At 45.1% G+C, this 72,089-nt stretch overlaps 1 non-coding gene and 1 pseudogene across 1 annotated transcript; one reads left to right on the top strand and one right to left on the bottom strand.

The window, feature by feature from the left end:
* Positions 1-21,009: 21,009 nt before the first annotated feature.
* Positions 21,010-21,398, bottom strand: LOC137363432 (histone H2AX-like; annotated as a pseudogene).
* A 16,771-nt stretch (positions 21,399-38,169) lies between these two features.
* trnat-agu (transfer RNA threonine (anticodon AGU)) lies at positions 38,170-38,243 on the top strand. Its single transcript has one exon. It is a non-coding gene; the product is annotated as a tRNA-Thr (tRNA).
* Positions 38,244-72,089: the final 33,846 nt, after the last annotated feature.

Raw genomic sequence — 72,089 nt, 5'->3', positions numbered from 1 at the left:
TTTATAATTCAAATACTGGTGAGGTAGAAGATACAGGATTTTAATGAGTTTAATCTCTCATAATAATTATAAAGGCCCACAAAGGAAGCCCAGCCATACAAATATTATCATTGTTTGACTGCACTGCAGTAACAGGTTCTTCCCATTCTGTCTCCATCCCCTTGTCCACACACAACCCGAGAATGGCCTCTCCCTTCCCCCACTCACTCCATGTTCCGGGACCAGTTCCCGCTCCACTCCGCCTCTCACAAACAGCCCCCGCCTGCCCCTGAACTTGCCCCGGACTCGATGCTGATCTCTGAGTCCATCTGCGGACACGCTCCCAAAGCGATGTGCTGCTGGAAGGAGGCTGCTGTTTGCTCCCTTCCACTGGGACTGGGATCTCTCCATTCGCGGCTGTTTTAAACCATCTCCTTGCGCTCACAGGCAGTGCTGGGGGAGGGGAGCGCAGGCGCAGATTTCTGCAACAATTCCGCAAACAGAAACATGGAAAATTTCCGACACAGAATGAGGCCATTCGGACCATCATGTCCGTGCCAGCGCAAAGAGAGCGATTCAGCCTCATCCCACAGTTTCTTGTTATTGGACAGTGAAGTGTGGAAACAGAAGCGGACAGTCAGGATGTGGGGATTTACACAAAGAGAATCTATTATAGGCACCAGGTGAGAAATGTGAAGGACACATTTTAAACAGTGGCTGTTTGGTTTCGCTTGAACGGTTAGACCATGGGAGCGGGAACTGGAAATCTGACCTGTGTAAAAGTCCCTGTTCCGTCGGTCAGTCCCATTCATGGCCCAGTGGATTGTTTCTGGATGTCATTTAATTGTTGTAAAATGGCCAAAGCCCCTGGTATGCAGTAGCTGGGGGCTGCAGGACTGCAGTGGAATCAGACACTGACTCTGTTTGCATTGCTGGGTTTCCTTTGTGATTGTTCATAATGATTATTAATTGAAAAATTGTTTTGGTCACTTTTGTATCTTCTACCACATCTCTTCCTGAATGATAATAAATACATTTCCTTTCTACATGCAAATACTTGATGGAAGCAGAATAAATGTCGTGATTCCTCGACACAAGAGGAAGTGCAGCCAGCTCCTCACACACAGTAAGTACAGTATCACTCACAGAGAGCAGAGACATCAATTCCACAATCACCGCCAGCAGAAGTAGTCAGACTGGCACTGATCCCATGTTCCAGAGACCAACAGTCAATGCAACAGTCAGACAGAGCAGGAAAGATTGAACTTGTTTCCATTTCACCACAACTCAGTCCCACTGACAGGTAGATGCATCAATCCCAGTCCAAAATCACACCCACTATCAGATTGCAAGGCACTGTGTCACTCTCACAAGACAGCAGCCTGAACTACAAATTCAATGTCAGATGGAACAGACAAACAGTACCTGATTGTAAAGTACAGAATTAATCTCAATAATGTACCCAGACTGCAGACTGAGCTCCATGTTACACACCACTCCACAAATCTCACCAATAGTCAGAGTGGAAGACACAGTATTAATTCCATTTCTGCAAACTGAATGAACCTGACCATTACATACCAGGACATAAAACATATTGTAAGATGAAAGGACACAGACCTGAAATGTTAATTCTGTTTCTCTCTCCACATACGCTGCCTGAACTGTTGAGTATTTTGAGCATTTTTGTTTTTTTTAAATTTCATATTTCCAGAATCTGCAGAATTTTGCTTTTATTTTAGAGTTAAAGAAACATTGCATTGTGAGGTGAGAGTGACTGCCCTTGACATCAAGGCAACCTTTGACCATTAATGGCACCAAGGAGCCCTAGCAAAACTAGTGTAAATGGGAATCATGGCAAAACTCTCTGCTGGTTGGAGTCATACCTCGCACTCAGGAAGATGGCTGTGGTTGTTCAGGTCAATCATCTCAGTCTCAGGACATTACAGCTGGAATTCCTTAGGCTCGTGTTCTGGGCCCAACCATCTTCAGCTGCTTCATCAATGACCTTCCCTCCATCACAAGGCCGAAAGTGGGGATGTTCACTGATGATTGCGCAATGTTCAGCACCATTCATGACTCTTCAGCTACTGAAGCAGCCCGTGCCCAGATGCAGCAAGACCTGGACAACATCCAGGCTTGGGCTGATAAGTGGCAAGTAACATTCGCGTCAGATAAGTGCCAGGCAATGACCATCTCAAACAAGAGAGAATCTAATCATCTCCTCTTGATGTTCAATGGCATTACCATCACTGAATCCCCCACCATCAACATTGGGGTGGGGGGGTGGGGTTACCATTGACCATAAACTGAATTGGACCAGCCACATAAATGCCGTGGCTACAAGAGCAGGTCAGAGGCTAGGAACTCTGTGGTGAGTAACTTACCTCCTGTCTCCCCAAACCTATCCACCATTCACAAGACACAAGTCAGGAGTATGATGGAATACTCTCCACTTGCCTGGATGAGTGCAGCTCCAGCAACACTCAAGTAGCTTGCTTGATTGCCCCCAAGCACCACCTTCAACAATCACCCCATTCACCACTGATGCACAGTGGCAGCAGTGCGTACCATCTACAAGGTGCACAGCAGCAACACACAATAGCTCCTTTGACAGTACCTTCCAAACCTGGAACTTCTACTACTGAGGAGGACAAGGGCAGCAGTTGCAAGGGAACACTACCACTTGCAAATTCCCCTCCAAGCCACACAACATCCTGACTTGGAACTATATCGCCATTCCTTCATTGTCGCTGGGTAAAAATCCTGGAACTCCCTTCCAAACAGCACTGTTGGTGTTCCTACATCTCAGGAACTGCAGCGGCTCAAGAAGGCAGCTCACCACCACTTTGTCAAGGGCAATTTGGATTGGGCAATAAATGCTAGCATAGCCACTAATGCCTACATTCCACAAACAAATGAAAAAAGTGAGGAAATAGTGAAGGGCTTTTTTAGAATACATGGAGACATGCTTCCACTTGTGGTGGCGTCTGAAACAAGAGCCAAAATATAAAATCGTCATTCATAAAACCAATGAGGAATTCATGAAAAATGTATTTACGCAGTGAATGTTTCGAATCTGGAATTTGTTATCACAGGGAGATGTTGGGGTGAATAGTATCAATGCACTGAAGGGGAGGTGGAACAAATGAACAATTGTATGTGGAGAAAGGAATCGAGGGATATACATATCGAGCTTCATTTAAAAAAAATTTTTGCATATGAAGCAGGATGGCTGGAAATATATGTCGAGCAGAGAGCAGTTGGGACGATCGCAGTGCAGTGTTTTGTCTGGATGGATCTGCCCAGAACACTTGCGATGCAGGAGCTGGGAGCTTCAGTACTTCAGTGGAGGCAGATAATGACACCGGTTTTCATTTGTGGATGTTCTTAATGATTATTGATTGAGAAATTAAATTGACCTCTTTGATATTATGCACCGCATCTGTTCTTGAGTTATCAGATATATTTTTTTCTTCATACAGGCAAATACTTGAAGATATTGTGATGAATGTGATGGTTGCTGCACTCGAGGCACAAGGAACAGTGCAGCCAGCTCCACTCACACACAGTAGGTACATTATCACTCAGAGTGCAGATAGTGCATCAGTTCCCTGGTCTCAGACTGCAGAAATAGTCAGGCTCACATTGATCCCAAGTTCCAGAGACACATTTTCAATCCAACAACCAAACAAAGCAGGAGAGAAAGAAGTTTTTTCGATTTCACCCCGATTGAGTCCCACTGACAGTCAGATACTTCAATCCCACGTCAAAATCACACCCACTAGCAGATTGAAATGCAATGTGTCAATCTAACAAAGAACAAAGAACAGTACAGCACGGGAACAGGCCATTCGGCCCTCCAAGCCTGCGCCGATCTTGATGCCTGCCTAAACTAAAACTTTCTGCACGTCCGGGGTCCGTATCCCTCTATTCCCATCCTATTCATGTATTTGTCAAGATGCCTCTTAAACGTCGCTATCGTACCTGCTTCCACCACTTCCCCCGGCTGCAAGTTCCAGGCACTCACCACCCTCTGTGTAAAGAACTTGCCTCGCACATCCCTCTAAACTTTGCCCCTCGCACTTTAAACCTATGTCCCCTAGTAACTGACTCTTCCACCCAGGGAGAAAGATTCTGACTATCCACTCTGTCCATGCCGCTCATAACTTTGTCAATCTCTATCATGTCGGCCCTCCACCTCCGTCGTTCCAGTGAAAACAATCCGAGTTTATCCAACCTCTCCTCATAGCTAATGCCCTCCAGACCAGGCAACATCCTGGTAAACCTCTTCTGTACCCTCTCCAAAGCCTCCACGTCCTTCTGGTTGTGTCGCGACCAGAATTGCATGCAATATTCTAAGTGTGGCCGAACTAAAATTCTGTACAGCTGCAGCATGACTTGCCTATTTTTATACTCTATGCCCCGACCGATGAAGGAAAGCATGCCATATGCGTTCTTGACTACCTTATCCACCTGCGTTGCCACTTTTAGTGACCTGTGGACCTGTACGCCCAAGTCTCTCTGCCTGTCTAATATAATGCAGACTGAGCTAGCAATTAAATATCAGATAGAATTGGCACACGCTACTGATTGAATGGCACAGAATCTAACCTAGTGATGTACCCTGAGATTTAAATTAAATATCATACCCAAAGCTCACACCCATTCATTATAAAGGATGTTTAAACATCCCCATGGTGTACCCTGAGGTACAAGTTACATACAAGTCCAACATTCATTGCAGTGAATGTTTCAAAGGTGCTGAAAGATATTGTAAGCTGAGACACAAATTAAATACCAGTTCAGACCTCGCCCACACTGTGAAATTGAAAGAGACAGAATCAATTCCATCAGTGTAGATAGATATAAACATTACATACCATTCTAAAAAGTGATGCAATATCAAACTAAAATACAGTATCAATTCCACCAGACCCCCACCACCCTCTGGCTAAAAAGTCTTTTCCTCATCTCCCCTGTGATCTTTCTGCCAATCACTTTGAATCTATTCCCCTAGTCACTGATCTCTTTGCTAAGGTAAACAGGCCCTTCACTTCAATTCTATCCAGACTCCACAAATTTTGTACATGCCAGTCAGATCTCCCCTCAGCCTTCTCTGTGCCAAGGAGAATAGCCCCAGCCTATCCAATCTTTCCTCAAAGCTGCATTTTTCCAGTCCCGGCAACATCCTCGTAAATCTCCTCTGTACCCTCTCTAGTGCAATTACATCCTTTCTGTAATGAGGTGATCAGAACTGCACACAGTACTCAAGTTGTGGCCTGACTAATGATTTATACAGTTCCAGCATAACCTCCCTGCTCTTATATTCTATACCTCAGCTAATAAAGGAATGGATTCCATATTGTCTTCTTACCACCTTATCGACCTGTCCTGCTACCTTCAGGGATCTGTGGACATTTACTCCAAGGTACCTCACTTTCTCTACACCTCTCAACATTTTCCTCTTAATCGTGTATTCCTTTGCCTTGTTTGACCTCCCCAAATGCATCACCTCACACTTCTCTGGATTGAGTTCCATTTGTCATTTTTCTGTGCATCTGACCAGACCATGAAGATTTTCCTGCAGCCAACAGCTATCCTCCTTGCTATTTACCACACAGCCAATCAAAATTTCAATCAAGTTGGTCAGACAAGATCTTCCCTTAACAAATCCATGCTGACTCTCCTTGATTAATCTGTGCATTTCTAAGTGACATTTTATCCTGTCACTCAGAATAGATTCCAATAATTTGCCCACTACTGAGGTTAGACTGACTGTCCTGTAATTATTCGGTCTATCCCTCACTCCCTTTTTAAACAGAGGTACAATGTTTGCAGTCTTCCAATCCTCCAGCATCACACCTGTATCCAGTGAGGTCTGGAAAACGATGGTCAAACCTTCCGCTGTTTCCTCTCTTGCTTCTTTTATCAGCGTGGGGTACATTTCATCCATCCCTAGTGATTTATCAACTTACAAATATGCTATTTGTATGTCCTGTCACTAATATGTCCTCTCTCCCTCTATTGATCACATCCAATACTTCATACCCTTCTTCCTTAACTCCAATATCTGCATCATCACCCTCTTTTGTGAAGACAGATGCAAAGTATTTATTAAGAACAGTGCCAACATCTTCTGCCCCTACACATAGGTTACCTTCATGATCTTTTATGGGCCCTACTCTTTCCATAGTTATCCTTTTTCTGTTAATGTATTGATAAAACATCTTTGTGCGAACCTTGATTTTGATTGCCAATATTCTTTCATGCCCTCTCTTTGCTTTCCTAATTTCAATGTTGATATCCCCCCTCCACATTCTATACACCTCTCGGCTTTCAGCAGTATTGAGTTCTCTGAGTCGGGCATAAGCTTTCCGTTACTGTCTTATAATACTACCTTATAAAATCCATGGGGCTCTAGATTTGGCCATCCCACCCTTTTTTTTTGTGGGAACATATTGACTCTGAACCCCTGGAATCTCCCCTTTGAGTGCTTCCCACTGTTCTGACATTGATTTACCTTCAAGTAGTTGTTTCCAGTCCACTTTTGCTAATTCACTCCTCAGCTTAGTAAAATTGTCATTGCCCCATCTGAGAACTTTAACTCCTGTTCTATCCTTGTCCTTTCCATAATTATGTTAAAACTGACTGAATTATGATCACTACCACCAAAATGCTCTCCCACTGCCACTCCTTCCACCTGCCTATCTTCATTTCCTAAAACTACATCTAAAACTGCACCCTCTCTTGTTGGACTTGCTGCATATTGGCTAAATAAGTTCTCCTGAATGCACCTCAAGACTTCTGCTCCCTCAATTTCTTTCACACTAAAAGTATCCCAGTTCATGTTGGGGTGGTTAAAATCCCCTACTATTACTGCCCTATTGTTCTTGCACTTCTCAGAGATTTGCCTACATATCTGCTCTTCTATCTCCTGTTTGGGGGTCTATAGCACACTCTCAGCAGTGTGATTGCCCCTTTTTTGTTCCTCAGCTCAATCTATACGGCCTCATTTGATAAACCTTCCAGCATATCATCCGTCTTCACAGCTGTAATAGTTACTTTGAGCAAAACTGCCACCCCCCCCCTCCTTTCTTATCCCCCTCCCTATCACATCTGAAAACCCTGTAACCAGGAATGTTGAGCTGCTATTCCTGTCCCTCCTTAAGCCATGTTTCTGTAATAGCTGTGATATCATACTGCCACATGTCTATTTGTGCCCTCAGCTCATCTGCTTTATTTTCTATACTCCTTGCATTGAAGTAGATATGCTTGAGCACTGCCAAACTCTTTTTAAATTTTCTAACCTTTGTTTCCTCTTTCTTCCAGACTCATCCATTAATTTTGTGACTTCCATTTTCATTTCTGATTTTGTCCCATCTGACTCTACCTTCCGTTTCCCATCCCCCTGCGAAATGAGCTTAAACCCACGCCAACAGCACCAGCAAAATGTCCCGCAAGGAACTCTGTCCAGGCTCTGTTCAACTGCAATCTGTGGGACCTGTCCCAAGAATCTAAAGCCCTCCCTCCTGCACCATCTTTCCAGACACACGTTCATCTGTCTTATCCTTTTATTCCTGTACTCACTTGCGCGTGGCACTGGGAATAATCCGGAGATTACTACTTTTGATGCCCTGCTTGCTAATTTCTTACCTAGCTTCATAAATTCTGACTGCAGGACAACATCCTTATTTCTACCTATGTTGTTGGTTCCGATGTGGACCACAAAGGATGGCTGTTCACCCTCACCCTTCAGGATGCTCTGTAACTGCTCAATGACATCCTTGACCCTGGCACCAGGGAGGCAACACACCATTCCTGGATTAACGTCTGTGGCCACAGAAACAGCTGATTGTTCCCTTCACTATTGAATCATCTATCACTATGGCTTTTCCAATCTTCCCTGTATCCACCTTTGCAGCTGAGTCACCCATGGTGCCATGGACTTGGATCTGGCTGCACTCCCCTGGTGAAGCATCACTGTCCTCCGTATTCAGAAGTGAATACCTGTTGGAGAGTGAGATGCACTCGGGATGTCCTGCACTTCCTGCCTGATTCTTTTTGACTGCCTTGTGGTCACCCATTCCCTCTCTCCCTGCGTACTCTTAAGCTGTGGGGTGACCACATCTAAGAACATGCTTTCCATGTAACTCTCCTCATGAATGCACAGCAGTGTCTCCAGCTGCTGCTCAAGTTCCAAACCCAGAGGTCAAGCAGCCGCAATTGACAACACTTACTTGCACAAATGTTTTTTTTTATTTCCAAAATATACTTTATTCATAAAGATCTGTAAAAAATACATTACAAAACAGTTTCAAACAGCACCAAGTCAAAAAATACAAACAGTGCAAAGGAGGTCAGTTTCATTCAATACAGGAGTGAAGTTGCCTCACAACCCTTCCATTTCATTTTTCATGCCATATACATTTTATGGCAAACGAAAATTTTCCCGCTGCAGTTTGAGGGGTTTTCCATGGATCCAGCCCCTCAGTTCAGCTTGGTGGGGGGAGCTTACATGGTGGTCTTTCCCCATTGAGCCTTTGCTGTGGCTACCCCAAGCTTTAGTGCGTCCCTCAACACGTAGTCCTGGACCTTGGAGTGTGCCAGTCTGCAACATTGGACAACGCTTTGTGCTGGAAGACCAGCAAGTTTTGGGCAGACCAAAGAGTGTCTTTCACCGAATTGATAGTCCTCCAGCAGCAGTTGTGGTTATCTCGGTGTGTGTCCCTGGGAACAGCCCGCAGAGCACAGACTCCTGTGTTACAGAGCTGCTTGGGATGAACCTCGAGAAAAACCAATGCATCTCTTTCCACACCTGCTTTGCAAAGACACATTCCAGAAGAAGCTGGGCAACCATGTCATCCCCACCACAGCCACTTCGAGGGCATTGTGCGGAGGGGGTGAGACTTCGGGCGTGCAGGAAGGATCTGACGGGGAGGGCTCTTCTCACCACCAGCCAAGCTACACCTTGGTGCTTGTTTGAAAGTTCTGGTGATGAGGCATTCCGCCAAATGATTTGGCGGTCTGCTCTGGTAACCATCCGACAGGATCCACCATCTCCTTTTCCCGTAGGGCCTTGAGGACATTCCGTGCAGACCACTGCCTGATGGATTGGTGGTCAAAGGTGTTTTCCGCAGAAACTGTTCCACGAAGGATTGGTGGTACGGCACAGTCCAACTAGATGGAGCGTTCCACGGCAATGCGACCAGGCCCTTCCTTCACCACACTGGGGACAGAGAGAATCTCAGCACGTAGTTACACTTGGTGTTGGCGTATTGGGGATCTGCACACAGCTTGATGCAGCTGCACACGAAGGTAGTCATCAGGATGAGGGTGATATTGGGTACATTATGCCCGCCCTTATCCAGAGGTTTGAACATCGTGTCCCTTTGGACCCGCTCCATTTTGGATCCAGAGATGCAGCTGAAAATGACTCGGGTGATCGCCACAGCGCAGGAATGGGGTATGGGCCACACCTGTGCCACTTACAACAACAACGTGAGCGCCTCGCACCTGATGACCAGGTTCTTACACATAATGGAGAGAGTTGCTGCTCCCACATGCTCAGCTTGTGTTGGACCCTGGCTACTCGCTCCTTCCAGGTTTTGGTGCATGCCACGGCCCTTCAGAACCATATCCCCAGCACCTTCAGGTAGTCTGACCTGACGGTGAAGGGGACAAAGGATCGGTCAGCCCAGTTCCCAAAGAACATGGCCTCTCTCTTGCCGTGGTTAACGTTGGCTCCCAAGGCCAGTGCGAACTGGTCGCAGATGCTCATCAGTCTGCGCACAGACAGCGGGTTCGAGCAGAAGGCCGCGACGTCATCCATGTCCAGGGAGGTTTTAACCTGAGTGCCTCCACTGTCTGGGATTGTCACCCCTCTTATGCTCGCATCCTTCCTGATAGACTCAGCAAAGGGTTCAATACAGCAAATAAACAAGACAGGGGAGAGAGGACAACCCTGTCTGACTCCGGATTGGATCGGGAAACTTTCCGATTCCCACCCATTGATTGAGACTGTGCTACTGATGTTTGTGTAGAGCAGTTTGATCCAATTGCAGATTCCCTCCCCAATCCCCATTTTGGAAAGTACGTCCATCATGCAGGTGTGCGATATCCTGTCAAAAGCCTTCTCCTGGTCCAGGCTGATGAGGCAGGTGTCCACCCTCCTGTCCCGTATGTGGGTGATCGTGTCCCTGAGTGGGTAAAGTACAGGTCTGATCAGGGTGGATCACCAACTCCAGAGCAGACTTGACTCGACTGGCTATGACTTTTGACAGTATCTTGTAGTCGACATTAAGCAGTGAGATGGGCCGCCAATTTCTGATTTCTGCCCTCTCCCCCTTCCCCTTGTTGATGAGGGTGATGATGCCTTTCCTCATGGATTCTGACATGCTGCTGGCTAGGAGCATACTGTCGTATACTTCCAGCAGGTCCGGGCCGACCCAGTCCCACAGGACCAAATACAACTCAACCGGTAAGCCGTCGCTTCCAGGAGTTTTATTTATCTCGAAGGATTTGATGGCCTTAGTCAGCTCATCCAGAATTAGCGGTTTGTCCAGTCTCTCCTTCCTGCTGTCATCTAGGACCTCTGTGATAGATGACAGGAAGGACTGGGAGGCTCTGCTGTCTGTGGGCTTCGCGTCATACAGCCCAACATAAAAGGATTTGCTGGTCCTTAGTATGTCGGACTGCGAAGACGTTACCGAGCCATCTTCTTCCTTCAGGCTGCTGATAACAGAGCTCTCTCTGTGTACCTTTTGGAAGAAGTAACACGAGCACATCTCATCCTGCTCAATGGAGCGGACTCTGGACTGGAAGATGATCTTGTAGGCCTCCGTGGGAAAGAGCGAGGCCTGCTGGCTCTTCACCTCATGAAGGTCCTCCTTGACCTTGACCCCCATCGACTGAAGCCAGAGCAGATTTTGCATACTTTTCTGGAGTCGTGACATTTCCACCTGTCTCTCTCTCTCACCCTCTGAACCCCTTTGAAGATAAAGAACCTCTTGATGTTCTCCTTGATCGCTTCCCACCACTGAACTGGAGACTCAAAGGTGGGGTTTCACGGTCCTCCAACCTTTGTAATCTTTTTTGAGTTCCTCAACATTCTCTGGGGTTAGCAGTGTAGCATTGAGCTTCCATGTCCCCCTGCCAACCCGCTGGTCATCCTGTAAGTGAAAGTCAGCCAGTAAAAGGCAATGCTTGGAGAAGAACACCGGCTTGACGTCGGTGAATCTGACCGTGAAAACACGGGACACAAATAGGAAGTCAATCCTGGAATGGGCAGACCCGTCCTTTCTTGACCATGTGTATCTATGCTGCGCTCTGTCTGCAGGTTTGCTGAAGACGTCGTGCAGTTTGCCATCTTTTTCTGTTTCTATTAAGAATGTGGACATAGCATCCAGTTTGCTGTCGTCTCTGCCGGATCATCCAGGTGCATCGATGATGCCGTTGAAGTCACTGCCTAGGATGACCGGCCTGGACGTCACCAGCAGCAGTGGGAGATGCTGGAAGACGGTCAGCTGCTCGCTGCATTGATCCGGGGCGTAGACGTCAATCAACGAGAGCGGAGTATTGTTGTACATTACATCTGCTACGAGGTGATGACCGCCAAATGGTTCTCCAGGACACGGGAAGCATCCAGGAGCTTCCACATAGCACAGGAGGTGCACTCTCGAGGTTGAAGCCCCCCTGCCATTCCTTTACGTTCACTGTTTTTCGGCTGCCGCATACGATGATGGGCCAAGTGGTCTCTTTCTCTGCCTTAAACCTTCTATGATTCTATGATGCTCACTAACATTATCCCCTTTTCATATACAGCACCACAGAGAGAGAGAGAATCAGTCCGGCCATTCGTAACAGTGTGTCCATATCACACTGCATTACACATTCTTATGTATCATCAGAGACAGTATTACTAACACAATAAAGTGCATACATATCATCCTAAATAATGGTATCCCAAACATATGTACAGCATTAGAGAGGGAGTGTCAATAGTGCATTTTCTATTCGTGTGTCCATATCACACCCAATAACTGGGTCCCACGTTTTTATAGAGCACTAGAGACAGAGCTGAAAGTGAATAAGTGAGAGAGAGAGAGAGATCCCCATCAGCAGTTACAGGCTGACCTGGAAGCCTCATTTTATCTTGAAAGATCCGTGGGAGACAGACGGTGCAGTCTCATCTCTAACTGATATTGTCTCAGAAACAGACACATTATTATTCCTAGACTCTGGGTAACAGTTAGAGAGTGAGGTGAACAATGTTCCAAATTTAACGCTCTTGGCCCTGTTGATCTCTGTAATCTCTCAGCTCACACCGTTCGATATGACTGTCAGTGAGGGACAGTTTCAATGTGATGACTTTAATCTGGGACTGTTACTGTCAGATATTAACTCCTGCGCGATCGCAGCAAACACAGCGACTCCCTCGGAGGATTGCTTTGAGAAGACGGGTGAATGAAGAGCAAACACACTGCAGGGAATGATGTCAAACTGAGCTTCAGAAAGGGGGAATCCCCCAGCTTGAAACGTTCTCTGACCTTTCCCCACAGCCCCAGTTCCTTTGCTCAAACTCGGAGAAAACTGAACTGGGGGAAGTTCCAGTTTATTTTTGTCAGTTCCGATGAAGGGTCACTGACCCGAAATGTTAACTCTGCTTCACTTTTCACAGATACTGCCAGACCTGCTGAGTGGTTCCAGCATTTCTTGTTTTTATTTCAGATTTCCAGCATCCGCAGTATTTTGCTTTTCTTTCAATTTATTTATTTTTGTCAATGAGTGGGGAAAGAAGCGCATGCGCGATGCGCCTCCTCCAGCCGTGTCCTTCTGCGTCATTTAATTAGTGAGCAGAAGAAGTTTGTTTGAAACAGACGGGAATGGAGACTGAGAGCCCCGGGATAAGTGAGTAAACAGCAGTCTCCTTCCACCAGCACATTGCTTTGAGAGCCTGTCCGCAGAGGGGCTCAGAGATCAGCATTGAGTACGGAGCAAGTTCAGGGGGAGTTGGGGGCTGTTTGTAAGAGGCGGAGTGGAGCAGGAACATGGAGTGAGCGCGGAAGGAGAAGCCTTTCTCAGGCTGTTTGTGGACAAGGTAACGGAGACAGAGCAGGAAGAAGCTGCTGTTGAAAATCATTGTTGTTTTCTCTCCTCAAACCTGTAATGCATGTTCATGGTTTAGCTCCAGTTTCACACTGTGTTGTTATTGAGCAGTGAATACAGGGAACAGAGCCAGACAGTAGGGATGGGGACAGTTATGCAAACAACACCTAATGCTGGCGCCAGGTGAGTAGTGTCAAGGAAACATTTTAAACAGCAGCTGTCGGTTTCCGTTGAACGATTGATCCAAGAGAAGCAAGGAAATGGCAGATACTCTGAACAAGAATTTTTCATCTGTCTTCACAGAAGTAGACACAAATAACATCCCAAGAATAGTAGAAAATCAAGGGGAGTAAGGAGGGGGGACCTTAAAACATCACCATCGCGAGAAAAGCATGTTTTTGGAAAACTAATGGGACTAAAGGTTGACAAGTCCACTGGATCTGATGGCCTACATTCTAAGGTTTAAAAGAAGTGTCTGCATAGATAGTGGATGCATTGGTTGTAATCTTCTTAAATTCCCTAGATCCTGCAACAGTTCCAGTGGATATTAAACTGCAAATGTAATGTCCCTGTTCAAGAAAGCAGTAAAGAGAAAGCAGGCAACGATAGGCCTGTTAGCCTCATGTCTGCCATTGAGAAGATGCTGGAACCAATGATTAAGTCAGTCATCGCAGAAAACATAGAAAAATTGGAGCAGGAGTAGGCCATTCGGCCCTGCTCTGCCATTCAAAAATGATCAAGTCTGATCATATAATTCAGTACCCTCTTCCTGCTTTCTCCCCATATCCCTTGATCCCTTTTGTATTAAGAAATATATCTATCTCCTTCTTGAATATATTTAATGACTTGGCCTCCACTGCCTTCTGCAGTACAAAATCATGAGAGGTATAGACAGGGTGGATAGCAAGAAGCTTTTTCCCAGAGTGGGGAATTCAATTATTAGGGGTCATGAGTTCAAAGTGAGAGGGGAAAAGTTTAGGGGGGATATGCGTGGAAAGTTCTTTACGCAGAGGGTGGTGGGTGCCTGGAACACGTTGCCAGTGGAGGTGGTAGACGTGGACACGATAGCGTCTTTTAAGATGTATCTAGACAGATACATGAATGGGCAGGAAGCAAAGAAATACAGACCCTTAGAAAATAGGCGACATGTTTAGATAGAGGATCTGGATCGGGGCAGGCTTGGAGGGCCGAAGGGCCTGTTCCTGTGCTGTAATTTTCTTTGCAGAGAATTCCACAGGTTCATCACCCTCTGAGTGAAGAAATTTCTCCTCATCTCGGTTCTAAATGGCATACCCGTATCCTGAGACCGTGACCCCTGATTCTGGACTCCCCAGCCATCAGGAACATCCTCCCTGCATCTAGCCTGCCTAGTCCTGTTAGAATTTTATAGGTTTCTCTGAGATTCCCTCTCATTATTCTAAACTCTAGTGAATATAGGCCTAGTCAACCCAATCTCTCCTCAATGTCAATCCTGCCATACCAGGAATCAGCCTGGTAAATCTTCTTTGCACTCCCTCCATGGCAAGAACATCCTTCCTCAGATAAGGAGACCAAAACTGCACACAATACTCCAGATGTGCTCTCACCAAAGCCCTGTATAACTGTAGTAAGACTTCCTTGCTCCTGTACTCAAATCCGCTTGCAATGAAGGCCAACATACCATTTGCCTTCCTAACTGCTTGCTGCACCTGAATATTTGCTTTCAGCGACTGGTGTGCAAGGACACCCAGGTCTCTTTGTACCTCCCCCTTTCCCAATCTGTCACCATTCAGATAATAATCTGCCTTTCTGTTTTTACAACCGAAGTGAATAACCTCACATTTATCCACGTTATACTGCATCTGCCATGCATTTGCCCACTCACCCAACTTGTCCAAATCACATTGGAGCCTCTTTGCATACTCCTCACAACTCAGTTTCCTCCCCAGCTTTGTGTCGTCTGCAAACCTGGAAATGTGCCCTCGCCCAAGTCATTAATATATATTGTGAATAGCTGGGCCCAGGCATTGATCCCTGTAGTACGCCACTTGTCTCTGCCTGCCACCTGGCAAAAGGCCCGTTTATTCCTCCTCTCTGTTTCCTGTTTGTCAACCAATTATCAATCAATGCCAGTATATTACCCCCAATTCCATCTGATTTAATTTTGCACACGAGCCTCTTATGTGGGACCTTATCAAAAGCCTTCTTAAAATCCAGCAACAACACATCCCCTGGTTCTCCTTTATCTATTCTACTAGTTCCATCCTCAAAAACGCCAGTAGATTTGTTAAGCCAGATTTCCCTTTCGTTAACCCATGCTGTCTTTGTCCAAACCCGTTTATGCTTTCCAGGTGTTCTGCTACCACATCCTTTCTAATAGACTCTCGCACTTTCCCCACTACTGATGTAAGGCTAACTGGTCCGTAATTCCCTGTTTTTTCTCTCTCTCCTTTTTTAAATAGTGAGGTTACATTTGCCACCCTCCAATCTGTGGAACATTTAGAAAATTATAATACAATCATGCAGAGTCAACATGGATTTATGAAAAGGAAATCAAGTTTGCCAACATTATTAGCGTTCTTTGAGGATGTAAGAAGCACGGTAACTGAAGGGGAAACAGTAGATGTAATGTATTTGTATTTTGAAAAGGCATTCGCTAAAGTGCCATGCAAAATGTTCTTACACAAGCAAAGCGCTTGTGGTGTTAACGGGTACTATATTATTTATTTTATTTATTTAGAGATACAGTACTGAAACAGGCCCTTCAGCCACCGAGTCTGTGCTGACCATCAACCACCCATTTATACTAATCCTACATTAATCCCATTACCCTCTCACATCCCCAACTTCCCTCAATTCCTCTACCACCTACCTATACTAGGGGCAATTTATAATGGCCAATTTACCTATCAACCTGCAAGTCTTTGGCTGTGGGAGGAAACCGGAGCACCCGGCGAAAACCCACGCGGTCACAGGGAGAACTTGCAAACTCTGCACAGGTAGTACCCAGAATCGAACCCAGGTCGCTGGTACATGCTAACTAACAAGAACCAGAGAATTAGGATGAATGTGTCATTTTCAGGTTTGCAAACTGGAACTCGTGGAGTGCCACAGGGATCAGTGCTGGGGCCTCAACTACTTTCAGCCTAGATTAATGATTTGGATGAAGGGATCGAGTGTATTGTAACTACATTTGCTGTTGATACAAAGAAAGGTGTGAAAGCAAGTTGTGCGGAGGACACAATGAGTCTGCAAAGAGATAAAGACAGGTTAAGTGTGTGGGAAAAATTTGGCATATTAAGTATAATGTGGGAAAATGTGAGGTTATCCACTTTGGTATGATGTAGAGAAAAGAAGAATATTAAATAGGGAGAGACTGCAGAATGCTGTGGCATAGAGGGATCTGAGTGTCCTCTTATATGAATCACAAAAAGTTAGCATGGAAGTACAGCAAGTAATTAGGAAGGCTATTGGAATTTTGGCCTTTATTGCAATGGGGTTGGAGTAGAAAAGTAGGGAAGTCTTGCTACCACTGTACAGCGTGTTGGTGAGACCACACCTTGAGTGTGTATACAGTTTTGGTCTCCTTATTTAAGGAGGAAAACACTTGCATTGGAGGTAGTTCAGGCAAACATCACTAGGTTGATTCCAGGGATGAAGATGTTGTCTCATGAGGAACGTTTGACCTGGTTGTGCTACACTCATTGGAGTTTAGAAGAATGAGAGGTGATCTTATGAAACATATAAGATACTGAAGGGGCTTGACAGGGTATTTACTGAGATGATGTTTCCCCTCATGAGGGAATCAAGAACTAGGGGGAACAGTTTCAACAGAAGGGGGCTCCCATTTTCGATGGAATTGAAATGGAGTTTCTTCTCTCAATGGGTTGTTGTTCTTTAGAATTCTCTACCCAAGAGGATGGTGGAGGCTGGTCATTGAATATATTCAAGGCTGAGTTGGACTGACTTTTGATTTACAAGGGAGTGAAGTGTTATTGGGACACGCAGGACAGTGGAGTTGAGACTTTGATCAGATCTGCCATGATCTTATTGAATGGTGGAACAGACTGAGTGGCGGAATGTCCTAATCCTGCTCCTAGTTATTATGTTCTTGCATTATAATGCCAGGTGGAATTAAAAACTTGACTTGTGCAAATATCCCTGCTCCAGCAGGTATTCTCATTTATGGAGCAGTGCAGATGTTGGGTTGTTCCTGGATGTCACTAAATTGTTCTAAAACTACCAAAGAAAACCTGATCAGCAGAAGCTGAGTGCGGCAGTGGAATCAGACACTGACACTCTTTGTATTACTGATCATCCTGTGTGGTTGGTCATAATGATTATTAATTGAAATATTACATTCATGTCTTTTCTAGTTTCTACCTCAATTGATCTTGAGTTACAAGAGATATTTTTCTTTCTTTCTGTCAGGAAATACTTGAAGGAACCAGAAGGATTGTGATGATTCCCCAGCACAAGGATATGTACAGTCCACTCCTTCTAACACAGAGTAGGTACATTATCACTCCCAGAGCTCAGAGACACAGACAGGCCATGAGTTCCACAGTCACAGAGAGCAGAAGCAGTCAGACTCACACTGATCCCAAGTTCCAGAGACACATTTTCAATCCAGCAGACAATCAAACAAAGCAGGAGAGGCAGAAGTTGTTTCCAATTCACCCCAACTCAGTACTGCTGAAAGGTAGATCCATCAATCTCAGTTCAAAATCACACCCACTATCAGATTGAAAGGCACCGGATCAATCCCACAAGAGTGCACCCTAAGCTACAAATTAAATATGAGGTAGAGCAGCTGATGGAAACGTACAGAATGAATCCTAATAATGTAGCCCAGACTGCAGACTGAGTGACAGATTACAATGTAGTACAAACATCTGATACAGTATCAAAAGGAAAGTTACAGTATTATGTCAATTAGTGCACACTGCACTACACATTACATACCAATCCAATAATCTCTGCAAGAGCTGTACTGAATGATATCGTATCAATTGAATGATTCTGATTATACTGAGCATGCCATGTGTGAGTTTGAAATATATGTTGTCATTCACAAATGTGTTCATACAGTTGCAGACTAAATACTAGTCCAAAAAGCTCAGACCACAACTGAGTAAAACACACAGTTAAAATGTGCAGTGGTTTATATTTTAAAATACCAGTGAGACAAGAAAATAGTGATACATTATGGTGTCCAACAAATAGTTCTCAATAGCATCCCGTAGATACATATTAAGTACAGGTACAGAAGAATTCCACACTCATACAGCACCAGCGTCACATAGATACAGAATGTATCACGTTTGCAGACAATACCAGTAGCTGGGAGATACAAAATTCATCCCACTGTAATGGACTGTCCTAGAGACAGACACATAAAAAATAAATTGTAACACACATTCAGTACCAGGGACTGCCAAATGCAAAATGAGCCCTGGATATGCACACGCAGACTGTACCAGAAACTGACTGATACAGAATGAGACCCACACTCATACGTAGTACCAGAGGCTAACAGGAAAAGAATAAATGCAATATTCACTTCCAGTACCAGAAAATAATATATGCATAACAGATATCACTCACATATACGAGCAGAGATTGACAGACAACAGAATGAATCCCACAATCTCATTCAGTACCAGATACTGACAGGTACAGAATGAATCCCATACACACTGTACTAGGCACTGAAAGACATAGGAAGAATTGCACAGTCACATACAATAGAAAACACTGACAGATACTGTAGGAGTCACATGCTCACAATCATTACCAGATACTGTTGAAAAGAGAGTTAATCCCACACTTGCATTCATTGCGAGAGACTGAGATACATAAAAGATATCCACACTCACATAGAGTAACAGAGACTGACATGCAGAACATGAACCACACATATGCATAGTAGCAAAGTCTGAAAGGTATTGAGTCAATCCCACAATCAGATACAGTGTCAAAGACTGATAGGCATATTTGAGTTCACTTCCATAGAATAACAGAGATTTTCATGTGCAGAATGAACCTTATTTCACATTCAGTCTGGATACTGATAGATACACAATGAATCCTACAATCATGTTCAATACCAAGTTCAGACAGACACCATATATACCCCCCACTTATTCACAGTATCATAGACTGACAGACACAGAGTGAATCACGAAATCAATTAATTTCAGAGACCAGCAGATAGAGAATTAATCTCACTCTCACAGAAAGAACCAGAGATTGACATATATACATTGATACCCAAGCTCACATAAAATGACAGACACATAATTAAAACCATGGCATATATAGTACTTTAGACTGACACATAGAGAATGAATCACACAGTCACATTCTGACTGTAATGAGTGGTGCATACAGAATGAATCTCACACTCACATTTAGTTCCAGACACTGACAGATACAGAATGATATCCACATTCAGCCACAGTAGCAGATAGATACAGAAGCTGCCACGCATACAATACTCATGATTGACATACAGAATGAATCACACAATCACATTTAGTTTCATAGACTGATACTCAAATAATCTCACACTCAGACACAGTACCACAGACAGATAGATGTAGAATTAAACTCGCTGTCACATAATGTACCAGAAAGTGTCAAAATTAATCTCATAAAGTACAAAAGATGGATGGAATTTGTCTCACACTCAATGTAATCACCTACACTGAGCACGCCAAGCGCAAGACGGTCACTGCCATGGATGTGGTGTACGCTCTGAAACGGCACGGCCGCACTCTCTGCGGATTCGGCGGCTGAACAATTCGACCCTTTTCAGCAAACACACAACAAAGGCTCTTCGAAGAGCCACCCACCGCCTCACAGAGCGAGCAGTGACCGAGAAACGGGAGCTGGGATAGGCTGTTTAGAACAGTTCAATCAATCTGAAATATTTCAGATTTCCAGCATTCGCAGCATTTTACTTTTAATTCTTTGTTCAATCAATCTGCTGTGTTCGGGATGAAAAAAAAATGGAATCCCCGAATTTGACATTTCAGTTGCAGCAAGGATGTGCAGTGGATTTGATTTTCTAAACGGGCTGTGTAAACAGTGCCCGAGGCTCGACAGTTAGTTATTTCCAAAGTCGACACATGCCCTCAGTGAAAAGCCTCATCACTCCTCCAGAATCACTCATTGTTTTCATAGAATTTCAAAATGATTTCGCTGCAATGAGGGAATCCGGGAGTTTTGCAGCAGCCATTGAATCGGTCACTGGAACCAGACCCACTTGTGATGTTATTTCCCCCGAGACGGTGTTTCCTGCACTGAAACTGACAGGGTTTGTGAAACTGATCAGTTTCAGCTCAGTCATTCAGGGACCTGGATTTCCCACAGTTTGAGCCCGCGCTCTCCCGAGCTCACTTCTGATTGGTCACCCTCTTCTCATTCACATGTCTTAACCAATCGCAGAGCTTCGAATTAGGAAATACAACAAATCACTGGCTTAAATTGGCAGACAGTTTGAATTCGAAAAAGCCGCCAATTTCAGTGTTGGAAAGAAGCGAATTGATGGAAAATCTGGCGTTAGTTTAAAGCTGTTCGTAAAATCGCGCCACGACTTTGTGCTGATAAAAGCGGAATTAAAAATGTTTGTGATGGGTTAGATATATTACGTAGTTTTAATCTGTGATTTTTTGTCTACTTATCTGTAACAGGCGGTAAAAGACTCTATTCAGCAATCTGTAACGGGACAAATAACTCAAAATTGGTGTTGAAGTAATAAATTAGACAGGTTTGAGGGGACAGTGAGAAATCACTGAAACAGATGCTTAAACATTTGAAATAGTTCTCATTCGGTCCTGTTACTGACATTTTGGAATCAGACAGGAACCAGCCCTTTCACAGAGACTGTGGGTGACTCTGAAAAGAGCCTCTGGTTTATTCGATGACATTTCGGCCGCTTTACTTTTTCTGGGAGCTCTGAGCGCTGGTTTTCTTGGGCAGCAGCACGGCCTGGATATTAGGCAGCACCCCACCCTGACGATAGTCACCCCTCCCAGCAGCTTGTTGAGCTCCTCGTCGTTGCGCACGGCCAGCTGCAGGTGTCTGGGAATGATGCGGGTCTTCTTGTTGTCCCGGGCCGCGTTGCCAGCCAGCTCGAGGATTTCAGCGGTCAGATACTCGAGCACAGCAGCCAGATAGACCGGGGCTCCGGCACCCACACGCTCAGCATAGTTGCCCTTTCTTAGGTGCCTGTGAACACGGCCCACCGGGAACTGCAGTCCAGCCCGGGAGGAGCGAGACTTGGCCTTGGCCCGAGCTTTGCCGCCGGTCTTTCCTCTTCCAGACATTTCCACAATCTCACAAATACTTTCACAAAGAATGAATAATTTCCGCAGCATTTACTTTACTTATAGACTGAAAACTCTCCCCATTGGTCGCTACTAAATTCACTTCATTTGCCTATATTCTTCACCAATCAGGTCACTGACAAACAGAAGTGGGCGGGATTTACCGCCACAACATCAGAAGCAGAAAATTTGTCAATTTCAAAAAGCCCGCCAATTTCATTGTCGGAAAGGAGTGGATTAAAATAAATGTCATCCTTAGTCAAATACTTAAAATCCCTTCTCTTTATTTTGTTCTATTCAACTCCTTCCGTCACCAATTACAGACGCGGGTTTAAAATGTTGTTTAAATTGTGGATCTTTCTTCAATTGCTTTCAAACTGTCCCGGGCGGTACTAAATCCCTGTTCACAGCATTTCCCTGAAGGGAAACATTCAGTTTATCTTCAATCAGAGCCCAGTGTCCTTCTCTGAAAAGAGGGAGCCGGATGGAGTCCTCAAACAGCCCTTAGTCTGCTGTGTAATAATCCCATTCCGGGCTGTAACACTGCGGAGAGTTGCTGTTCATAAAATGATGAATCGGTTCACATTTCAGGAATAGGGTGAAGGGACTGAGGTCTGACCCTTACCGCTGAAAGCAGCTGTTAATGCGGTCATTCAGGGGCTGTGCAAAACCACAATAACAGCTTTAAGCAAAAAAGTAAAGGCGGATGAGCGGATTATGGGTTTGAGTTCGGTTTATGGGACAGCAGACAAAAACACAGCAGTGGGACATTTATTATGTTACACATTGTCTTAAAATGATTTCATAGAGATGTTCGGATGCAGCTTTTTCAGAGAGATTGTGGGTGGATCTGAAAAGAGCCGTTGTGTTTGGGATGTTTTTTCAGTCCATTGTGCAGTTTTACTTGGAGCTGGTGTACTTGGTCACCGCCTTTGTCCCTTCCGACACGGCGTGCTTGGCCAGCTCCCCGGGCAGCAGCAGGCGCACGGCGGTCTGGATCTCCCGGGAGCCGATGGTGCTGCGCTTGTTGTAATGGGCCAGGCGGGAAGCCTCACCCGCGATGCGCTCGAAAATATCGTTCACAAACGAGTTCATGATGCTCATGGCCTTGGAGGAGATGCCGGTGTCGGGGTGAACCTGCTTCATCACTTTGTAGATGTAGATGTAGTAACTCTCCTTCCTCGACTTTCTCCGCCTTTTGCCGCCCTTTGCTGACGGTTTACTCACAGTTTTCTTGGCGCCCTTCTGAGCAGCTGCTTTCTTCTTCTCCTCAACCATCTTCAGTTTCAATTTCAGACTCAGAAATAAACCAAACCCCTTCCGAGTGCGGATTAAATAGACAATCCCACAGCTCTATGCTAATGAGGGATGGGGGAAAGTAAAGATTGTGATTGCGTGATTGGGAGTGATGTCACAATGGTTTTTTATTGTAATTCTACAATTGGTCTCTTTCGCCATCCAATCAGATTAAATATTTGCAACCAATCACAAACACCCATACTGCAATCAGGAAGTATATTTCACAAAGACTCTCTCCAGCCCCAGTTTCTGTTGAAAGAGCCGCTCCCTGTGTGGAGCTTCCTGGAAATGTCCTGGCTGTTGTTGGGAGGACACTTATTGACTGATTCTGTGTCGTTGTGTCTCTGCTATTGCATGTGAGTGTGCAATTAATTTCATTTTTAGTCCAGACTGCTGTGTTTGAGTGTTTTATGTAATTTGGTAACTCAGTCTCTGGTGCTGTATGGATTCATTCTGTCTCTGTCAGGTATTGTGTTTGAGTGTGAGGAGATGAGGTGGAGTGTTGCAGCAAGGAAGATGGAAAAGAGCATTGGTGCCGATGACACAGCCTTACTTGACCCCAGTTTGCACTCGGATTGGGTCAGTGATAGATCCGTTGGCAAGGATTACAGCTTGCATGTCGCAGTGCAGTATGTTTGAGGAGGACATTCCATAATCCCTCTCGGTTGGTGGAGTCGAAGGCCTTTGTCAGGTCAGAGAAGGCTATGTATAAATGTTGCTGCTTCTCCTTACATTTTCTTGAAGTTGTCTTGCTGTGAAGATTATGTTCACTGTGCCTGTTGATGGACAGAATCCACATTGTGATTCCAGTAGGAGTTCTTCAGCCACGGGGAGGAGGCAGTTGAGAAGGACTCTTGTGATGACCTTCCCTGTGGTGGACAGCAGGGATACCCCTCTATAGTTAACACAGTCGGTCGTGTCAACGTTTTTTAAAGATGATCACAATTACCGCATCACGGCGATCCCCTGACATGCTCTCCTCCTTCTAGATGAGGGAAATGAGACATGTATTTGTGTCGAGTGTTTCTCTGCCATATTTTAGAATTTTGATGTGAATTCTATCTATTCTGGCAGTCTTATTGTTTTTTAGCTGTCCATCTCTAGTATCATGTGTGAATGTGGGATTCATTCTGTACCTGTCACTCACTGGTACTTTGTGAAAGTGTGAGATACATTCTGTATCTGTCAGTCTTCGGTATTGTATGTGAGTGTGGAATACATTCTGTCAGTGGCACTGTGTATGAGTATTTGATTCATTCTGTCAGTCTCTGGAATGTTATGTGATTTTGGACTTAGTCTTAATCTGTCAGTGGTTCTGTATGTGTGGAATTCAAGGTATATCTGTCAGTATCTCAGTGTGTGTGTGAGTTCATTCTTTATCTGTCAGTCTATGGTGCTTTATGTGAGTTTGGCAGTCACTGAATCTGCCAGGTACTGTAGGAGTATTTGAGAATGATTTTGTATGTGTCAGTCTTTGCTACTACATAGGAGTGTGGGATTAATTCTGTATCTGTCAGCCTTTGGTAGTGTGTGTGATTGTGGGATGAATTAATTCGCAGTCATTGGTGCCCAGTATGAATGTGGAAATCATTCTGTAACTCAGCCTGATATTGTTATGTGAGGGTAGAAATCACGTGTATCTTTCGATCCTGGGTGCTGACTGTGAGCATGGGATTCATTCTGTACCTGTCGGTGGTACTGTATCTATCTGTGGGATTAATTCTGTACCTTTCAGTCACTGGTATTGTGTATGAAAGTGGGATTAATTCTAGATCCACCACACATTGGTTGTGTGTGTGTGTGTGTGTGTGTGTGTAAGAACATAAGAAGATACGAAATAGGACAGGAGTAGACCATTTGGCCCATCAAGCCTGTTCTGCCACTCAATGAGATCATGGCAGTTCTGATTGTGGCCTTAACTTCACTTTCCTGCCTGCCCCCATAACCATTGACTGTGTTGTAGATCAAAAATCTGTCTATTGCTGCGTTGAATATATTCAATGACACAGCCTCCACAGTCCTCTGGAGAGCAGAATTCCAAAGATTAACAACCCTCTCAGAGAAGAAATTCCTCCTCATCTCCTTCTTGAAAGAGCGACTGCTCATCTTTATCTCTGGCCCCTAATTCTACAATCCCCCACAAGGAGAAACATCCTCTCAGCATCTACCTGTCCAGCCCACTGAGAATCTTACAGGTTTCAATAAGATCACCTCTCAATCTTCTAAACTCCAGTGAGTATAGGCCCAGCCTGCTCAACTTTTTCTCATAAGACAATCAAACATCCCAGCAATCAGCCGAGTGAACCTTCTTTGAAGTGATTCCAATGCAAGTATATTCCTCCTTATTTAAGGAGACCAAAACTGTATGGGGATGGGATGTCACTATTGCCCTGTAAAGTTATGGCAAAACTTCCTTACTTTTATACTCCATTCCCCTTGCTAAAAATGCCAATTACTTGCGATACCTTCATGCTAACATTTTTGTAATTCATGTACCTGGACACCCAGATTCCTTGGTACAGCAGCATTCTGCAGTCTCTCTCTATATAAATAATATTCTGTTTTTCTATTCTACCTGCCAAAGTAGATAATCTCACATTTCCCCATATTATGCTCCATCTGCCAAATGTTTTCCCACTGACTTAACCTATCTATATCTCTTTGCAGACACATTTTGTCCTCCTCACAACTTTCTTTCCTACCTATATTTGTACCATCTACAAATTTGGCAACAATATACTTGGTCCCTTCACTCAAGTTATTAATATAGACCATAAATAGTTGAGGCCCCAGCACTGTACCTGTGGCACTCCATTAGTTACAGTTTGCCAATCTGAATATGCTCCATTTATCCCCACTCTCTGTTTTCTGTGAGTTAGCCAATCCCATATCCATGTGTGGATAGTTTTCAGTTTGTATCTGTCAGTGCCTGGTACTCTATGTAGGTTTTGGACTCTTTCTCAATCTCTCAGTGCTACTATTTGTGTGTTAGGTTGCTTCAGATGACTCGGGCTGAGGTACTGTGAGTGAGTGCAATAATCAACCTATACTTTTCAGCATCTGGCACTGAGCCTGTGTTTCAGCATCACTTTATCTGTCAATATCTGGTCAATATCTATATATCATTATATAACCTTCCATCCCTGGGATTGTTTGCAAGTCTGGATTCATTCCACATAAAATGTCAGCACAGCAACAGGCCACTGATGTGGTTGGTTTTAAGCAGACAATATGTTTGAAGTTTTGCCAAGTATTAAATATCTGTCACTGTGAACATAATAGTGAAAGATAATGTGTCTTTCAATCTGATACAGGATTGATGTGCAAATGTAACTCAGGCTGTACTAATCAATTTGATCAGTGCCATTCAGTATGAGGGAGAATCTTGGACTTGTGTGTAAAATGAGCTCAGTCTGGAATTGCACAGTATCTTCCATCTGACACGATGAGGTTTTAGGACTGGTATGTAATTTATAGCTCAGACTATACTGATCAAATTTATAATGTATCTTTTAGTTTCACAATCCGGATGAGTTTTAAACTGGAATCTGAGTTTGTATCTCAGGTTATACTATATTTCAGAATCTCTCAATCTGATTATGCACTTGAGATTTTGACTTGTATCTAATGTATATGTCTGGACACATTATGGGAATTAATACTGATAATAAACTCATAATGACCTGTGTAAATATTGGATCTCAGAAGATGTTTTTTTTTAGAATTAGAATTAGAATTAGAACATTACAGCGCAGTACAGGCCCTTCGGCCCTCGATGTTGCGCCGACCTGTGAAACCATCTGACCTACACTATTCCATTTTCATCCATATGTCTATCCAATGACCACTTAAATGCCCTTAAAGTTGGTGAATCTACTACTGCTGCAGGCAGGGCGTTCCATGCCCTTACTACTCTCTGAGTAAAGAAACTACCTCTCACATCTGTCCTATATCTATCACCCCTCAACTTGAAGCTATGTCCCCTCGTGTTTGCCATCACCATCCGAGGAAAAAGACGCTCACTTTCCACCCTATCTAACCCTCTGATTATCTTATATGTCTCTATTAAGTCACCTCTCCTCCTCCTTCTCTCTAACGAAAACAACCTCAAGTCCCTCAGCCTTTCCTCGTAAGACCTTCCCTCCATACCAGGCAACATCCTAGTAAATCTCCTCTGCACCCTTTCCATAGCTTCCACATCCTTCCGATAATGCGGTGACCAGAACTGCACGCAATACTCCAGGTGCGGTCTCACCAGAGTTTTGTACAGCTGCAGCATGACCTCGTGGCTCCGAAACTCGATCCCCCTACTAATAAAAGCTAACACACCATATGCCTTCTTAACAGCCCTATTAACCTGGGTAGCAACCTTCAGGGATTTATGCACCTGGACACCAAGATCTCTCTGTTCATCTACACTGCCAAGAATCTTCCCATTAGCCCAGTACTCTGCATTCCTGTTACTCCTTCCAAAGTGAATCACCTCGCACTTTTCCGCATTAAACTCCATTTGCCATCTCTCAGCCCAGCTCTGCAGCCTATCTATGTCCCTCTGTACCCTACAACATCCTTTGGCACTATCCACAACTCCACCGACCTTAGTGTCATCTGCAAATTTACTAAACCACCCTTCTACACCCTCTTCCAGGTCATTTATAAAAATGACAAACAGCAGTGGCCCCAAAACAGATCCTTGCAGTACACCACTAGTAACTAAACTCCAGGATGAACATTTGCCATCAACCACCACCCTCTGTCTTCTTTCAGCTAGCCAATTTCTGATCCAAAGCTCTAAATCACCTTCAACCCCATACTTCCGTATTTTCTGCAATAGCCTACCGTGGGGAACCTTATCAAACGCCTTACTGAAATCCATATACACAACATCCACTGCTTTACCCTCATCCACCTGTTTGGTCAGCTTCTCAAAAAACTCAATAAGGTTTGTGTCACAAAACCGTGCTGACTATCTCTAATGATCTTATTCTTTTCAAGATGATTATAAATCCTGTCTCTTATAACCTTTTCCAACATTTTACCCACAACCGAAGTAAGGCTCACAGGTCTATAATTACCAGGGCTGTCTCTACTCCCCTTCTTGAACAAGGGGACAACATTTGCTATCCTCCAGTCTTCCGGCACTATTCCTGTCGACAATGACGACATAAAGATCAAGGACAAAGGCTCTGCAATCTCCTCCCTAGCTTCCCAGAGAATCCTAGGGTAAATCCCATCTGGCCCAGGGGACTTATCTATTTTCACACTTTCCAAAATTGCTAACACCTCCTCCTTGTGAACCTCAATCCCATCTAGCCTAGTAGCCTGAATCTCAGTATTCTCCTCAACATTTTCTTTCTCTACTGTAAAGACTGACACAAAATATTCATTTAGCACTTCCCTATCTCCTCTGATTCCACACACAACTTCCCACTACTATCCTTGATTGGCCCTAATCTAACTCTCATCATTCTTTTATTCCTAATATACCTATAGAAAGCCTTAGGGTTTTCCCTGATCCGATGCGCCAATGACTTCTCGTGTCCACTCCTTGCTGATCTTAGCTCTCCCTTTAGATCCTTCCTGGCTAGCTTGTAGCTCTCAAGCGCCCTAACTGAGCCTTCACGTCTCATCCTAACATAAGCCTTCTTCTTCCTCTTGACAAGCGCTTCAACTTCTTTAGTAAACCACGGCTCCCTCACTCGACAACTTCCTCCCTGCCTCACAGGTACATACTTATCAAGGACACGCAGTAGCTGCTCCTTGAATGTTATTGAGGTTAATTCTGTAACTTTGAAACAGGAACAATATGTCAGTTCTATGTGTGTTTAATTTGTAGCTGAGGTTGCACTATTGTGGGATTGACACACTGATAATTTGATAGTGGGTGAGAATTTGGACTGGGATTTGTGTGTCTACCTGTCAGTGGTACTGAGTTGGGGTGACATGGAAACAACGTCTGTCTCTCCTGCTCTATTTGATTGATGGATTGAAAATGTGTCTCTGGAACTATTTCTGCCGTCTGAGACTGTGGAACTGATGACCTGTCTGTGTCTCTGCGCTCTGTGAGTGATAATGTACGGACTGTGTGTGAGAAGGAGCTGGTGACTCTCTTCCTTGTAACTTGGTGGAGGAAACATCACATTTATTCTGGTTCATTCAATTATTTGTCTGTTTGAACAAAAGTATGTTTGTAACTAAAATACAGGTGAGATCAAAGATACAGAGTTTTAATGAATTTAATCTCTCAAATAATAATGAGCCCCCACAAAGGAAGCCCAGTCATACAAATATTATCATTGTTTGACTGCATTGCAGTAACAGGTTCATCCCATTCTGTCTCCATCCCCCATCGACACACAACCCGAGAATGTCCTCTCCCTTCCCCCACTCACTCCATGTTCCGGGACCAGTTCCAGCTCCAATCCGCCTCTTACAAACAGCCCCCGCCTCCTCCTGAACTTGCCCCGGACTCGATGCTGATCTCTGAGTCAATCTGTGGACACGCTCCCAAAGCGATGTGCTGCTGGAAGGAGGCTGCTGTTTGCTCCCTTTCCCAGGGACCGGGATCTCTCCATTCACGGCTGTTTTAAACCATCTTCTTCCGCTCACAGGCAGTGCTGGGGGAGGGGAGCGCTGGCGCCGATTTCTGCAACAATTCCGCAAACAGAAACATGGAAAATTTCCGGCGCAGAATGAGGCCACTCGGCCCATCGTGTCCGCGCCAGTTCAAAGAGAGCGATCCAGCCTCATCCCACAGTTTATTGTTATTGGACAGTGAAGTGTGGAAACAGAAGCGGACAGTCAGGATGTGGGGAGTTACACAAAGAGAATCTATTATAGGCACCAGGTGAGAAGTGTGAAGGACACATTTTAAACAGCGGCTGTTTGGTTTCGCTTGAACGGTTAGACCATGGGAGCGAGAACTGGAAATCTGACCTGTGTAAAAGTCCCTGCTCCGTCGGTCAGTCCCATTCATGGCCCAGTGGATTGTTTCTGGATGTCATTTAATTGTTGTAAAACGGCCAAAGCCCCTGGTATGCAGCAGCTGGGGGCTGAAGGACTGCAGTGGAATCAGACACTGACTGTTTAGTTTAGTTTAGAGATACAGCACGTTAACGGGCCCTTCGGCCCACCGAGTCTGTGCCGACCATCAACCACACATTTATACTAATCCTACACTAATGCCGTATTCCTATCACATCCCCACCTGTCCCTATATATTTCCCTACCACCTACCTATGCTAGGGGCAATTTATGATGGCCAATTAACCTAATAAACTGCAAGTCTTTGACATGTGGGAGGAAACCGGAGCACCCGGATGAAACCCACGCAGACACAGGGATAACATGCAAACTCCGCATAGCCAGTACCCAGAATCGAACCCGGGGCCGTGGAGCTGTGAGGCTGCAATGCTAACCACTGCGCCACTGTGCCGCCTTTGTTTGTATTGCTGGGTTTCCTTTGTGATTGTTCACAATGATTATTCATTGAATAATTATTTTGGTCTCTCTTGTAACTTCCACCACACCTCTTCCTGAATTATAATAAATACTTTTTCTTTCTACAGGCAAATACTTGAAGGAAGCAGAATAAATGTCATGATGCCTCAGCACAAGGGGAAGTGCAGCCGGCTTCTCACACACAGTAAGTACAGTATCATTCAGAGAAAAAAGAGACATCAGTTCCACAATCACTGCCAGCAGTACTAGTCAGACTGGCACTGATCCCAAGTTCCAGAGACTAACAGTCAATCCAACAGTCACACAGAGCATGACAGACTGAAGTTGTTTCCATTTCACCCCAACTCTGTCCCACTGACAGGTAGATACATCAATCCCAGTCCAAAATCACATCCACTGTCAGATTGCAAGGCACTGTGTCACTCTCACAAGACAGCAGCCTGAACTACAAATTCAATGTCAGATAGAACAGACAAACAGTACCCGATTGTAAAGTACAGAATTAATCTCAATAATGTAACCAGACTGCAGTCTGAGCTACATGTTACACACCACTCCACAAATCTCACAAATAGTCAGGCTGGAAGACACAGTATTAATTCCATTACTGCAAACTGAATGCACTGTTATCTACCAGGACATGAAACATATTGTAGAATGAAAGGACACAGACCTGAAATGTTAATTGTGTTTCTCCCTCCACAAATGCTGCCTAAACTGCTGAGTATTTCCAGCATTTTTGTTTATTTCAGATTTCCAGCATCGACAGACTTTTGCTTTTATTTTAGAGTTAAAGAAACATTGCATTTTTTTATTTATTTAGAGATACAGCACTGAAACAGGCTCTTCGGCCCACCGTGTCTGTGCCGACCAACAACCACCCATTTATACTAACCCGACAGTAATCCCTTATTCCCTATCATTTACCTGCACTTGGGTCAATTTACAATGGCCAATTTACTTATCACCTGCAAGTCTTTGGCTGTGGGAGGAAACCGGAGCACCCGGTGAAAACCCACACAGACACAGGGTGAACTTGCAAACTCCACACAGGCAGTACCCAGAATCGAATCGGGGTCTCTGGAGCTGTGAGGCTGCGGTGCTAACCACTGCGCCACTGTGTCTTCTCGAGACACCCCTTGAGAAGTGAGACTTTTTGCCCAGAGATGGGGCTCTGTGAGGTGAGAGTGACTGCCCTTGACATCAAGGCAGCCTTTCACGTGTATGGCAACAAGGCAGCCCTAGCAAAACCAGTGTAAATAGAAATCAGGGCAAAATGCTCTGCTGTTTGCAGTCATACCTAGCACTAAGGAAGATGGCTGTGGTTGTTCAGGTTAATCATCTCAGTCTCCGGCCATTACAGCTGGAATTCCTCAGAGAGGTGTTCTAGGCCCAACCATCTTCAGCAGCTTCGTCAATGACCTTCCCTCCATCACAAGGCCAGAAGTGTGGATGTTTTCTGATGATTGCACAATGTTCAGCACCATTCATGACTCCTCAGATACTGAAGCAGCCCGTGTCCAGATGCAGCAAGACCTGGACAACGTCCAGGCTTGGGTTGATAAGTGGCAAGTAACATTGGCATCAGATAAGTGCCAGGCAATGACCATCTCAAACAAGAGAGAATCTAATCATCTCCCCTTGATGTTCAATGGCATTACCATCACTGAATCCCCCACCATTAACATTGACCATTGGTTACCATTGACCAGAAACTGAACTGGACCAGCCATATAAATGCTGTGACTGCAAGAGCAGGTCAGAGGCTACGAATTCTGCGGCGAGTAACTGACCTCCTGTTTCCCCACATCCGTCCACCATTCACAAGACACAAGTCAGGATTGTGATGGAATACTGTCCACTTGCCTGGATGAAGGCAGCTCCAACAACACTCAAGTAGCCTGTTTGATTGCCCACATCCACCACCTTCAATATTCACTCCATTCACCACTGATGCACAGTGGCAGCAGTGCGTACCAGCTAAAAGATGCACTGCAGCATCACACCAAGGCTTCTTCGACAGTACCTTCCAAACCCAGAACCTCCACCACCAACAAGGACAAGGGCAGCAGATGCATGGGAACACTACCACCTGCAAGTTCCCCTCCAAGCCACACACCATCCTGACTTGGAACTACATCACCATTCCTTCACTGCCGCTGGGTAAAAATCCGGGAACTCCCTTCCAAACAGCACTGCTGGAATTCCTGCAGCTCAAGGACTGCAGCGGCTTAAGAAGGCAGCTCACCACCACTTTGTCAAGGGAAATTTGGAATGGGCAATAAATGCTGGCATAGCCAGTGATGCCTACATCACACTAACAAATGAAAAAAGTGAGGAAATAGTGAAGGGCTTTTATAGAATACACAGAGACACGTTTCCACTTGTGGTGTCTGAAACGAGCCAAAAATATAAAATCGACATTCATAAAACCAATGAGGAATTCATGAAAACTGTATTTACGTAGTGAGTGGTTAGAATCTTGAATTTGCAACCACAGGGAGAGGTCGAGGCAAATAGTATTGATGCATTTAAGGGGAGGTGGAACAACTGTATGGGAAGAAAGGAATTGAGGGATATACAGAATGGGCTTTATTTTTGTTTATTTGTGCAGATGAAGCAGGGTGGCTGGAAATATGTGTAGAGCATAGAGAAGTTGGGACGACCCCAGTGCAGTGTTTTGTCTAGATGGATCTGCCCAGAATACTTGTGATGCAGGAGCTGGGAGCTTCTGTACTTCAGTGGAGACAGATACTGACACTGGTTTTCATTTGTGGGTGTTTTTAATGATTATTAATTGCGAAATTAAATTCACCTCTTTGATATTTTGCACCTCCCCTGTTCTTGAGTTAAGACATATTTTTTCTTCATGCAGGCAAATACTTGAAGGAATCGTGATGAATGTGATGGTTGCTGCACTCGAGGCACAAGGAACAGTGCAGCCAGCTCCTCTCACACACAGTAGGTACATTATCACTCAGAGTACACAGGGATAGACAGTTCATCAGTTCCCTAGTCTCAGACTGCAGAAGTAGTCAGGCCCACATTGATCCCGAGTTCCAGAGACACATTTTCAATCCAACAATCAAACAAAGCAGGAGAAAAATAAGTTGTTTCCATTTCACCCCAATTCAGTCCCATTGACAGTCAGATACATCAATCCCAGGTCAAAGTCACCCTCATTAACAGATTGAAATACAATGTGTCAATCTAAATATAATGCAGACTTCGCTATCAATTAAATATCAGATAGAATTGGCACACGTTATTGATTGAATGGCACAGAATCTCTTGTAATGCTGTACCCTGAGATTTAAATTAAATACCATACTCAAAGCTCACATCCATTCATGATAAAGGATGTTTAAACATCCCCATAGTGTCCCCTGAGATACAAGTTACATACAAGTCCAACATTCATTCCAGTGAAAGTTTCTAAGGTGCTGAAAGATATTGTAACCTGAGACACAAATTAGATACCAGTTCAGAACTCACCCACACTGTGAAATGGAAAGATACAGAATCAATTCCATTAGTGTAGATTGATCTAAATATTATATTCCATTCTAAAAACTCATACAATATCAAACTGAAATACAGTATCAATTCCATGAGTGTAGATTGATCTAAACATTGCCAGTCCAAAAATAAAACAGTATTAGATTAAGTAATGCTGATAGAAAGTGCAAACTGTGATGTAAATTAGATGCCTGAACTCACCCAGACTGCGGAATTTAAAAATACAGTCGACTGAGATACACATTATTTACCAGCCAAAAACATCTCAAACATTATCAGAGTGAAATAGATTATCAATTCCATTTGTGTAGACTGAAATCCACAGAACAAAGCAGTAAAAAAATCTCATACAGCGGTATGGTGGTTTTGTGGTGACATTACAGGACGAGTAATCCTGAAGCCTCCACTAATGGTCCAGAGAAACAAGTTCAATTTCCATTACAACAGCTGGGTAATTATAGTATCATAGAATCAAAGAAAGTTTAAGGCACAGAAAGAGGCCACTTGGCCCATCGTGTCTGTGCCAGATGAAAAAATTTCCACCCATTCTAATTCCACCTTCTAGCATTTGGTCTGTAGCCCTGCAGATTACAGCACTTGAATGTATATCCAAACTTCTTTTGAATGAATTGAGACAGTGAGTTCCAGACCCCCACCACCCTCTGGCTGAAAAAAACGTTTCCTCATCTCCCCCGTAATCTTTCTACCAATCACTTTGAAGCTATTTCCCCTAGTCACTGACCTCTCTGCTCAGGTAAATAGGCCCTTCACTTCAACTCTATCCAGGCACCTCAACATTTTGTATGTTTCAATGAGATTTCTCCTCAGCCTTCTCTGTGCCAAGGAGAACAGCCTCAGCCTATCCAGTCTTTCATCATAGCTGCATTTTTCCAATCCCGGCAACATTCTCGTGAATCTCCTCTGTACCCTCTCTAGTGCAATTACATCCTTTCTGTAATAAGGTGATCAGAACTACATACAGTATTCATTGTGGCCTGACTAATGATTTATACAGTTCCAGCATAACCTCCCTGCTCTTAAATCTATACCTCGGCTAATAAAGGAAAGGATTCCATATGCCTTCTTACCACCTTAACGACCTGTCCTGCTACCTTCAGGGATCTGTGGGCATTTACTCCAAGGTCCCTCACTTCCTCTACACCTCTCAGTACTCTCCCATTAATTGTGTATTCCTTTGCCTTGTTTGACCTCCCCAAATGCAGCAACTCACACTTCTGAATTGAATTCTATTTGTCATTTTTCTGCCCATCTGACCAGACCATGAAGATCTTCCTGCAGCCTACAGCTATCCTCCTTGCTATTTACCACACAGCCAATCTTTGTGCCATCTGCAAACTCATACCCCCTACATTTACATCCATGTAGACTACATCAACTGCACTACCCTCATCTATCTTCCTTCTTAATTCTTCAAAATTTCGATCAAGTTGGGCAGACAAGATCTTCCCTTAACAAATCCATGCTGACTATCCTTGATTAATCTGTGCCTTTCGAAGTAACATTTTATTCTGTCTCTCAGAATAGATTCCAATAATTTGCCCAATACTGATGTTAGACTGACTGGCCTGTAATTATTTGGTCTCCCTCACTCCCTTTTTAAACAAAGGTACAACGTTAGCAGTCCTGCAATCCTCCATCACCACACCTGTATCCAGTGAGGTCTGGAAAATGATGATCAGCTCTTATGCTATTTCCTCTCTTGCTTCTTTTTAACAGCCTGAGGTGCATTCCATCCGGCGCTCGTGATTTATCAACTTTCATATACAATAATCCCATTAATATGTCCTCTCTCCCTCTGTATGAATCACATCCATACTTCACACCCCTCTTCCTTATCTACAATATATGCATCTTCCCCCTCTTTTGTGAAGACAGATGCAAAGCATTTATTCAGAACAATGTCAGCATCTTCTGCTCTGCACATAGGTTACCTTTTTTATCTTTTCTGAGCCCTACTCTTTCCTTATTTATCCTTTTACTCTCAATGTATTGAGAAAACATCTTTGGGTTCACCATGATTTTGATTGCCAATATTCTTTAATGCTCTCGCTTAACTTTCCTAATTTCAATGTTGATTTCCCCCCTCCACATTCTATACTCCTCTCGGCTTTCTGTAGTATTCAGTTCTCTGTGTTGGGCATAAACTTTCCTTTACTGCCTTATTATACCCGTATACTCCTTGACATCCATGGGGCTCTAGATTTGGCCTTCCCACCCTTTTTCTTTGTGGGAACATGTTGACTCCGAACCCCTTGAATCTCCCCTTTGAATTCTTCCCACTGCTCTGACACTGATTTACCGTCAAGTACCTGTTTCCAGTCCACTTTCGGTAAATCACTCTTCAGCTTAGTAAAGTTGGTCTTGCCCCAACTGAGAACTCTAACTCCTGTTCTGTCCTTGTCCTTTCCATAATTATATTAAAACTGATTGAATTATGATCACTACCACCAAAATGCTGTCCCACTGCCACTCCTTCCACCTGCCCCTCTTCATTTCCTAAAACTAAACCTAAAACTTCACCCTCTCTGTTGGACTTGCTACATATTGGCTAAAAAAGTACTCCTGAATGCACCTCAATAATTCTGCTCCCTCAATTCCCTCTACACAAAAAGTATCCCAGTTAATGTTTGGGTGGTACAAATCCCCCACTGTTACTGCCCTATTGTTCTTGCACTTCTCAGAGATTTGCCTACATATCTGCTCTTCCATCTCCCTCTGACTGTTTAGGGGTCTCTTGTACACTCCCAGCAGTGTGATTGCCTCTTTTTTGTTCCTCAGCTCAATCTATACGGTCTCATTTGATAAACCTTCCAACATATCATCCCTCCTCACAGCTGTAATAGTTTCTTTGACCAAAATTGCCACTCCCCTTCCTTTTTTATCCCCTTCCCTCTCACGTCTGAAAACCCTGTAACCAGGAAAATTGAGCTGCCATGCCTGTCCCTCCTTTAGCCATGTTTGTGTAATAGCTATGATATCATACTGCCATGTGTCTAACTGTGCCCTGAGCTCATCTGCTTCATTTGCTATACTCCTTGCATTGATTTAGATATCCTTGAGCACTGCCAACATTTTTTGTTTTGAATTTTCTAATCAGTGTTTCCTCTCTCTTCCAGACTCCATTAATTTTCTGCCTAGCATTTTTATTTCTGATTTTGTCCCATCTGACTCTACCTTCCAGTCCCCATCTCCCTGCCAAACTAGCTTAAACCCTTCCCAACAGCACTAGCAAAACATCCTGCAAGGAACTCCGTCCTGGCTCGGTTCAGGTGCAACCCGTCCAACCTGTCCCAAAAATCTAAAGTCCTCCCTCCTGCACCATTTTTCCAGCCACACGTTCATCTGTCTTATCCATCTATTCCTGTACATTCATCTGTCTTATCCATCTATTCCTGTACTCACTTGCACGTGGCACTGGGAGTAATCCAGAGATTATTACTTTTGATGTCCTGCTTGCTAATTTCTTACCTCACTCCGTAAGTTCTGACTGCAGCACAACATCCTTATATCTACCTATGTTGTTGGTTCTGATGTGGACTACCACTGCTGGCTGTTCACCCTCCCCCTTCAGGATGCTCTGTAACTGCTCAATGACATCCTTTACCCTGGCACCAGGGAGCCAACACTCCATTCCTGGATTCACGTCTGTGGCCATAGAAACACCTGATTGTTCCCTTGACGATTGAATCACCTATCACTATGGCTTTTCCAGTCTTCCCTGTACTCCCCTTTGCAGCTGAGTCACCCATGGTGTCATGGACTTGGCTCCGGCTGCACTCCCCAGGTGAAGCATCATTGTCCTCTGTATTCAGAACTGAATACCTGCTGGAGAGAGAGACGCACTCGGGGTGTCCTGCACTACCTGCCTGATTCTTTTTGACTGCCTGCTGGTCACCCATTCCCTCTCTCCCTGCATACACTTAAGCTGTGGGGTGACCACATCTATAAACAAAGAACAGTACAGCACAGGAACAGGCCATTCGGCCCTCCAAGCCCGCGCCGATCTTGATGCCTGTCTAAACTAAAACCTTCTGCACTTCAGGGGACCGTATCCCTCTCTTCCCATCCTATTCATGTATTTGTCAAGATGCCTCTTAAACATCGCTATCTTCCCTGCTTCCACCACCTTCCCCGGCAGCAAGTTCCAGGCACTCACCACCCTCTGTGTAAAGAACTTGCCTCGCACATCCCCTCTAAACTTTGCCACTCTCGCCTTAAACCTATGTCCCCTCGTAACTGACTCTGCCACCCTGTGAAAAAGCTTCTGACTATCCACTCTGTCTCTGCCACTCATAACTTTGTCAACCTCGATCATGTCGCCCCTCCACCTCCATTCTCAGTTTTGGGAAAAATAGAGTATATGAATGTATCAGTAAGTAGGAAAAGTTAAAATATGTTGTGACCAGTGGAGAAGTGTGATGATAATAAACAGATCCTCCTCTGATTTCAACTACGCAAGCATCTGTGATCTGGCTCTGCAGCTTAGTTGGTTAAAGCACCTGTCTAGTAAACAGAAGAGCCTGGGTTCAACTCCCAGCAGAGCCGTATTTCATATTTGTGATATGCTTTAGAAGTTTCCTTATCAATCATTTATATCTCTGTTTTGTGAACTTGAACTTGGAATTCAAATTACATGATGAATTTCAGTCACAGGAGAAAACAGCCTTTGTGAAGGATGTGAGTTGGGAATGGCTGTTCTTCCTTGTCCAGAAATTCAGTGCTGATACGCCAAAGGCAACTTCTTTGATACAAATTTGTTCACGGTTACATTCAATCTGGAAAACAGCTCGACATTAATCTCACTGAAGGAAAGTGTGACTGCGTTGTATGTTTCAGAGTGTTTGTGTCGTTATGTGTTGCTTTTAACCGAGACTGGGGACATGACACAAGTGGGAGGGTTGATCCGAGGTTTGGAATATTTGTCAATCAGGAACAAGAAAAATCAAAGGAACCAAATAAGAAAACCTATGTCTCGTGGGTATTGAGAGACGGTGAGAAGATATTAAACTTTGTTCCATTCAATCCGGCTGCGATGAACTTTGAATGTTTCCGCCTTTTATAAACATTATTTGAAGGGTCTCTGTAACAATGTTCAGTGTTGATGAGAGTGGGGTCTGGGTGAGCAGCTGCTGAGTGTGACAGGGTCAGGACTGGATGCAGGAAGTGCTCTGACACTCTCTCTCACTCTCTCTCTCTCTCTCTCTGATGGCTTTGAGTTGATTTTCAAGTGTTTGAATAAATGAAGGAAGTTCCCTCCACCCATTTGTTTGGACAGACAGTGTAGTATAAGGATGTAAAGGGTTAATGCTGAAGACAGTGGGATCAACCCCTCCCACTGTCAGAGTGGTGATGTAACAGTCACATGAGATGAGGTTTGGGAGAAGAGAGAGCAGCACCAAGGATGCTAGCTTAAGAGGTTTGATGAATGTGTATATAGTATTGTGTAAATTAGAAAAGAGTTCTTCGTTCTTTCAGCAGGAAATGTGTCCAGAAAATATTCAGGAGTCGGAATGCAGATATTAACTCCAAGTGACAGTTCTGGGTTCATTTAACAAAAAAAAGGTAGAGAATAATATTGCTCACTGATTGAAATCCCCCAGTGAGGAGACAGTTAAACAGGTGATCTGTTGGGGCATCCTTCGATCCAAGGTTTCGGCAGCATTTAATCTCCCTTTTTGGTGAAATTCTCTGTTATTTGCATCTTTTTTTAATCAGCTTTCATGGGTGAGTGAAAAACTCAAAAAAACTGAACAGTTCCATTCTTCCTTCTTCCCATCAGTTTCTCTTTTCTGTCTCAGATCAATATAATGATGAGAATCCCAATTTAATCTGCTGTTTCTGGTGTTTTATCCATTCCAATCAAAATTCAACATTCCAATCAAATCAATTTGTTATTCCACAGTGTCTCTCCATGTGTTTTATTCTGTTGTATTCTCTCACAGTTTGTTTGATGATCAATGTTACATCTCACTCTCTGTTCTGGTGAAGATCAGAAGCAGTGTTATCTGTTTGCAACACCCGACAAGTCGGCCTGAGGCTGTGTCTCGCCGATCATGTGGAATTAGGAACATCGAAACATAGGAGCAGGAGTCGGCCATTCAGCCCATCGAGCCTACCCCACCATTCAATATGATCATGGCTGATCATCCACTTCAATGCCCTTTTCCCCACACTTTCCTCATATTCCCTTATGTCATTTGTATTTAGAAATCTATCAATCTCTGCTTTAAACATACTCAATGACTGAGCTTCCACAGCCATCTGGGTACAGAATTCCAAAGATTCACAACCCTCCGAGTAAAGAAATTTCTCCTCATCTCTGTCCTAAGGAGCTTCCCCCTTATTTTGAAATTGCGTCCCCTGGTTCTCGACTCCCCAACCAGGGGAAACATCTTAGCTGCATCTACCCTCACTGTCCTTTCAATATTTTGTGGGTTTCAATGGGATCACCTCTCATTCTTCAAAACTCTAGAGAATACAGCCCCAGTTTCCCCAATCTCTCTTCATAGGACAATCCCACCATCCCAGGAACAAGTTTGATGAACCTTCATTGAACTCCCTCCATGGCAATAATATCCTGCGTAAGGGAAGGAGACCAAAACTGCACGCAATACTCCAAGTGCGGTCTAACCAAGGTTCTATACAATTGAAGCAAGAATTCACTACTCCTGTACTCAAATCCTCTTGTGATAAAGGCTAACATACTATTAGCCTTCCTAATTGCTTGCTGCACCTGCATGTTAGCTGTCAGTGACTTATTGACATGGACACCCAGGTCACCCTGATATTCTATACCTCAGTTAATAAAGGAAAGGATTCCATATACCTGCTGAACCACCTTATTGACCTGTACTGCTACTTCAGGGATCTGTGGACATTCACTCCAACGTCCCTCACTTCCTCTGCACCATTCAGTGTTCTCCCATTAATTGTGGATTCCTTTGCCTTTTTTGACGCCTGCTCTCACTGTTCCCTGCTCTCCGAGTGAACTCATGCTCCCTCTCCTGGGCTCTTTATGCTCCACTCTGCTCTCACTGTGTCCAGCTCTCTTAATGTATCAATATTTATTTGCCTTGTGTTTAATTCAAAATATGGATTAACTGTATTTTACAGTTGTAGGTTTTATTTGGTAGTCCTGTACAAGTTGTGGATTGGTATTCAATATTTAGCTCTGTGAAAACGATTGTGAATGAAAATATAACTTTCAATCGTATACATGGGCTGGTCTGCAACCTCCAAGTCCTTCATTTTGTAGTAATGGAATTGATACTGTATCTTTCAGTCTTAATCTCTGTGGGATTTTTGAACTGGTATGTAATGCATAACTTGGTCTAACGTTCTGATGTACATTATTGGGATTCAAAGGATGATAGGAAATTGGGGCATTAGATCATTCAGCCCATCAAGCCTGCTCCAATATTCAAACAGATCGTGACTGATCATCTATCTCTACGCCATTTTTCCCTGCTATCTCCATTTCCCTTGATCCCGTTAGTATTTAGAAATCTATCGATTTCTGTCTTGAATATGTTCAATGATTGATCTTCCACAGCCCTCTGGGATAAAGAATTCCACAGATTTCTCACCCTCTGAGTAAAGAAATTCCTGCTCATCTCAGTCTCAAATGGCCTGCCCTTATTCTGAGACTGTGTCCCCTTGTTCTACACTCACTAGACAGAGGAAACATCCTTTCCATATCTACCCTGTCACACCCCATAAGAATTTTGTAAGTTTCAATGAGATCACCTTTCATTCTTCGAAACTCCAGAGAATTTCGGCCCAGTTTCTGCAGTCTCTCATCATAAGACAATCCCACCATCCCAGGGGATTAGTCTGGTGAATCTCTGTTGCACTCCCTCTGTGACAAGTCTATCCTTCCTTCAATAAGGAAACCAAAATAGTACAGAATACTCCAGGTGCAGTCTCAGCTAGACTTTATACAATTGAAGCAATACATGTTTAACCATGTACTCAAATCCCCTTTCAATGAAGCCAACATACCATTTGCCTTCCTAATTGCTTGCTGCACCTGCACACCAGCTTTTAGTGTCTCATGAACAAGGACACCCAGGTCCCTTTGGACATCGACACTTCTCAACCTCTCACCATTTAAGAAATACTCTGTCTTTCTGTTTATTCTACCAAAGTGGAGAACTTTACACTTATTTACATTATCTTCCATCTGCCATGTTCTTGCCCATTCACTTACCCTGTCCAAATCCCCTTGAAGCCTCCTTGCATTCATTCGGTACCTTTCAATGAGGTAAATTGTGTCTGTTCTGTTTCAAGTTTTATATTTAAAATGTAACCATGGTGACAGAGTTTATTTAGATCTGATAGTGAGTTTGTTTTTATACTGTGATTGATGTATCAACCTGTCAGCTGTACTGAATTGGAGTGAAATGGAAACAACTTCTGTCTGTCCTGCTGTTGTTTGACTGTTGGATTGAAAATGTGTCTCTCGATTTTGGGATCAGTGTCTGTCTGACTACTTTTATTTGTTCCAGTGGAACTGATGAGCTGGCAGTATCTCTGTGCTTTGGGAGTGATCCTGTACCGACTGTGTGTTGGAACGAGCTCGCTGCACTTTTCTTTGTGTCCAAGAATCACCACATCCAGTCAGGTTCCTTCATGTATTTTCCTGCAGGAATGAAAGAATTGGTGAGGTAGAAGATACAAAAACGATCAATGTAATCGTCCCAATAATAATCATTATGAACAATCGCGAAATGAAAACCAGGAACACAAACAGTGTCAGTGTCTGACTCCACTGCAGTACTGCAGTATTCAGCTTCTGTTTACCAGGTGTTTGCAGTGGTTTTAAAACAAGTTTGTGACATTCAGAAACAACACAAGCCCTGCACTGCTCAATGACTGGGACTGTCCGATAGAGCAGTGACCTTGACACAGTCACATTTCTATTTCAACGAAAAAACAAGCAGCCACTATTTAAAATGTGCCTTTCACACTTCTCACCTGTTATCTGCAATATATGTTCTTTGTCTAACTGTCCACATCGTTATTTTGCAGCTATTTTCCCCCCACTGTTCACAATCCAACAAACAGTGAGAGACTGGAACTAAAGCAGGAAACTTCCCTCTCCTTTGGGTGGTGAAATTGTCATTGATTTTCAATAGTGATTTCTTCCCATTGTGTCTGCCTGAGCCTGTACAGACACTGTCCGAGAATGAACACTCCCTTCCCCGTTTCCCCGGCTCACTCCATGTTCCGGGAGCAGCTCCTGCTCCACAGTGTCTGTTACAAACACTCCCCGACTCCCCCTCAACTTCCCACCACTCAATGCTAATCTCTGAGCACATCTGCGGACACGCTCCCAAAGCAGTGGCTGCTGGAAGCAGATGCTGTTTGTTCCCTTCCCCCGGGTCCGGGAAGTCTCCATTAGCAGCTGATTTAAAGCATCTTCCCCTGATTGAGTGAATGGCCTCACAGACTGGGTTGGGGAAGGATGCGCATGCGCTCCACTCCTCATTGTGACGTCCCACTGGGGGGCGGGGTTATGTCGCGCGTGCGCAGATCTTTGCAGCAATTCAGCATTCAAACATCAATGGGAACTTTCCCCATTTCACCCTCATCAAAGTCCCAAAGAAAGTGAAGAGGGGCTTGGACTGGAGGGAGGAAGGGGCGGGGTAGGGGGAACCTAGAACCCAGAAAGCTGCCCACTTGCCCCATTTGGATGCTCAAAGCTGCGGTCATTCCCTGCCGGGGGTTTGTTATTATTGAGCCCCTCCTGGTAAAACAATCCGATAGAAAGAGGGGAGAAAGGAGGGAGCCGGTGTGTTTGCTGGGACCTTGCAGAATTCATTTCAGCAGCAAAAGTCCCGGGTTATATTAACCCGAGTGAAACACGCTGTCAGTGAGAGGAAAACCGAACGGCCCTTTTCATCTTTTCATTGGAAACAAAGTAGAGCCGGAAGTGCGGCGAGCAGAGCAGACACACAAGCTCAATGACAGGAGAGCTCGGCCGTCCCTGAGTTTCAGCTCCCAGCTCTTACATTTCCTCATCCACACTGTCTTTACTGTGGATGTTCAGGGGTTCCTTGTCGGATCTGAGGACTGTATCCATGAAACATTCTGAGTCAGGAGATCCACACACTCTCTGTTATCAAGATTTATGGGCAGGAATGTTTCAAAACTTTGTCGATTAAATCATTGTATTATTCACAGAACGAATGAGGCAATCGGTTCATTATTCAGGCCTTGAACTTGGTTTGGGTAGACCGAAAACTGAGAGGTTCAGCACCTTTCTAATTCTTCACTATTGGCCGTGTGGCCTAATGGGTAAGGCGTCTGACTTCGCTGTATTTAACAAGGTTATCAGAAGATTATAGGTTCGTGTCCTGCCACGGTCATTTTGGGCGATCAGTGTTTAGCACCGCAGCCTCACAGCTCCAGCGACCCGTGTTCAGTACCTGTGCGCAGTTTGAGTTCTCCCTGTGACTGCGTGGGTTTCTTCGCACAGCCAAAGACTTGCAGATTGATAGGTAAATTGGCCATTGTAAATTGCCCCCAGTGCAGGGAGGTGGGAGAAGAATGGTGGGGCTGTGATAGGGATTATGGGATTAATGTCAGATTAGTATAAATGGGTGGTTGTTGGTCGGCACAGACTTGATGGGCCGAAGGGCCTGTTTCAGTACTGCATCTATTAATAAATAACTGATTTTTTTGATGAAGTAACAGAATGGTTGATGAAGGGAAAGCAATGGATGTTGTCTATATGGATTTTAAGAAAGCGTTTGACAAACTACCACATAAAAGGCTGGGTAACAAAACTCAGGCTCCTGGAATAGGAGGGTCAGTATCTGCTTCGATTAAAAAATGTATGAAATATCAAGAAAAGCGAGTTGTGGTATTTAGTTGTTTTTCAGAATGGAAGATGGTCGACAGTGATGTCCACAAGGGTCAGTGTCAGGACCACCATATATATAAATGACTTGAATATTGGAATCACAGAATCACAGAATTGTTACTACAAATTCACAATGCTTCCAATTTTCGTATCATCCATAAACTTTGAAATTCTGCCCTGTACACCAAGGTCAAGGTCATTAATATATATCAGGAAAGGCAAGGGTCCCAACACTGACTCCTGGGGAACTCCACAACAAACCTTCCTCTCGACCGAAGAACATCCATTGATCACTACTCTTTGTTTCCTGTCACTCAGCCAATTCCATGTCCATGTTACTACTGTCCCTTTTATTCCATGAGTTATAACTTTGTTCACAAGTCTGTTGTGTTGCATTGTATCAAACTCCTTTTGAAAGTCAATAAAAGCAAAATACTGCAGATGCTAGAAATCTGAAATGTAAACAAAAAGTGTTGGAAATACTCAGCAGGTCTGGCAGCATCTGTGGAGAGAGAAACAGAGTTAATGTTTCAGATCAGTGACCATTCAGATGCTGCCAGACCTTTTGAAAGTCTATGTAGACCACATCAACAGCATTGCCCTCATCATCCCTCTCTGTTACCTCATCAAGAAACTCCAGCAGGACAGTTAAACATGATTTTCCCTGAAGAAATCCATGCTGTCTTTCCTGAATTAACCCACATTTGTCCATGGGACTATTAATTTTGTCCCGAATTATTCTTTCGAGAAGTTTTCCCACCACCGAAATTGAACTGACTGGGGAGTGAGACGAGGTGAGTTGCTTTAGCAGAGAGCTAACATGGGTTCGTCAGGCCGAATGGCCTCCTTCTGTGCTTTAGCCATTCTATGATTGTATGATTCTAGCAGCAACTGTTGGTGGAGAGGCAGTGATGCAGGAATGGGTTGACAGAAAGGGGAAAGTCTGGGCTTGTGTGTGTTTGCAGCATTTGCAGCTTGTGTTCTGGTTTGTGAATAAAGGTGATTTGGAAGCTGTGTTCCAAATTGAAGTGTTTATTGGAAGCAAGAAGTTGATGTCAATGAAGAATAAAACGTGTTAAGATGAAGGGTGGTGTGATTGAGGATCGCAGTAAATATAGTGTTGGTGAATTATTTGTGTTAACAAACTTCCACTGCACCCTCTGCTGCAGGCTGCTGTTTATATCCAGCTGTGTATTAGTGCTGTGTGTTAACTAGATAAATGTTTGTTTCAACGCTGTTTATAAAGCAATAGCATTGCACTCAAACAGTCCCAGACATAGCAACACACGTACAAAAGCAAAATACTGCAGATGCTGGAAATCTGAAACATAAACAGAAAATGCTTGAAATAGTCAGCAGGTCTGGCAGCATCTGTGGAGAAAGAAACAAAGTTAATGTGAGCGAAGGAAACAGACCTGAACTGTTAACTGTTTCTCTCTGCACAGATGCTGCCAGACCTACTGAGCATTTCCAGCATTTTCTGTTTTTATTGCAGCAACACCTTTGATCAGCAGTAGCGGTGATAGTGCGAGCCTGGGGGCAGCCGGGAAGGTACGTTTCACTATAAAGTACTTACCTGGCGATTCGGCGGACACGGACACGGGGACTGCTGGGTAAGTGAACTTATAAATTCGGGCAGTGGCTAAACCCGAAACACTACACGTGTCGTGTCTCCCACCCATCCTCCTCCTCCAACCAAAAAAAAGGACTCTTGTGTGGAGGGTTTGGTAAGGTAAGGTTTTCCTTTATATTTTTTTATTCTCTGTTGTCAATTTGGAGCAGAGGGGATGGAAGCTAGGGCAGTTGCATACTCCTCTTGCAGGATGTGGGAGGTAAGGGTCACCACTTGTGTCCCTGCTGACTTCACCTGTGAGAAGTGCACCCAACTCCAGCTCCTCACAGACCACGTTAGGGAACTGGAGCTGGAGCTGGATGAACTTCGGATCATGCGGGAGGCAGAGGGGATGATAGAGAGCAGTTATAGGGAAGTCCTGACACCTAAGTCACAGGATAAAGGCAGCTGGGTGACCGTCAGGGGAGGGAAAGTGAATAGGCACACAGTGCAGGGATCCCCTGTGGCCGTTCCCCTCAATAATAAGTATACCGTTTTGTATACGGTTGTGGGGGGGGGACCTACCAGGGGAAAGCCACAGCGGCCAGGTCTCTGGCACTGAGCCTGGCTCTGCGGCTCAGAAGGGAAGGGTGGAGAATAGGAGAGCGATAGTGATAGGAGATTCAATGGTTAGAGGAACCGACAGGAGATTCTGTGGTCACGAACGAGACTCCCGGATGGTATGTTGCCTCCTGGGTGCCAGGGTCAGGGATGTCTCAGATCGACTCTTTCGGATTCTTAAGTGGGAGGGGGAGCAGCCAGAGGTCGTGGTACATATGACATAGCTAGGAAAAGGGATGAGGACCTGAAAAGCGAATATAGGAGTTAGGTTGGAAGCTAAAAGGCAAGACGAGCAGAGTAGTAATCTCAGGATTGATACCGGTGCCACGTGCTAGTGAGGCGAGAAACAGAGAGCGAGTGCAGCTGAACACGTGGCTACAGAGCTGGTGTAGCAGGGCGGGCTTCAGTTATGTGGATCATTGGGATACCTTCTGGGGAAGGTGGGACCTGGACAAGAAGGACGGGTTGCATCTGAACTGGAGGGACACCAATATCCTGGGCGGGAGGTTTGCTAGAGCTCTTCGGGAGGGTTTAAACTAGTTTGGCAGAGGTATGGGAACCGGAGCTACGGATCAGTGGATGGGGTAGCTGCTGAACAGGCAGATACAGAGTGCAGAGAGTCTGTGAGGAAGGTTAGACAGTTGACAGGGCAAAGTTTCAGCCAATTTGATGGGTTGAAGTGTGTCTATTTTAATGCAAGAAGTGTCAGGAATAAGGGTGATGAACTTAGAGCATGGATCAGTACTTCGAGCTACGATGTTGTGGCCATTACGGACACTTGGAGATCACAGGGGCAGGAATGGATGTTGGATGTTCCCGGGTTTGGATGTTTCAAAAGGAATAGGGAGGGAGGTAAAAGAAGTGGGGGAGTTGCATTGTTAATCCGGGATAGTATCACAGCTGCAGAAAGGGAGGTCATCGAGGAGGGTTTGTCTACTGAGTCATTATGGGTGGAAGTCAGAAACAGGAAAGGAGCAGTCACTTTATTGGGAGTTTTCTATAGACCCCCCAATAGCAACAGAGACACGGAGGAACAGATTGGGAGGCAGATTTTGGAAAGGTGCAGAAGTAACAGGGTTGTTGTCATGGGTGACTTCAACTTCCCTAATATTGATTGGAACCTCCTTCGTGCAAATAGTTTGGATGGAGCAGTTTTTGTCAGGTGTGTCCAGGAAGGTTTCCTGACTCAATATGTAGATAAGCCGACTAGAGGGGAGGCTATGTTGGATTTGGTGCTTGGCAACGAACCAGGCCAGGTGGCAGATCTCTCGGTGGGAGAATATTTCGGTGATAGTGATCACAACTCCCGGACCTGGAGAGGGACAGGAGCGGACGGGATGGGAAAATATTTAATTGGGGGAGGGGGAATTACAATGCTATTAGGCAGGAACTGGGGTGCATAAATTGGGAACAGATGTTCTCAGGGAAATGCACGACAGAAATGTGGAGGTTGTTTAGGGAGCACTTGCTGCGACTGCTGGATAGGTTTGTCCCGATGAGGCAAGGAAGGGATGGTAGGGTGAAGGAACCTTGGATGACAAGAAATGTGGAACAGCTAGTCAAGAGGAAGAAGGAAGCTTACTTAAGGTTGAGGAAGCAAGGATCAGACAGGGCTCCAGAGGGTTACAAGGTAGCCAGGAAGGAACTGAAGAATGGACTTAGGAGAGCTAGAAGGGGACATGAAAAAATCTTGGCGGGTAGGATTAAGGAAAATCCCAATGCGTTCTACACTTATGTGAGGAACAAGAGGATGGCCAGACTGAGGGTAGGGCCGATCAGGGATAGTGGAGGGAACTTGTGCCTGGAGTCGGAGGAGGTAGGGGAGGTCCTAAATGAATACTTTGCTTCAGTATTCACTAGTGAGAGGGACCTGGACGTTTGTGAGGACAGCGTGGAACAGGCTGATATGCTCGAACAGGTTGATGTTAAGAGGGAGGATGTGCTGGAAATGTTGAAAGACATGAGGACAGATAAGTCCCTGGGGCCAGCCGGGATATACCCAAGGATATTATGGGAAGCGAGGGAAGAGATTGCCGCGCCTTTGCCGATGATCTTTGCGTCCTCACTGTCCACTGGAGTAGTACCACATGATTGGAGGGTGGAAAATGTTATTCCCTTGTTCAAGAAAGGGAATAGGGATAACCCTGGGAATTATAGATCAGTCAGTCTTATGTCGGTAGTGGGCAAATTATTGGAGAGGATTCTGAGAGACAGGATTTATGATTAGTTGGAAAAGCATAGTTTGATTAGAGACAGTCAGCATGGCTTTGTGAGGGGCAGGTCTTGCCTCACAAGCCTTATTGAATTCTTTGAAGATGTGACAAAACACATCGATGAAGGAAGAGCAGTGGATGTGGTGTATATGGATTTTAGCAAGGAGTTTGATAAGGTTCCCCATGGTAGGCTCATTCAGAAAGTAAGGAGGCATGGGATGCAGGGAAAGTTGGCTGTCTGGATACACAGTGGCGCAGTGGTTAGCACTGCAGCTTCACAGCTCCAGGGACCCGGGTTCGATTCTGGGTACTGCCTGTGTGGAGTTTGCAAGTTCTCCCTGTGTCTGCGTGGGTTTCCTCCGGGTGCTCCGGTTTCCTCCCACATGCCAAAGACTTGCAGGTTTTGAGGTTTATTGGCCATTATAAATTGCCCCTAGTATAGGTAGGTGGTAGGGGAATATATAGGAACAGGTGGGGATGTGGTAGGAATATGGGATTAGTGTAGGATTAGTATAAATGGGTGGTTGATGGTCGGCACAGACTCGGTGGGCCGAAGGGCCTGTTTCAGTGCTGCATCTCTAAACTAAACTAAACTAAACAGAATTGGCTGGCCCATAGAAGACAGAGGGTGGTAGTAGATGGAAAGTATTCAGCCTGGAGCTCGGTGACCAGTGGTGTTCCGCAGGGATCTGTTCTGGGACCTCTGCGCTTTGTGATTTTTATAAATGACTTGGATGAGGAAGTGGAAGTCTGGGTTAGCAAGTTTGCCGATGACACGAAGGTTGCTGGAGTTGTGGATAGTGCGGAAGGCTGTTGTAGGTTGCAACGGGACATTGACAGGGTGCAGAGCTGGGCTGAGCAGTGGCAGATGGAGTTCAACCTGGAAAAGTGTGAAGTGATTCATTTTGGAAGTTCGAATTTGAATGCAGAATACAGGCTAAAAGACAGGATTCTTGGTAGTGTGGAGGAACAGAGGGATCTTGGGGCCCATGTCCATAGATCGCTCAAAGTTGCCACCCAAGTTTGATAGGGTTGTTAAGAAGGCGTATGGTGTGTTGGCTTTCATTAACAGGGGGATTGAGTTTAAGAGCCGCGAGGTTATGCTGCAGCTCTATCAAGCCCTGGTTAGACCACACTTGGAATATTGTGTTCAGTTCTGGTCGTCTCATTATAGGAAGGATGTGAAAGCTTTAGAGAGGGTGCAGAGGAGATTTATCAGGATGCTGTCTGGTCTGGAGGGCATGTCTTAAGAAGAAAGGTTGAGGGTGCTAGGGCTTTTCCCATTGGAACGAAGAAGGATGAGAGGTGACTTGATAGAGGGGTACAAGATGATGATAGGCATAGATAGAGTGGATAGCCAGAGACTTTTTCCCAGGGTGGAAAGGGCTATCACCAGGGGGCATAATTTTAAGGTGATGGAGGAAGGTTTCGGGGAGATGTCAGAGGTAGGTTCTTTACACAGAGAGTGGTGGGTGCGTGGAATGCACTGCCAGCGGTGGTAGTAGAAGCAGATACATTAGGGACATTTAAGCGTCTCTTGGATAGGTACATGGATGATAGTAGAATGAAAGGTATGTAGGTAGTTTTGATCTTAGAGTAGGTTAAAGGTTCGGCACAACATCGTGGGCCGAAGGGCATGTACTGTGCTGTACTGTTCTATGTTCTATGTTCTCTAACACAGGTGTTGGGATGCTCAGCCTGGCTACGCAATGTGACAAGGACGCTGAGTGACGCCATCGACAACGGGACAGAGAGAAAAACACACAGAAAACTAATAGACTGTGAGGAAATAAAAGTGAGGAACGGAGAGAGAGAGACAGACAACGAAACTGAGATGGAGAAACAAGGCATTTGTATGATTGTGTTCTCACTGTTGTGTAACGGTATTTCCTGTTGTGTAAATATGTTTTCTGTTGTGTAAAGATGTCCCCTGTTGTTGTGCAAAGGTTTTCCCTGTTATTGTTTTATTTTCTGTTGCTGACCGTCTCCTCACTGTGACCATTTGTCCTGGTTTTATTGTGGCCAACATCACCATCTGGTGGTGGAGAGGAGGCTCTGCAGGAAGGGGGTTGACAAAGTGGGAGAGACTCGGCTGGTCCGTGTTTGCAGCTTGTGTTCGTGTGAGCAAAAGTGAGTTGTTACTGATTGATGTGTTCACGAGAAGGAAAAAGCTGATCGCAATCGAGCGCATCTTGTTATTATGGGGAAACACTTGATGTTTTGAAAGTGAACTGTTTGTCTTCCGACCAAACATAAATAGCAGAGAATGGTTTCGATCCATCGACCCAGCACGCTTCCGCTGCGCCACTCTGCTAACTGCTGGTTTAAATTTTAGCTGCCTGTTCGTGAAATATGTTCATTTCCCCAATGTTTTTATAAAAATAGGATTGGAGTCGGGTTTCTCAAGAATCCCGGACTCAGCAACACACGTGCTGACGGACTCACCCTCACTGCCCAATGACACAAGGACACAGAGTAACAGCTCCGACAATGAGGCAGGCAGAGAAAGACACACAGAAAACCGGGTAGAGATCATTCGGACCCAGAAGGGAACAGACAGAGAAAGACACACAGAAAACCAGGAAGAGATTATCAGGACGCAGAAAGGAACAGACAGAATAAGACACACAGAAAACCAGGAAGATATTATCAGGACTCAGAAAGGAACAGACAGAGAAAGGTACTGAGCAAACCAGCAAGAGACAGCGAAAGACTGATGACTTATGTAATTGTGTTCTCTGTTGTGTAAAGATGTTCCCTGTGTTCTTTTAAAGATATTTCCTGCTGTGTAATATGTTCTCTGTTGTGTAACTATATTCGCTGTTGTGTAAAGATGTTCTCTGTTATTGTGTAAAATGGTTCCCTGTTGGGTAAAGATCTTCTCAGTTGTGTAAATATGATCCGTCTTGTGTAAAAGTGTTCCGGGTTGTTTAAATATGTTCCCTGCTCTGTCATGTCGAGCTGAGTCTGCACTAATGGAATTGCTACAGTATCTTCCAGTCTGATACTGTATGAGGGCTGGAAAATGATCCAAAGCACAGTCTATACAAATTGAATTGCTATTGTATCTTTTAGTTTCACAAGGATGTACTGGCATTGGAGGAGTTCAAAAGCGATTCACTCAGATGATTCCTGAGATGAAGGGGTTGACTTATGAAGAACGACTAAACAGGTTATTCATTCGTGTTTAGAAGAATGAGGGGTGATCTTTTTGAAACGTACAAGATTCTGAGGGTGCTTAACAGGGTGAAGAAGGGTCTCTGACCTGAAACATTAACTCTGCTTCTCTCTTCACAGATGCTGCCAGACCTGCTGAGTATTTCCAGCATTTCTTGTTTTTATTAACAGGGTCGATGTTGAGAAGATGTTTCCACTAGTGGGGGAATCTCAAACTAGGCGACATAGTCACAGAATAAGGGGACACTCATTTAAACTGAGATGCAAAGGAAGTTCTTCTCTCAGAGGGTAGTGAATGTCTGGAATTCTCTACCCCAGTCAGTATTGGAGGCTAAATCACTGAAAGTATTTAAAGAGGATGTGAATAGATTTTTGAAATATTGGAGAGTTGAGGTCGATGAAGAGCTGGCATGAAAGAGGAGTTGAGGTCTGGGGCAGATCAGCCATGATCTTACTGAATGGCAGGGCAGGCTTGAGGGGCCGAATGGCCTACTCCTGCTCCTATTTCTTCTGTTCTTATGTTATGTTATATCTAATGTATATGTCAGGATGCACTATGGGAATTAATACTGAAACTTATAAACTCATAATGTGTGTAAATATTGGGCTGATATTTAACTTGAATCTCAGAGTACACTATTGTGGTTAATTCTGTAAGTTTGAAAAGGGAACTCTGTGCCATAATGAAAACAAGAAATGCTGGAAATACTCAGCAGTTCGGGCAGCATCTGTACAGAGAGAAGCAAAGTTAACGTTTCAGGTCAGTGACCTTTCAGATGCTGCCAGACCTATTGAAAGTCCATGTAGACCACATCAACAGCATTGCCCTCATCAACCCGCTCTGTTACCTCATCAAAAAACTCCAGCAGGACAGTTAAACATGATTTTCCCTTAAGAAATCCATGCTGGCTTTCTTGAATTAACCCACATTTGTCCATGGGACTATTAATTTTGTCCCGAATTATTCTTTCGAGAAGTTTTCCCACCTCCAAAATTGAACTGACTGGGGAGTGAAATGAGGTGAGTTGCTCTAACAGAGACAAAAACAAGAAATGCTGGATTCACTCAGCAGGTCTGGCAGCATCTGTGGAAAGAGAAGCAGAGTTAACGTTTCGGGTCAGTGACCCTTCCACAGATGCTGCCAGACCTGCTGAGTGAATCCAGCATTTCTTGTTTTTGTTTCAGGTTTCCAGCATCCGCAGTATTTTGCTTTTATTTTGGTGCTCTAACAGAGAGCCAGCACGGGTTCGACAGGCTGAATGGCCTCCTTCTGTGCTGTCGCCATTCTATGGTTGTATGATTCTAGCAACAACTGTTGGTGGAGAGGCAGTGATGCAGGAATGGGTTGACAGGAAGGGGAAAGTCTGGGCTGGTGTGTGTTCGGGTTTGTGAATAAAGGTGATTTGGAAGCTGTGTTCCAAATTGAAGTGTTTACTGGAAGGAAGATGTTGATGCAAATAAAGAGTAAAACGTGTTAAGACGAAGCGTGGTGTGATTGGGGATAGCAGTAAATATAGTGTTGGTGAATTATTTGTGTTAATAAACTTACACTGCGCCCTCTGCTGCAGGCTGCTGTTTATATCCAGCTGTGTATTAGTGCTGTGTGTTAGCGAGATAAATGTTTGTTTCAACGCTGTTTATAAAGCAATCGCATTGCACTCAAACAGTCCCAGACATAGCAACACACGTACAAAAGCAAAATACTGCGGATGCTGGAAATCTGAAACATAAACAGAAAATGCTTGAAATAGTCAGCAGGTCTGGCGGCATCTGTGGAGAGAGAACAAAGTTAATGTGAGCTAAGGAAACAGATCTGAACTGTTAACTGTTTCTTTCTGCACAGATGCTGCCAGACCTACTGAGCATTTCCAGCATTTTCTGTTTTTATTACAGCAATACAGGTGTTGGGAGGCTCAGCCTGGCTACACAATGTTACAAGGACGCTGAGTAACACCATCGACAACGGGACAGAGAGAAAAACACACAGAAAACCAATAGACTGTGAGGAAGCAAAAGTGAGGGACAGAGAGAGAGACAACGAGACTGAGACGGAGAAACAAGGCATTTGTATGATTGTGTTCTCCCTGTTGTCTAAAGGTATTTCCTGGTGTGTAAATATGTTTTCTGTTGTGTAAAGATGTCCCCTGTTGTTGTGTAAAGGTTTTCCCTGTTATTGTTCTATTTTCTGTGACTGACCGTCTCCTCACTGTGACCATTTGTCCTGGTTTTATTGTGGCCAACATCACCATCTGGTGGTGGAGAGGAGACTCTGCAGGAAGGGGTTGACAAAGTGGGAGAGACTCGGCTGGTCCGTGGATGCAGCTTGTGTTCGTGTGAGCAAATGTGATTTGTTACTGATTGATGTGTTCACTGGAAGGAAGAAGCTGATTGCAATAGAGTGCCTTTGGAAGCATCTTGTTATTATGGGGAAATACTTGATGTTTTGAAAGTGAACAGTTTGCATGATTACGAAGCGTAAATAGCAGAAAATGGTTTCGATTCATTGATCTCTGGGTTATGGGCCCAGCACGCTTCCACTGCGCCACTCTGCTAACTGCTGTTTTAAATTTTGGCTGCCCGTTAGTGAAATATGTTCATTTCCCCAATGTTTTTATAAAAATAGGATTGTAGTCGGATTTCTCAAGAATCCCGGACTCAGCAACACACATGCTGACGGACTCACCCTCACTGCGCAATGACACAAGGACACGGAGTAACAGCACCGACAATGAGGCAGGCAGAGAAAGACACGCAGAAAAGCAGGAAGATATTATCAGGACTCAGAAAGGAACAGACAGAGAAAGGTACTGAGCAAACCAGCAAGAGACAGCGAAAGACTGATGAACACCACTTGGAGGGAGCACTGAGGGTGGCAAGGGTCCAGAATGTAGTCTGGCTGGGGGATTTCAATGTCTATCACCATGAGTGGCTCGGTAGCACCACTACTGACCATGCTGGCCGAGTCCTAACGGACATAGCTGCTCGATTGGGTCTGCGGTAGGTGGTGAGGGAACGAACAAGAGGGAAGAACCTACTTGAACTCATCCTCACCAATCTGCCTGCCGCAGATGCATCAGTCCATGACAGTATTGGTAGGAGTGACCACTGCACAGTCCTTGTGGAGATGAAGTCCCGTCTTCACATTGAGGATACCCTCTATCGTGTTGTGTGCCACTACCACTGTGCTAAATGGGATAGATTTTGAACAGAACCAGCAATGTATAACTGGGCATCCATGAGGTGCTGTGGACCATTAGCAGCAGCAGAATTGTAGTCAACCACATTCTATAACCTCATGACCCGGCATATTCCCCCACTCTAACATTACCAACAAGCTGGGGTATCAACCCTAATTCAATGAAGAGTGCAGGAGGGCATGCCAGGAGCAGCACCAGGCATACCTTGAAATGAGGCATCAGCCTGATGAAGCTACAGCCCAGGACTACTTTCATGCCAAACAGCAGAAGCAGCATGTAATAGACAGGGCTAAGTGATCCCACAACCAATGGATCAGATCGACACCCTGCCACATCCAATGATGAATGGTGGTGGACAATTAAACAACCAACAGGAGGAGGTGGCTCCACAAATATCCCCAACCTCAATGATGGGGGAGCCCAGCACATCAGTGCAAAAGATAAGGATGAAGAATTTGAAACAATCTGCAGCCAGAAGTGCTGGGTTGATGATCCATCTCGGCCTCCTTCTGAAGTCCCCAGCATCACAGATGCCAGTCTTCAGCCAATTCGATTCACTCAATGTGATATCAAGAAACGACTGAAGGCACTGGATACAGCAAAGGCTACGTGCCCTGACAATATTCCAGCAATAGTACTGAAGACCTGTGCTCCAGAACGTGCTGCGCCCCTAGCCAAGCTGTTCCAGTACAGGTACAATACTGGCATCTACCCGGCAATGTGGAAAATTGCCCAGGTATGTCCTGTACACAAATAGCAGGACAATTCCAACCCAGCCAATTGCTGCCAAATCAGTCTACTCTCAATCATCAGTATCGTGATGGAAGATGTCATCGACGGGGCACTTGCTTTGCAATAACCTGTTCAGTGATGCTCAGTTGGGTTCCGCCAGGGCCATTCAGCTCCTGACCTCAGCCTTGGTTCAAACAAGGACAAAAGAGCTGAACTCAAGAGGTGAGGTGAGAGTGTCTGCTCTTGACATCAAGGTAGCATTTGACTGAGTATGGCATCAAGGAGCCAGAGCAAAACTGGAGTCAATGGGAATCAAGAGGAAAACTCTGCAATGGTTGGAATCGTACCGAGCACAAAGGTAAATGGTTGTGATTGTTGGAGGTCAATCATCTCAGCTCCAGGACATTACTGCTGGAGTTCCTCAGGGTAGTATCTTCGGCCCAACCTTCTTCACTACTTCATCAGTGACCTTCCTTCAATCATAAGGTCAGAAGTGGGGATGTTCACTGATGATTGCAAAATTTAGCACCATTCGCGACTCCTCAGATAGTGAAGCAGTCCATGTAGAAATGCAGCAAGACCTGGACAATATCCAGGCTTGGGCTGATAAGTGGCAAGTAACATTCGCGCCACACAAGTGCCAGGCAATGACCATCTCGAAGAAGAGAGAATCTAACGATCTCCCATTGACATTCAACGGCATTACGATCGCTGAATCCCCCACTATCAACTTCCTGGGGGTTCCCATTGACCAGAAACTGAACTGGAGTAGCCTTATAAATAGTGTGACTACATGAGCTGGTCAGAGGGTAGGAATCATGTGGAGAGTAACTCACCTCCTGACTCCCCAAGCCTGTCCACCATTTACAAGGCTCAAGTCTGGAGTGTGATGGAATACTATCCACTTGCCCGGATGGGTGCAGCTCCAACAACATTCAAGAAGCTCGACACCATCCAGGACAAAGCAACACGCTTGATTGGCACCCCGTCCACAACATTCACTCCCTTCACCACTGACGTACAGTGGCAGCAGTGTGTACCATCTACAAGATGCACTGCAACAATGCACCAAGGCTAATCAGGCAGCACCTACCAAACCTGCATCCTCTACTGCCTAGAAGGACAAGGGCAGCAGATGCATGGGAATACCACCACCTGAAAGTTCTCCTCCAAGCTACACATCATCCTGACTTGGAACTATATCGCCATTCCTTCCTTCACTGTCGCTGGGTAAAAATCCTGGAACTCCCTTCCTAATAGCACTGTGGGTGGACCTACCCCACATGGACTGCAGTGGTTCAAGAAGGAAGCTCATCACCACCTTCTCATGGGCAATTAGGGATGGACAATAAATGCTGGCCTGGCTGGCGACGTCCACATCCCATGAAACAAATAATTAAATACAATAACAGCTCATTTCAATTCCTAGTATTTCTAAATCCCACCAGTCCAACATAAGCTGAACAATTATTGCATGTTGTGATTGACGGTCTGGTCTGTAAACTGCACTGTATCACAGATTGCTGACATTTGCTAACTGGAAGTGAGAACTGCAAAATCGGGACAGTAGTTCACATAGTCTGTCAGTGTGAAAGAATCAGGCAATGTGAGGTAATAGAATTTGTCTGTAAATGTTACACTCATATTGCTTTATATTTTTATATTGAAAATAAAAGTAATCATTTCGTGAAAATAGTGACATGTTGTCCAAACTTTGGTAGCCAGTTGTTTTCGTCTTGCACTCAGCAGGGCAATCCGCAAGAATACCAATTTAAGGGAAAACAACAACTTTCTTCTGCATGAGAAGAGAGTGCTGATTGGTTGGCAAGTGAACTCTGATTGGTCGAGGCATTGCCATTCAGAATGCATCAGTTTATGGTAACTGACAGATAACTGCCCAGCTTTGTCTGAAATTTAAACCAGGCAGCTTGACTCTGATTGGTCACGGCATTGCCCTGTGGAATGAGCCAGTGAATGGCTGTCACTTATTTTGTTTAGCTGAAACTGGCACAACATGTGTGCATGTTCTTTCTGTCTGCAAAGAACAGGGCCCTGTGTATTAATATATGTAGCTTACAGTACACACCAGTGCACCACACTGCGAGCCCTACTGACAGTCTTAAATCGGTTGTCAGTGTAATTCTTAGCACACTGAGAATTATTTAGCAAATGTTGTCCTATTGTGGAATCACATCTCATGTTGGATACTGTGTTTTGAGTTTTCCAAGCACGGGTTGGTTGGGTTGGGCCCATTGCGAACAGCGGAAGGGACATGTTATTTGATACAATCCGCCAGTTTTGGGATGTACGGTCTAGAAACCTAGCATCACACTGGTATTGAAATTCATATATCACGTTACTTATTTGTGTGATAGGCAGGATGTCTCTTTTGCTTGACAGCAGCATCCTGTTAGTGGCGAACACCACACTTGTTGCTCCTGCATAGTAACAGCAGGAAACAGCTCGCTTCACCTGTTACTCAAATACTGGGGATATATTACCCTTCCAGGGTAATTTGAGGGAGACTGGGCACTTTTCAGGGCTCAAAATGACGTCCTTCAGCCCGTTTATAAGTTTGTGTGATATACAGTGAGAAATGATCTGATCAGTGTAGCCATTGTAATGCAGGATGTCTTTGATTCGCCCTATTTCAGCATCAAGCTTGCATGGTGAGCAAGTGGCTCAGCCCTATTTATGAGGTTGTCGATAAGACCAATTTTATAGCGCGTGGAACTGTAATAATCCCAACGCGTGTATTGACCAGTGAAGGTATGTTTGCGGTAGACCGTGGTAGAAAACCCCTTAGCAGATTTCTCAACTAGTACATCAAGGAAAGGGAGCTCATTTGACTGCTCCATTCCAAAGGTGAATTTGAGTGTAGGATGGAGCCCATGAAGACGTGCAAGGAAATTATTTCATGCAGCTGCGGATTCAAATTTAGCAAACGTATCATCTACATATTGGAAATATGCAAGCGGTCGGAGGTTAGGTGTCATTCCCTTAAAAACAGTTTTGTCATGGAATCCAACAAAGATGTTTGTGAGAGCTGTGCCTAGAGGGGATCCCATGGCAACACCAGCAATGCATGGTGTCAATAAAACTGAACTCAACTGTGCAAGTTGCCGAGTTCATAAGTTCAATGAATACTGATTCACACAATGGTGACGGGTATAGATCACCATGATATAGCACTGCAGTGCAGATATCTATGGCTTCCTGAAGTGGTACATTGGTGAATAGGCTAGCAATGTCAAATGACACATGGACACGGCATTGCTATCGATATGCAAGTCCTGTATGGTCTTCGCAAATGTGAAGGAATCCTTCACTGTGCATGTGGAGAACTTGCTCAAAAACTGGTTGTAACAATTTGCCCAACCATTTGGCAAATTCATTTCAGGATACTATTTACATTACTTCAAATAAAGGAAACACAACGACACAAAGAATTGAGCACAACGCTGAAAGTTTCACAGCAAATAGTCAAATGGGAAAAGGATGAAATACAGAAAGAAAAAGCCTAAAATACTGAAAACACTCAGCCAGTCCGGAAACAACTGTGGAGAAGAGAAGCTCGGGTTAATGGTCCAGTTCTGTGACCCTTCTATAGACCTGAAACATTGCTCCTCCCTTCCTCTCTACACAGATACTGCTGGAACTGCTGAGTGTTTCCAGAATCTTCTGTTATTATTCAGATTTCCAGTGTGTGCAGTATTTCTCTTTTTGAAAATAAAATATTCCGTGAGAGGAATGGAACGTTACATAAAAAATAGGAGTGGGCCATTCGGCCCATCGAAATAGCTCTGCCATTCAATAAGATCACAGCTGATTTCCTACATCAACTCCATCTTACCACACCAGCACAGATCCCTTGATTCCCTTAGTATCCAAAAACCTATCGATCTCTCTCTTGGATATCCCCAACGAGCATCCACATCTCCAGAGTCACAGAGAGATACAGCACTGAAAAAGGCCCTTCGGCCAACCGAGTCTGTGCCGACCAACAACCACCCATTTATACTAATCCTACACTAATCCCATATTCCTACCACATCCCCACCGACCCTATATTTCCCTCCCACCTACCTAAACCAGGGACAATTTATAATGGCTAATTTACCTACCAACAAGTCTTTTGGCTTGTGGGAAGAAACCGGAGCACCGAGAGAAAACCCACACAGACACAGGGAGAACTTGCAAACTCCACCTCGGCAGTACCCAGAATTGAACCCGGGTTGCTGGAGCTGTGAGGCTGCGGTGCTAACCACTGCTCCACTGTGCCGCCCATAATGTGTGATCTCACCAAGGCTCTGTCTAATTGCAGTCAAACTTCTTTATTCTGAGAAAACCTCTTCACAATGTTGAACACAACTATTAACTGCCATTCTGCTCTAAGAAGAAGGACCCCAGATTCACACACCCCAGACCCCTATTCTTTCCACATTAGCTGAATTCCTGCATTTCTGATACCATTCCAGTAAATCTCCTCTGCACCCTCTCTGAGGCCTTGACATTCCTGCTAAAGTGTGGAGCATGGAATTAGACACAACACTCTAACTGAGGCCTATAACCAGTGAGATTTCTAAAGGTCCAGCATAAATTCCTTGTCTGTGTCCCGTACTCCCATTTCTGATTTCTGACTCAATGTCGGCTCTGAGCTGTTGAAACTGCCTGAATAAATATTTCCACCCAACAAAGCGCTCGGAATGTGAGAAGGGACAAAGTGAGTGACCAAGTACATCAACTCCAAGTAAAACTCCACCATGTAGTGAAAACACTCGAAACACAACGGCTCTTTTAAGAGCCACCGACAATCGCTCTGAAAAAACTGCACCAACATCTCTCTAGAATTGGTTTATTTCATTGGTTTTAATGCTCAGTAACTCTCTGGAACTTTCTCACTGTCTTTGTGTTTTCTGTTTCAATCTGGTATGGAGATTCTGGGAAGATGAGTTTCACTGCCTGGGAGGATCTTTGTGGTTTTCCTGCAGAAACACAAAACAAAGTCTCTTTTCAGAGTCACCCACCGCCTCATAGGGACAGCAGTGACATGGGAACGGGAGCTGGGGTGTGTTTTATGCCGGAAATATCAGTTAATGATTTATGTTGTGCTCTCGTTATATTCCAATCTCTGAATTGAGCCTTTCCACCACACCAGGGTTATGGGGAGAGTTTTCATCGTTTCTTTTCTAAACGGACAGACGATGTTATAAAGTTGCTGATTTACCCAGATGGCGGATTCTCCCCTCACAGTGATAAGTAACATCACACCTTCACATTGCTTTATAATTGAATAATTAGTCAAATGGAATTATTTGTGATGTTATTTCCCCCGAGACGGTGTTTCCTGCAGTGAAACTGAGCAGTTTCAGCTCAGTCATTCAGGGACCTGGAATTCCTGCAGTTTGAACCCGCTGTCACCCCAGCCCACTTCTGATTGGTCACCCTCTTCTCATAAAGTCAGTGACAGCACATGAGGAGGCCATTCGCCCCATTGAGTCCATGTCGGGTTTCCAATCTGTTCAGTCCCCGACTCAATCCCCAAATCCCTGCATAATCCCTTTGGGTCAAAATGACCGTGGCAGGACTCGAACTTGCAATCTTCTGATAACATCATAGAATATACCGAAGACGCCTTATCCATTAGGCCACACAGCCATTAACTTACATGACTGATTCAATCAGAGAATCTCGAAGCACAAAATACAAAAAATCATTGGTTGAACCTGTCAACCTGGCAGAATATTTGAATTTGTGAAAGCCGCCAATTTCACTGTGGAAAAGAAGTGATCGACTGGAAAAGTACATAAAAATCTATTTTCCCGTAGCGGTTTAAATAAACTTTTAAAACACAATTTTGCTTTTACCGACTCAAATTGCTGGTGCTATTTTATGAACAGCTTTATTTTGCCAATTTTTGTCAACTTCTCATCCGTAACTGACAGTTAGAGACTCCGTTCAGCAATCTTTCACGCGACAAATAACTCAAACTCGGTGTGGAAGTAATAAATTACAGACTATTGGTAATTCCCCTTCACACAGGCTTCAGGGGGACAGTGAGAAGCCACTGAAATAGTTGCTTCATCCTTTTAAAAGGTTCCCATTCTGTCCTGTTACTGACATGTTGGAATCAGATTTGCATTTAACAAGATATTTCTGTGAAAACAAAATCCTCAACAGACCAGCTGGGAATCTGGGAATCACTGTAGTAAAATAAAAGGCTTTTGATTGAGAAGACGGGACCGTCTCACCAGCAGCCGGGTTACATTCCCCTCACATCCTTATACAGTGAGCAGCTCTTTCCCTCGAGAAATAGACAGCAGCAGTTGGAAGTTCAGTAAAAGGATCGGTTCATTGAGACAAGTTTCTGACTGACAGGTGGTGCTGAATATTAATACAAGAAGGTCCTGGAATGGGAAACAAGTGTCCAGAGTAGGGTCTGAAATCAGGACAGGGAAATGGCCAGCACTGACACAGATCATTTCATTATTACATTGATATCTGACTGTCGAAAAGGAGAAGCGAGTTAAACACATGATGGTGAAAGGAATGGAAGATGATGCTGGTTGTTCTAGATGAAGAGGGATAGACAGAGGTGTGGGTCCAGCAGACTTCAGACAGTAATCAGCCCTTTCAGATACTGTGGGTGGATCTGAAAAGAGCCTTTGGGATAGGGAGAAAAGCTCTTTGTTTAAAAACCCTCAAATAGCTACCTTGTAATTGGTCAGGTTACTAATGTTTTAGTTTGTGTAATTTATGAATAATTACTAATTAGAAAGTGTTGTTTGGACAGAGTGTAAAGCTGTGAGTTGATGTGTGAGGGACTTCACTGACTGGGGGAAGGAGGTGCTCTTTGGTCTCTTCTGCCTTTTCAGCCTCCATGGTACAGGGGAAGAAGCTGATCGGTGAGTAACTGGTAAATTATTCTACTTATTACACTTATTACACGAGCAATAATGAGTTTGTAATGCTAAGTAATGGCAGGGCAGCTCGAAAAGTAAAAGTTCTAAATTGGGGGAAGGCAAATTTTACAAAACTGAGAGGTGATTTGGTGGATGTGGACTGGATACAACTACTTGAAGGAAACCCGAAGATGTTTTATCAGTCCATTAAGAGCAAGAGGATAACTAAGGAAAGGGTATGGCCTATCAGAGATGTACAAGGGAACTTCTGTGTGGATCCAGAAGATGTGGGCGGAGTTCTTAATGAGTTTTTTGTCTCTGCCTTCACAAAGGAGAGGGATGATGCAGACATTGTAGTAAAAGAAGAGGAGTGTGAAATATTAGATACGATAAGCATAATGAGAGTGGAAGTACTAGAGAGTCTGACATCCTTCAAAATGAATAAATCACCAGGGCCGGATGGTTTGCATCTGAGGTTGTTAAAGGAAGCCAGGGAGTAAATAGTGGATGCGCCGAGGATCATCTTCAAATCCTCACTGGATATGGGGAAGGTGCCGGAGGATTGGAGCTCTGCGAACGTTGTACTATTATTTTAAAAGGATGTGGTAAGTCTGAGCTCAGTAGTGGGTAAATTATTCGAATCAATTCTGAGGGACAGGATAAACTACCACTTAGAAAGGCACGGATTAATCAGGGATAGTCAGCATGGATTTGTTAAGGGAAGGTCATGTCTCACTAACTTTATTGAGTTTTGTTGAGGAAGTAACAAGGAACATTGATGAGGATAGTGCGGTGGATGTGGTTTACATGGATTTTAGTAAGGCATTTGATAAGGTCCCACATGGCAGTCTGGTCAATTAAATGAAAGCCCATGGGATACAGGGGAATGTGGCAGGTTGGATCCAAAATTGACTCAGTGACAGCAAACAAAGGATAGTAGTCAACGGATGTTTTTGCAAATGGAAAGCGGTTTTTAGTGGCGTTCCACAGGGCTCAGTGTTGGGTCCCTTGTTGTTTGTGGTGTATATTCCCACACGGGCGGCACAGTGGCGCAGCGGCGCAGCGGTTAGCACCGCAGCCTCACAGCTCCAGCGACCCGGGTTCAATTCTGGGTACTGCCTGTGTGGAGTATGCAAGTTCTCCCTGTGTCTGCGTGTGTTTCCTCCGGGTGCTCCAGTTTCCTCCCACATGCCAAAGACTTGCTGGTTGATAGGTTAATTGGCCATTATAAATTGTCCCTAGTATCGGTAGGTGGGAGGGAAATATAGGGACAGGTGGGGATGTGGTAGGAATATGGAATTAGTGTAGGATTAGGATAACATGGATGGGTGATGGTCGGCACAGACTCGGTGGGCAGAAGGGCCTCTTTCAGTGCAGTATCTCTTCAAAAAAAAATTAATCATTTGGAATTAAATGTGGGAGCTATGATTGGGAAATTTGCTGATGACACAAAAATTGGCCGTGTAATTGATAGTGAGGAGGATGGCTGCAGACTTCAGAATGATATGAATGGATTAATTGAGTGGGCAGAAAAGTGGCAAATGGAATTCAATCTGGAGAAGTGTGAGGTAATGCATTTGGGGAGGGCAAACAAAGCAAGGGAATACACAATAAACGGGAAGATACTGAGATGGGTAGAAGAAGTGAGAGACTTTGGAGCGCATGTCCACAGGTCCCTGAAAGTGACAGGATAGGTAGATAGAGTGGTGAAGAAGGCATATGGAATGCTTTCCTTTCTTGGTCGACAAAAGCAGGGATGTAATGCGAGAACTGTTTGAAACGGTGGTTTGGCCACAGCTGGAGTATTGCGTACAGTTCTGGTCATCACATTACAGAAAGGACATAATTGCTGTGTAGAGAGTACAGAGGAGATTTACAAGAATGATACTGTGGGTGGCTCTGAAAAGAACCTTTGGGTATTTGATAAAATCCTGGCAGATTGCCTTGGTTTTGGTGCCAGGAGCGCTGGTTTTCTTGGGCAGCAGCATGGCCTAGATATTAGGCAGCACCCAGCCCTGAGTGATGGTCACCCCTCCCAGCAGCTTGGTGAGCTCCTCGTCATTCTGGACAGCCAGCTGTAGGTGTCTGAGGATGTTGCGGGTCTTCCTGTTGTCCTGGGCCGCGTTACTGGCCAACTCGAGGATTTCAGCGGTCAGATACTCGAGCACAGCAGCCAGATAGACCGGGGCTCCGACACCCACATGCTCAGCATAGTTGCCCTTTCTCAGGAGCCTGTGAACACGGCCCACCGGGAACTGCAGTCCAGCACAGGAGGAGCGAGACTTGGCCTTGGAACGAGCTATCCCGCCGGTCTTTCCTCTTCCAGACTTTTCTTTTCCAAAAATATACTTGAGGACATTCCGTGCAGACCACTGCCTGATGGATTGGTGGTCAAAGGTGTTTTTCCACACAAACATTTCCACGAACGCACAGTCCAACTGGATGGAGCGTTCCGTGGCAAAGTGACCAGATCCATCCTTCGCAACACCGGGGTCAGATAGAACCTCAGCACATAGTGACAGTTGGTGTTTGCATACTGGGGCTCTCCGCACAGCTTGATGCAGCCACATACTAAGGCGGCCATCAGGTTGAGGGCGATGTTGAGTACATTTTTTCGCCTTTATCCAGAGGTTTGAACATCGTGTCCCTCTGGACCCGGTCCATTTTGCGTCTTCAGATAAAGCGGGAATTGGCTCGGGTGATCGCCACAGCGCAGGAGTGGGGTATGGGCCAGACCTGTGCCACTTACAGCAACAACGTGAGCACCTTGCACCTGATGACCAGGTTCTTACCCATAATAGAGAGAGATCGCTGCTCCCACTTGCTCAGTTTATGTTGTTACCTGGCTACTCGCTCCTCCCAGGTTTTGGTGCGCGTCCCGGCCCTTATAAACCATATCCCCAGCACCTTCAGGTAGTCTGACCTGACGGTGAAGGGGACAAAGGATCGGTCAGCCCAGTTTCCAAGGAACATGGCCTCGCTCTTGCCATGGTTAACAGTGGCTCCCGAATCCAGTTCGAACTGGTCGCAGATGCTCATCAGTCTGTGAATGGACAGCGGATCCGATCAGACTACAGCAACATCATCCATGTACAGGGAGGCTTTGACCTGAGTGACTCCGCTGCCTGGGATTGTCACTCCTCTTATGCCCGCATCCTTCCAAATAGACTCAGCAAAGGGTTCGATACAGCAAACACACAAGGCAGGGGAAAGAGGACAGCCCTGTCTGACTCCAGATTTGACTGGAAACTTTCTGATTCCCACCCAATTTTTTGGACTGTACTACTGATGTTTGTGTAGAGCAGTTTGATCCAATTGCAGATTCCCTCCTCAAACCCCATTTTGGAGAGCATATCCATCATGTATGTGTGCGATATCCTGTCAAAAGCCTTCTCCTGGTCCAGGCTGATGAGGCAGGTGTCCACCCTCCTGACCCGTACATAGGCGATCGTATCCCTAAGTAGCACGACACTATCAGAGATCTTCCTGCTGGGTACAGTACAGGTCTGGTCAGGGTGAATCACCAACTCCAGAGCAGACTTGACTCGACTGGCGATGACTTTGGACAGAACCTTGTAGTCTACATTAAGCAGTGAGATGGGCCGCCAATTTCCGATTTCTGCCCTCTCCTCCTTCTGCTTGTAGATGAGGGTGATGATGCCTTTCCTCATGGATTCTGACATGCTGCCGGCCAGGAGCATACTCTCGTACACTTCCAGCAGGTCTGGGCTGACCCAGTACCACAGGGCCGAATACAACTCAACTGGTAAGCCGTCGCTTCCGGGAGTTTTCTTCGTCTCAAAAGACTTGATGGCCTTTGTCATCTTGTCCAGAGTTAGCGGTTTGTCCAGATTCTCCTGCATGCTGTCATCTCAGACCTCTGTGATAGATGACAGGAAGGACTGGGAGGACGTGCAGTCCATAGACTTCACGTCTTACAGCCCAGCATTCAAGGATTTGCTAATCCTTAGTATGTCGGAGTGTGAAGTTGTGACTGAGCCATCCTCTTCCTTCAGGCTGCTGATCACGGAGCTCTCTCTGTGTACCTTTTGGAAGAAGAAACGCGAGCACGTCTCATCCTGCTCAATGGAGCGGACTCTGGACCGGAAGATGATCTTGGAGGCCTCCGTGGCAAAGAGCGAGGCCTGCTGGCTCTACACCTCTTGGAGATCCTCCTTGACCTCGACGCCCATCGACTGCAGCCGGAGCAGATTCTGCATACTTTTCGGGAGTTGGGACATTTCCCGTTGTCTCTCTCTCACCCTCTGAACACCTTTGGAGATAAAGAACGTCTTGATATTCACCTTGATCACTTCCCACCAGTGCACCGGATACTCAAGGAGGGTCTCACTGTTCTCCAACTTTTTCAATCTCTTTTGAGTTGCTCAATGTTCTCTGAGGTTAGTAGTGTAGCATTGAGCTTCCATGTCCCCCTGCCAACCCGCTGGTCATCCTGTAAGTGACAGTCAGCCAGTAAGAGGCAGTGGCTGGAGAAGAACACCGGCTTGACGTCGGTGGATCTGACCGTGAAAGCAGGGGACACATACAGGAAGTCAATCCTGGAACGGGCAGACCCGTCCGATCTTGACCAGGTGTATCTACGCTGCTCTCTGTCTGCAGTTTTGCTGAAGACATTGTGCAGTTTGGCATTTTTTAAGAATCTGGGCGTCGCGTCCAGTTTTCTGTCGTCACTGCCAGATTGTCCAGCTGCATCAATGATGCAGTTGAAGTCACCTCCAAGAATGATCGGCCTGGATGTCACCAGCAGCAGTGTGAGTTGCTGGAGGATGGTCAGCCGCTCACTGTATTGGACCGGGGCATATACGTTGCTTAAATGGAGCGGAGCATTGTTGTACATTACATCTGCTACGAGAAGGCGACCGCCCACCAGCATCTTAACTTCAGAGATGGTTAAATTGCCTCCCCGCAGCAGAATCCCCAGGCCGGAGGAACAGGAATCATTTCCCCTGGACCAGATCGATGTCCCATGGGATCACCATCGTGACCATTGCCTGTAAGTGCTGCGGGGCAGGATTCCACACTCCTGACGAAACAGTACGCCGGCTTTGACCTTTGCGAAGTCATCCAAGGTTGAAACACATCACGTGGTGGATTTAACACAATGCATGTTAATCGAAGCAATCTTTGTATCCACTATAAAGTTGGGTGTTGCTTACCACACCAGGTGTCCTTGCTAGTCCCAGTCCTTGAGTATGTTCCTGCATACCCATAGTGTACGCAAGCTGTTTCACATTCGTTGAGCCCAGAAACGCCTCATGGTTATTCATGAGGGTTTTGTTCCACTGGGGTGACATCGGCGGGTGGGGGGCGGGTCTTGTAGGCAGCAAGGCTTGGGTTGTCCACTGCTGTTGGTGTCTTTCCCCTCGGTCCCTCCTCAAAGACATCACTGTTCCTGACTTCCGGAGCTGGAGCTGGAGTGCGCAGGACACTTCGCTGCTCTCGGTCTCCCGGAGCTGGGGTGCACTGAGCATCTCCTTGGGTTCTATGCTTTTGGTTTGGGGTGCGCTGGGCGTGTCACAGCTTCCAGTGCCCCAGAGCTGGGGGGCTTTATCTTCCAGCTCCTTTGAGTTCTGCTGCTTCTTTTGGAGGTGCCATCGTTCCGGCCCTTCCTCGTCCAGTGAGGAGGAGCTGCTGTAGTCTGTCTCAGACGGTAGCCTCCTCTTGCCACTGGTTTGGGTGGTGACCTGTTCTTTTTTTGGAGGTTTTTTCTTTGTGGTCTTCCTTTGTACCACCTGCCACTGACCTGTTTGTCCATCTGCTGCCTCCTCCTCCATTAATTCTGTCTGTGGAGGAGGAGTTTCCAGGCACGGAGTAGGTGTTGGGTCTCTGGTTGCAGCTGCCTCCCCTTTCTTCTCTTTCTCAGATAGACTTTCATCGCTGTGGGGAGGATTGCTTGTTTCCCTCCCAGCACCAGACATGTTCACCGTTCCTTAACCCGGTCTTTCCTTGGTCCTTGCTGCCTGAGCATAACTGAGGCAGCGTTTGGGGCAGGTTTTGTAGAGGTGGCCTTCCCCACCTCACAGGTTGCAGTACTTACAATGTTTACAGTCCTTGGTGTGATGGCCTTCCTTCTTGCAGTTCTTGCAGACGACTGTGCTGCAGTTAGCTGCCACGTGACCAGATTTGCCGCAGGTACGACAAACTCTGGGCTGCTCCGCGTAGACCATGAAGCCTCGACTTCCCCCGAAAGTGAAGCTGGAGGGATGATGGATGATGGCTCCGTTGGCATTGACCTTCAAGGTCACCTTGACCTGCCGCTAGCTGGTCCAACTCCAAATGGGTCCTTGACATCAGTGCTGCCGCCGGCCACCTCGACGTACCTGGTGAGGAAGGTGAGTACATCCATGACATGAACATGGGGGTTGTAGAGGTGGCTTCTCACCACCCGGTCACGTTACGATGGCAGTGTGAAGAGCGGCTCCATTGTGAGGATCGACAGCGGTGCCTGGTTTCCCTTCTCCTTGAACACCTTCAGGAACTTGATGCATCCGCCACGTACTTGAACGTCACGTCAAAATATCCACAGCTGGGGAAGTCCTGCAGGCAGAAGATGCTTACAGCTTGGAATCCACAGCAATCAATAAGGATTTTCTTAATGAAGAAGGTACGATCAACCGGTGCATCTCCATCATTATCCTTCACTACCACCCGAACGATGTTACACACTCCCTGGCCTGAAGTTACAGAATTGGTTACAGCCATTTTACTCAAAAACTTACCTGAGACAGGATCATGGTCTCTCCCCTGCTCCTCTTCCAGACATTTCCACAATCTCACAAATACTTTCACAAAGAGTGAGGAATTCCTCCCGCACTTCCCTGCTTTACCTTCTGGAGGAATGCAGTCCGGATACTTCTGATTGGTTACTGTCTGCTGAGTCTCATTGGCTGGTTCATGTCACCAATCAGGTAGCTGCTATTTTGCCGATCATCAAAGGGCAATGAGAAAATGGGGCGGAGATTGGCAGCGGCAAATTGTCAGATCTGAAACCCATTCACAAATTTGAAAAGCCCGCAAAAATATTTGTAAAACAAGGAACAGCTGAAATATAATAAATGATATCGTCTAAAGAGTAAAATGTATTTCACCATCTCCTTATATTGTGTTTCTCCTCATTGTCCGTCACAGATACCAGACTTACTTTCCTTCCGGGAGCGGAGCAGAGAGGAGTGGACCTGTGGGGAGAACGCCGAGAGCAGAACCAATAAATTGAGCACAAGGATCGCGGCCCAGTCACTCACCTTCCGGGAGAGGTCTGGACCTGTGGGGAGAACACCGACAGTGGAGCCGATACATTGAGCCTGAGGATCGTGGCCCAGTCACTCACCATCCGGGAGAGGAGCGGACCTGTGGGGAGAACACCGAGAGTGGAGCCGATAAATTGAGCCTGAGGATTGCGGCCCAGTCACTCACCTTCCGGGTGAGAAGCGTAGAGCAGTCCAGGCACGCCGGAGTTTGAAAACAAAGTGAGCAGTGATGTCACAGGAAGGCTGCAAGGTGATTGGTTGGTGAGTATCTGCTGTTTGGGAGTTACTCTAAATAGCTGGGTAAGTAACTAAAAGTAAAGGGAAAGGTCTACAGTTTTTTCAATAAAGGAGGTCGTGTTTTTTGGGGGAGAATCAAGGTCCCTAGTGTAAATAATTTAATTTTTGGGTAATTTAAGGGGATAAATTAAGGGTAAGTCATGGCAGGGCAGCTCAGCAATGTGGAGTGATCCTCCTGTGCAATGTGGGAAGTCAGGGACACTTCCAGTGTCCAGGGCGAACCCGTGTGCAGGAAGTGTCTCCAGCTGCAGCTACTGGAAATCCACGTTTCGGATCTGGAGCGGTGGCTGGAGATACTGTGGAGCATCCGCGAGGCTGAGATCATTGTGGATAGCACATATAGGGAGGTGGTCACACCGCAGGTAAAGACTGCTCAGGCAGAAAGTGAATGGGTGACCACCATGTAGAATGGAAGAACTAGACAGGTAGTGAAGGAGTCCCCTGGATCCATCTCGCTTTCTAACAGATTTTCTACTTTGAATACTGTTGGGGGAAATAGCTTCTCAGGGGAATGCAGCAAGAACCAAGTCTGTGGCACCACAGGTGGATCAGCTGCACAAGAGGGGAGGAAAAGGAGAAGAAGAGCTATAGTGATAGGGGATTCTATCGTAAGAGGTACAGATGGGAATTTCTGTGGCTGAAAACGTGACTCCAGGATGGCATGTTGCCTCCCTGGTGCTAGGGTCAAGGATGTCACAGAGTGGCTGCAGGACAAGGGGGAGGGTGAACAGTCAGAGGTCATGGTTCACATTGGCACCAATGACATAGGTAGAAAGAGGGATGAGGTCCTGCAACCAGAATTTAGGGAGCTAGATAGCAGATTAAAAAGCAGGACCTCAAAGGTTGTAATCTCTGGATTAGTCCCAATGCCAATTGCTAATGAGTATCGGAGTAAGAGGGTAGAGCAGATGAATGCTTGGCTGAGGATATGGTGCAGGAGGGAGGGCCTTAGTTTCCTCGACACTGGGTCTGTTTCTGGCAAAGGTGGGACCTACCTGTCCAAGTTGGACGGGTTGCACCTGAACTGGAACAGGACCAACATACTTGCTGAGAGGGTTGCCAGTGCTGTTTTGGGGGGTAGCGGGGGTTTAAATTAATTTGGCAAGGGGGTCGGATACAAAGTGGAGGTACAGGAGGGGGTTAAACACATTCAAATTTAAAAGAGAAACTGAGTCAGTCTGGAAGGCAGAGCAAATATAGACCTGTTACGGCACAAGTGAAAAATGCAAGGCTGGATTGCATCTATTTTAATGCAAGGAGTCTTACTAATAAGGCAGATGAATTGAGGGCGATGATTAGCACATGGGATTATGATCTTATTCCTATCACAGAGACATGGTTGAGGGAGGGGCTGGACTGGCAGCTCAGTATTCCAGGGTACAGAATCTACAGGCAAGACAGGTGAAGGGGTAAAAGAGGAGGTGGCATTGCTCTGTTGATCAAGGAGTCATTTACTGCAGTAAGGAAGGATGATATCTTAGAAATTCCTCAAATGAGGCCATATGGGTAGAACTTAAAAACAAAAAGGGGACAATCACTTGGCTGGGAGTGTCCTACAGGCCTCT

The sequence above is a fragment of the Heterodontus francisci genome, unplaced genomic scaffold (genome assembly GCF_036365525.1).
Source record: "Heterodontus francisci isolate sHetFra1 unplaced genomic scaffold, sHetFra1.hap1 HAP1_SCAFFOLD_61, whole genome shotgun sequence".
In the NCBI taxonomy this organism is placed as follows: domain Eukaryota; kingdom Metazoa; phylum Chordata; class Chondrichthyes; order Heterodontiformes; family Heterodontidae; genus Heterodontus; species Heterodontus francisci.
This window is presented reverse-complemented; position numbering and strand designations above follow the sequence as displayed.